Below are 60,948 nucleotides of genomic sequence, written 5' to 3'. Positions count from 1 at the left end.
ATGAAGTGTTTTCTAACCTAATAGGGAATTTGCATGTTATAGACTAACGTTAACTGAAAGTTGTCCATTTCTTTACATTACGTTATAATTACTTGTTTGGTATATGAGGTGTCTTTTCATTTTCTAAAAACATTTTTTGGGGAAATTTACAAAGGTTCAGAATAAGTATTTCAAAGTAATGTTTTATAAATTCTTAAAAACATTTTGGGGAGTATTTCTTTTTCTTTTTTACTGATTCTATACAGGTCATAGTGTCATATTTCACATTACATGTCACTGTGGATGTGTAAGTGCAAAAGACAAAATCAACAGATGTCATTTTTGTGAGTGTGTACAACATTCCTTAAAATGTGCCCTTTTCTCACTGGGAACTGAGACCTCAGAGACTCTTTTTGTCCCCCTAAATTTACAGTATTTCATTCAATGTGGCAGCTGACTCCCTTAAACATGCTCTGATTCTGTTGACATGTTTCACAAGGTGTGCTCTTATCCATTCAGGAATTTGCCTTTCAGTTTGCAAGAGCGAGGTCTTACTCATGATTTTTTTTTGTGATTTGGAAAAATTGATGGCACTGATGTGATTGTGCTATGAAATTACAAGAGTCATGGATTCAGCAAAGACGGAGGAGTTCCAGTTAGGTTTCCCTTTCTTCTTTGGGTGTTTGTATGGATTTGGTGGTCTGGTTAGACTCTTGTTTATTATTGGGGGCAGTAATACCTTATTAAGAAGGAAAGTTAGGGATACAGTTGGTTGCTGTTATTGTCACTCCAGACTTAGACCTAGCTCACTGTTCCTCAGGCTGTGACAACAGTCTGTCCTCTCTGGGCAGCCAGGTCTGCCTGTGTCGCCCAGTTTCTATGGCCAGGCTGTGGTCACTGAGTCTGTACTTTTCAGGGTCTGTTTTGTTTTGCTGTTTCTTATCTTGGGCAAATATTCGGCTAGTATGTATTGTCTGTTTAGGGTTCTGTAGCATTCCAGTTTATGTTGTGTTTGTGTGTGTGTGACACTGGTTAGTGTCGGTGTGGCTTGGGTCAGTGAGCCTCAGGAGCAGCTCTGTTTTGGGCTCAGCTCTTGGCTCAGCAGGGCTTTGTGGTGGAAGGAATTTTGGTCGCTGTTTTTTAATAGTACCCAATACTTTAATACTCTTTTCTGTATGTTTATCAATAGTGGGTACTGGCCTAATTCGGCCCTGCACCCATTGTTAGGTGTTTTTCTCTGCACATGGAGGATGTTTCTACAGATCTCCGTGTGCAGAGTTTCTGTGGGGTGTTTGTCCCATTGAGTGTAATCCTGGTCTGTGAGGGGACCCCACACTTCACTGCTGTATAGGGCAATGGGTTGGATTTTTGGAGCCAGATTCTTGTTGGTGGGTTGATGTTGAAGAGCCTACTTCTTATTGCGTAGAAAGCCCTGAGTGCCTTCTCCCTCAGTGCCTTCACTGCCAGGTCAAAACTCCCAGATGAGCCGATGGTGAGACTGAGATATGTGTAGCTGTGTATATGTGTTGTTGTTGAGTGTGAATTTGTACTGGTCTGGCTTTCTTCCGGAAAACCATAACTCTGATCTTGTCCAGATTGACTATGAGCGCCCAGGTCTGACAGTACTGCTCCAGCAGTGCCAGGTTCTGCTGCAGCCCCTGTTCTGTGAGAGACAGCAGGACCAGGTCATCTGCATAGAGCAGGAACTTGATTTCTGTGTCATGTAGTGTGAGACCAGGAGCTGCAGACTGTTCCAACATTCCTGCTAATTTGTTGATATACTGTAGATATTGAACAGTGTTGGGCCCAGGCTGCAGCCCTGTCTCACCCCACGGCCTTGGGTGAAGAATTTGGTCCTTTTTTTTTCCAATTTTCACTGCACATTTGCTCTCTGAATACATTGATTTAATTATGTCATACACTTTGCCCCCTATGCCAATCTGGAGTAGTTTATAAAACAATCTTTCATGCCAAATCAAATCAAATGCTCTTTTGAAATCGACAAAGCAGATACAAATTTTTCCTTTGCCTTTTTGGTGGACATGTTTGTCGATCAGTATGTGTAGGGTGTAAATGTGATCAGATGTGTGGTGGTCTGGTAAGAAGCCAATCTGACTCTTGCTCAAGACACTGTGTTCGGTAAGAAAGGGCAGTATTCGTGTATTCAGGATACTGCAGAATACCTTCCCCAGGTTACTGTTCAGACAGATGCCCCGGTAGTTGTTGTTATCGAGTCTGTCTCCACTCTTATAGATGGGCGTGATCAGTCCTTGGTTCCAGGCCTCGGGAAAACATCCGGCTGTCATGATGAGATTGAAGAGTTTGAGCGGGGCTTGTTTGCTACTGTGTCTCCGCATCTCATTGTTAACTCCATCTTGGCCACAGGCTTTGCGTGGTCTGAGGGCCTGGAGTTTGTCCAGTAGCTCCTGCTCAGTGATTGAGGAGTCTAAGGGGTTTTGGTTGTCTTTGATAGCCAATTCCAAAATTAAGAGTTTTTCATACAGTATATGGTGTTTTGGTATGATTGATTTGCATTTGTTTGCAGAGCTTTTGATAGAGATTTTCAAAGTATGTTTGCCAGATTGTTCCATTTTGGATGGCCAATTCTTCTGGTTTTGATTTATTTAAATTGTTCCACTTCTCCCAGAAACAGTTCTGATTTAGTGATTTCTGAAAGTCATTTGTTTTTGTATGTGTTTCTTTTCTTTTTCAGTGTGTGTTTGTAAAGTTTTACCATTCATGATAGTTGAGGCACAGATCTGTGTTGTGTGGTTGTGTTTTTGATTTGAGAGTTTTCGTAGTGTATTTCTGATGTTTTTGCACTCTGTATCAAAACACTTTTCTTTTGCTTTTGTTTTTGATTTTGGAGAATCACCTGTGTTTGTAAAAGAAATACATTGTCTGCTTGTAAATTAAGTTGAGTTCCTTATAATTAGATCTAGACAGATTTATCTTTTTAATGGTAGTTTACCCACCTAACAGTTTTCAGACTCCTAAGCAACAAATACTCCACACAGATATTCTGGTCATCTGATTTGTCAAGTCAATATATTATTGACAAATACCTTTTCTACAAATACAAACTCTGCGCTTTGCCTTTTTTATTTTAAATTCTATAGTTTGGATGTTGAAAATGAGGGGGAAGTGTGAAGTGTCTCCAGTCTTTTAATTTGCCTTGTCATGCTCCTACAGAAACGGATATTCTTCTGTGAGCTAAAAGAGACTGCCCAGGAAGTGTCAAAGAGCAAATCTCCTGGCATCGATGGCCTCCTAAGAACATAACAGAAAATACAAACAAGAGGAGAGCATTCAGCCCAGTTAGCTTGTTTGTGAGTTAGTAGCTAATTCATCCAAGAAAGTCATTCAGTCATTTCTTTAGGGATTATGTTTTAACAAGGCCAGATAAATTGTTCCATAATCCCATCCTTAATCTTATCAGATGTTTTATGCCAGTTTACTTGTAATGAGAGATATTGCTTTTTACGGATGAGATAGTATTAATAAATATAATATAAGATAATATTCCCCTTATATCCCTATAATTGAAAAAAGACTGTGTCTATTGCTTTGACACCTCTATGACTTGCTCTGATGCCAGCCTCTGTGCTGTCTGGATATGGGTGTTTACTGTGTGTGTAAAACAGTGTCTTTTGATTTCAGTTTTTAACTCATTCCCACTTAATTGCTGCTTTGGTCCAGTGACCTGTGCTTCTCTTGACCTTAAAGAGGATTGTCAGTAACTCTCAGGATTTTAAGTACTTGAATAAGGTCCCCTCACACGCGTCTAGGTTTAAGACTAAAAACATTAATTTCTATTAATTTGTCAGAGTAGGACCTGGAGTATAGCTAGTTGCGTGTCTTTAGACAGATTCCAAAGCATTGATGTCTGTTTGGTAGGGCAGATGTACAACAGTGATCAAGACCATGTGCAATATTCTAAATGAGGTCTTGCTAATACATTTTTGTATTTTTGCAATTTAAAATAACATCCATTGATCTAAGTCCTAGACATCTAGCTAACTAGCTAACTCGTAAAACGAGTTTTGTTTTTGAATGTTGTACATGGAAGAATGATAGTTAATATAAACACCTACATTTTTCCCCATTTCCAGATATTTCTTTATATGTTGTTTTTAAAGTTAACATTTTTGTCATGTACATATAATACTGTGCTTGTATAAACATTTAATTTCATTTGCCAGATATTTGCCCAGTTCTAAATTTCTGACATCTTTCTAAAATTTCTTTTCTTCAGTGTTTTCAATCATTTTAATGTTGAAAGAGTTCAGTTAATGGTCTGTAAATAATATCTCTCATTTTGATTGGTATAATTGGGAGGATACCATGATGAAAATGGATCACAGTCCCAAAGGGAATCAGATTTAGACACAAGGTTGAGACTCTTAATCTCTGTCACTTGAGGACTCTTAACACTCTTAGTTTTAAATTCCTTACTATTGTGAATACTCCACAGCAATGACATTTGTGTGACCGCATGTGTGGTCAGAACATAGACAGGTGCCATAATATGGAAAATACATGACGATTACAGTTTTGAACTTTGTGTACTGTACATAATGCAATATATTTTCAAGGAAAAACTGTAACATATTTATTTTCATATTTTAAATACAATTTTATTTGGTTTAGCACAATTTAGAGCAACATTTACAAAGGAAGTTGAGTGAATTTTCAGAATATAATTAAAAATCAACAGAAAATGCAGACTTTTGTGACTTAGCTGGTACAATTATTTATTTTAACTTACATGAGTGCCCCTCCTTCACCACTATGTCTCTGGAGAAGCTTGGTAATTTTTTGAACAAACGTCTGATTGTTGAAGCAAAAATGAGCACATACAGACATTTATTAATGATTGTGGAAATATTGATTAGACAGATGCATAATGGAGAAAAGGCCAAAATGCCCGCAAGACAGACTTGAGCTTAATCTTTTAAAAATATTTATTTTTAGATTTTTTTACCTTCATTCAGAGAAAATAACGGTTCTTTAAAACAGCCAAGCTAAGAAGGTTTTGCTTTTTTGGTGGAAATTGAATCTCCAAGCTTCACACCACTTGTAAAGCACATCCGTTAAGAGTTTGTTGTGGCCTTTGTGGACTAGACCTTGTGGTAGTAGCAGGTGCTGCAGTGGCAGTCAGTGTGGTTCTCCAGCTTCATGTTGTCCATCATGACAATCTAGGAAAACAAGTCAACAGCCCAGTGTCAGTCAGGCTTCAGTGAATTTAGGAAACAAATTCCAGATGAAAGATTTAAAATGAAACACACAAAACGCTTTTGGAAAAAAAAATCCAACCATTTTTTTTTTAGATCAACGTCTGCATGCGTACACTTTCATGAGTGTACAGGATTGTACCGTGATACTGAACGAAAGCTTAGAGACGTGCTGATAAAAAAAGGAATTCAAAGCCTTTTACGCAATCGAACGAGCAAGATTTACCCAGCAGTAAATCTTTGTTCTGAAACGAGATACTGGTTCCACATCTGGCAGAGGGCTAAGCTGTTTACCAAAACATAAAAGCCTAAGTGTTACAGTAATTCTTAAGCAGTGATTCTGTTATTTCCCGTATTTACCTCTCGCTGGAGTACGTCGGTGAAAAAGAAGGCTCTTACCCTCTTGACTTCTTTTGCCACGCAGCATGTTGCCTCAGATGTGATGTTCTTAGGAACCAGCATGGTCTTTTTGGACCTCATTGGAGTGGGGTAAGCTCTGGAGAAGCAGCAGCCCATACACTGGTAGATAGGAGTCCCAGGCCGTGAGAAGTACTCGTTTTTCTTCAGTTTGCATTCCTGGCAGCCTGTTTTAAAATCGTCAGTTTCACTTTCTGTATGCCAAAATGTGTCCCTTGTCTCTCTTGAACTGCCTTTATAAGCCTACCTTTCTCTATGAGGCTTTCAACACTTTTGTCTTCAACTTAGCTTTCATATTCCCTTCACAAATGTATTTTTACAGGTTTCAAAATAAATGTCCCCCTGCAAAAACTGTAGAACTGGGACATTTGAAAGGAAAACTATGGGATATTTTAAAAGGCTTTTAAAAGGCATTTTAAAAGGCTATTTATGAAAGCCAATGAGGAGCCAATGGTGCAGAGCGACCACCTGTGTGATTATGACTAAATGCCTCTAAGTGAGAATCCCGCCTAAGCTTTACCTACAGCTTTCATAGATAGAGGATTTTTTCAGTGTCTGAATTTTGAAGAGGAACTTACTGTATTTGCATAACCCAAAACCCAATACTTGCTGTTATAGTATTTCGTTTTGTTTCCAGACTGTAAATGTTCTTATTTCAATATTGTACATATGTGATATGGGGGAAAGTGAACTCATGCAGGAAATAGCAGCTGGTTTCTGAAATGAGCTGTACATTGTTGGGATGTCTTCAACAACTAGACTAAGATTTTTTCGGATCTAGAGTTTCCTTATTAGAGGAAAGGCTTCAGGTTAATGCACTTGAATTATTAACATCTTTCGTATACAGTATTTTAAACAAATTACAATTATATCCATGGTTTGTTTGTCAACTCCTAAATTCAGCCCATCACGCAAATTATATTTGGAAAACTGTAGAATTATCATAGATTAAGCTGACTTTCAGTACATATTTTTAAATAGGAGACTACCATTAATAGGGGAGTAGGGTTTCCAGATTTCTGGAGTAAACCCAGTAATGTTTTCAGTAATCTAACAGATTCTGTAAAGGTTTTAAAACAGTTGACATTACTACTGTATGTATAGTAACACACAACAATTTCTTTTTTGTTTTGTTAAGAGAACCTTAGCCAAACAATGAAAATCTTTACTTGCTGGTATCAAAAATAATATACAGTATTTAGTAATGCAAAGTCATAAAATGACCTTAATAACTTCAGCATCACTTACAGATTCAAGTTACACTCTTACTAATGGATTACGTGTGGGATTGTCTAACTAAATTTGTGGCAGCCTAGACTCTAGACATTCAATTCAGCTTAAACATAAGATGTTTTCTTTAAATTTTCAATACTGAACAAACTACTTCTAATAGCTCCCCATCAAAGCAGATTCTTTGTTTAGAAGGTAAAGAGTAAAAACAAATGTTACTGTGTTACTTTGATGAGCTTCACCAGTGAACTATATACCTTTGCTTTAAAAAATAGTGCTTCATTCAGTTTGGAATTTCAGCATAATGACTGCCTGTGAAAGTAAATTGCTTAGCTGGGTGATAGGAAGCAAGGACATGGTGCTGTATAATCTTATTTTGTGAAGAGATTTTCCAAAGAACTTTGAAAGGAACCTTGAACAGTGCAGAAACTTCAAAACTCACATTGAGGAATAGTAAATCACAACAATTGAACGAGTTTTCCGTTACCCTGGACTGGGGAATCCTGTGCCTCCTGGTATTCATTTCAGATGAGTTCTTAATTTACAGCTAGTTTATTTCAATTTACTATTTGACATATTATTAATTTTGCTTTCTGCTCTTTGAGCATTACATTGTTATTCATATCAACCCTGTAATGATTTCTGAGTAACAGGGCTCGCCTTATTCGCCTTAACACAGTGTGTTATCTGAGATTTAATAACCTGACCTTCTGCAGAAGTTAAAAAAGCTCATTGTTTGGATGTTCGATAAGTATCATCCTCACTTGTCTGTTTGTCATAAAGTCATCATCAAATTGATAACTGTTTAGACAGAAATAAGGGAAAGAAATGCTTAGTCAGCTGTGGAGAGATATAAGGTTCTATACTGGAAGTAGAGTGTTTTGGGAAGCAAGTACTGAGTGCAGAAAGGATAAGCCTAAACAAGCCTGGGTATCAGTTAACACTAACGATTACAAGTTCAGTCAGAGTGAGAATTCGCAGGCACGCGTCCCCCAGAAGTTGAGTTTGGAGTTATGATATTCCACCATCAGTTTTTCTGAGGCAGTGTCTAATGCAAATCACAAACTTTTTTTTTACAACGCACATAAAACATTTTACTTGAATTCACTCGTTGACCCTGCACCATCATCATTATAAAATAATAATAAGGTTAAAATATAATTTTCAAATATAAAAGAGAAATAAAAATCGGCACACGTCAAACAACACATCATGTTATCGCCATGAAAGAAAGAACTTGCCTTGTGTCATCTCTCCGTTTGGATAAGAATATAAAATGTGAAACATCACTGACAACACAACCAGGGACACTCCAAGAGATTTCCGGTCGCAAGTCATCCTCTCTGTAAGGGTGCAGATAAATGGTAATTACTGACCTTTTAATTTATAAATGCCCCCTTGCTGTTTCTTCAAACTTAATAAGGAAGAAAGAGAGACGCGCACAGTGTATCTCCACACAGTAGGTATTTCTGTGAGCATATAACTGCCCTTCTTTTTTTAATGAAAACACCCTTCTTTACTGAGATTTCCTCCTGTTTCTTAGACTCTGGGGTGTACTTTTTCCTGTATCTGTGCTGAGATTCAGTTGGTGGAAAAAGAAACAGAGTGATTTTAAATAGTGAGCTCTAATGCACAGACATAGGGCTTTCCAGTTGTTTTGGCTGGAAAAGGCCTTTCCATGAGGGAACGTGACAATAAAAGAAAAATCAAACGGAACTCCCTAATTATGATTGAGAGCTACCATCATGCTTGCAAAAACTTCAGACCTGCACATCAACAAAGCTAGATCCAATATATTGCCAAAGAGTGCTGATCATACACCGCTAAAATTAGGCTAAGAACTTTCCTTTTGTTTCCGAAGACCCTTTGTTTTTGTAAATCCATTAAATATTTTTTAATTTGATTCCCTGTGATTAAAAATAACATGAAAAACATATTCCAGGCACTGAAAGATTTTTATGTAGTAAAAGTTAGATATCTCATTCTTACGTATTTACCAATTATAAAAAAATACTAAAAATAACTTCCGATTAAAGAACTCTCAATTTAATGACTAATCGAATTCATGCATTTAAAAAAAGTAGTTTTTGATTAGTGTGCACAGATCCCATCATGCTTCAGACAGATCTTTTGAGTGCTTGGAAAGCCTTAGGTCAGAGAAAAAAATGCTGTTTGTTTCCATTTTGGAATCAGCATTTATTACAGTGCACTCTGTAAAGAAAAAAAAATTAGAACGATTACATGTTCATAAAATGTCCAAATCAATTTCATTGTTTTCCAAAAAGCATTTTACCTTTTTCAGCTGCAGACTTCCTGCGCTTCACTTCAGATCAATAACTTCTGTGCTGCTCTCTGTGAGATCACTCAGACTGAAGAGCAGTGAGGCTTTATATGTCCAAAACCATGGCTACATATGCCCTTGGGATTAGACAAAGCTTTGAGGTCTTACCACTGATCCGTGTGATTTTTGTATCACTTTTCATCCTTGATGTCTCCAGACTGGAAAAAGCACACATGCCATAATAACATCAATGCTTTGTTTTTCCAAAACAGGTTTCTCATTATAATTGTAGTTAATCAAGGTTTTAAGGATGGAACTGACCAATTATTGCTGAGGAGTACAAATATATTTGCTGGTAAGGAACATTTCATTAGATTAGTTGCGACTTTTAAAAATAAAACATCACCTCCAGACAGCTGAAGCTTTTATGTCGTCTATTTCTACTGATACAGTCTAAAAGCCCAGTGCATTCATGGCAAAAGTGGGGTACTACTGACCATTGGTTGATCTGATGCTCGAAAAGGCCATGAACTTTTAGTTTTACACACTCAAAACTATCACATTTTATTGTTATGGTATTGTTAACATTTTCTTAAAAGCCCCCCCTCCCCAACAGCCACCCCCCAAAAAAAATATTATTGTGTGAGAAAGAAACTGTAAAAATATGTCCTGAAACAAACACTCTAGAGCAAATGCATCATTATTTTTTGCAGTCATAATAAGATTCCATCTAGATCTTTTGATGCTTAGTAGTTAAGTGATCTGAGGATTTCTGCCTACAATTAGGCAGAAGCAATAGTTTCTACTGTCAGGTCATTCTTTTGAGTCTGGGACTGATTCTTGGGTGCAATACCTTTTTTTCTGCATTATAGCTGCTAAAATTGTGTTTGGTATTCTGAATGTGTTCTTACTAGTGCATTGTGAGCACAACAGCCCTGGATTCCATTTCTACTCTTTTAACTATATGGTCTATAATCTGCTTGCCCCTTTCCCTACATTATCTAGACGATTAAAATGACGTGTCCACATACCCAAGTCTTTTTCCCAGATCTGTTTTTCAAACTCAGTTTTCCCCTACTTGCTAGAGTTTAATTTTGCCACCCATACAGTATGTACTGTAGCACTCTGCTCTCGTCTTCATCAAATGTGATCCTCCAGGTGTTTGCCTAGTTGTGAATTTGTAAAAACATTTAGGAATGTTCTTTTTTACACTGCAGTATTTATAGTTTGCTAATCCTTACTTTTCTATTATATGCACATTTCACTATTTTACTCATGTTGCCAAATCTAGAGTCTATATAAATAAAGTTCTAAGTTTGGTAGAACAGTGGTCCTAATACAGAACCCCTATGGTACTCCGGTCATTACATCTAACCCACTGGACCATTCACACTTTCTGTTTGTTCCTTAGTAAATATTAACCAATTCAGAGATCAAACACACACATTCCCTCAATTACATGCCACTTGCAATCTGAGAATTCAGAACATTTTCTGAAGACTGTGTAGAGGGGATGTGGGCAAGACTGAGGTGTAGCTATCTATGCCCAAATAAATACAAAATACAAGGTAAGACACAGGCGATCAACCACAGTGATTTACTCTCTGGGTAGTTACTGTAACACCTGGGTAAATCATTAGAACCTCTAGATTAAACCACAAATGGTCAACAATGACTACTCCTAGGGATGTTGCTAGCCAACCTCCAAAGAAAGGAACTGCAGCATAAATAGAGGGACACTAGGACACAAAATAAAAAAAGGGGAGAAATTAAGGAAGAGACAAGAAGAAGAGAAACATCATTGTCATCATCCATTTTTCTCCTCTTCCTTTAAAGCTTGAGCCGTGCGAGAAATCCCTGTTCTGATCACTCCTGGAGACCAGAGCATTACTCCACACGACCCTGTGTCTTATTTCCCGGGATTCTGATTTCATGTAATGTGAAATCTTCAAGATAAAGACATTCCCTCCTATGTTAGTGATGCATTGTTAGAGAAAGGGAACTGGGTCCTGTGTACCTGTGAGCATCCATCTCTTTAGAAAGGGATATTAATCCTGTATAATATCCATTCTTTTTCTATTAAGAAGCAGGTTTTCTTTCTTTGTATCCTGGTGCTAGAGAACTCAATGCTGTCCAGGACCCAGGGAAGTGATTTTGCCCTTCTGTAACTAGCTCAGTGCCAAAGTGCTGTGTTACATTAACCTATGAAATAGTACATCTGGAAAACTTAAAAGACTTAGCATCCCTTCTAATGTGCATCAGGAATTGTGCAGTGTGCTTCAGGAATTGACTCTGGGTTACTGCAGCCTTTTATGGGAAGACGTGACTTATTGCTCATCATACAGCATATGGATTATAAGATGTAGGGCAGCCAGTTACCTTGACTTGACCTCAGTTATGTTAAAGTGTGCTGTACATTGTGGTAACTTTTTATACATTTTATCGCACTCAACAAATTAGAATCTTACTAATGCACCTTAAAATCACAATGTGTTTTACAGTAAAATCAATAGGCAATTAAGAGCCACAAGAAAGATAAGACAAAGGACAAAAGACATCTTGCTCATGGCTCATGCCAGTAGGTTTCTGTTGTAATACAATAGTTTTGCAACTTTCTCCTTGAAACAACTGTGTCCTATTTCGAGGTGGGTTGCAGAAATAGTGCAGATGAGGGAGTTGTCTCATAAGTGTGATTGTAGTTAAATGCATCCTCCTTATTCTAGGAAAGATAAGTAACAGGGAAATATGTGTTTATTAACTCATTTCTCATGATAAGATAGATTTTGAATAGTTTTACTATCGAGGAGAAAACACACATGTTTTGAGGGAAAACAAAATATTTAGTACAATGAAAGTTCTGTTTGACATAGGAAAGTTTTCCTAGGAAAATTGGGACATTCTAGGTGTCATTAGTGTCTGCAAGTTCTGGATGCACAATATGTGTGAGTCAAGGGATTAAAAGGATTTTTTTTCCTGCTCTGTCTCATTGTACCTGGTGTTTTCCACACTTTTGGACAGTATTGTATATGCAGTGTGTTTCTAGTTCGGCGAGATGGCTAAAAGAAAGGTACCGTAAAACAGGAAGAAAACATTCTAATCCCATAATGAAGAGAATTAGTCTCTCTGCACTTATGAATCGCAGACTGGCAAAGTAAATGAAGAAGAATCTGGTTGCAAGATGCTTCCTACTAAGACAGCTCTCAAATATTGCCTGTTGCCATATAAACACTAATCTGGATGCTAAATCTGATACTGTGGAATATGAATAGAGAAGAATCCAATTACTTTCTAGCTTTATGAAAAGGGAAGTAAAGTTAAATAGATGTGGTGGATGCTATAAGGTGCTCAATGCCCATGGTAATGGAAACAGAGCCAAAAAAGAGACCAGAGAAAAACAAAGCAGATCTGAAGACAGGGTTTTGGATTCAGTATTTGGGCACAGGTGGACTCTAGCTTTGTGTGATTCAGTGTGTTTAGAACACAGGGTGTCACTTGCTGAATCTTAATGTTTTTGAGTCACTCTATAGGTTGTGATGCATCAGGCTAGAGATATTAAAATAAACTAGATTTGTCCCCATTTTAGATGCAACCAGGCACAGCTTCCAAGACCAGATGTGGAAGCATATTGTTTTAAACCAGGCAGCTGGTAAACAAGAGGTGAGAGAGTTATGAAGGAGATTGAGTCTGCCTGCTTTTTCTCACACCAGACATTGATGCAATCTCTGTTTATTTTGACTTGTTCACCTTACACCTTGTTCGGTGTAAGTGCACATTGAATCCCCGGCTTCTGATGTAGTTGCTATGGAATTGTACAATTCTCAGACTTCACACCAGTAAGAGCTGTGAAAAAATGTGTTATGGTTTTTCTAGGCCTCCCTCCGCCTGTTTCCTGGAGACACACACACAGAGTTGAAACAAAAAGCGAAAAATTTCCAGAGGGAAAAATTCAATGTCAATGAGCCACGTAATTATTCTGCTTCTACTTAAATGGCAGAATTATTAGAAACAGAATACGAGAAGTAGTAGTTACTGCAGTTAATGCTTTAGCAGGCAATTAAACGGCTAATAGATACGGATGGTGACTAAGATAAAACTAGTGGTGGATATTGTAGCGCAATGTGGGGCGCTTTAAAGGCTGCTCGGTCCCCTTTACGCAAGGCAGGCTGGGAACAGAGCCTGAGGGGCGGGACTTGGGGAACCGGGCTATGAGGGGGTGGAGTCAGTGAGGCGGGCTCTTCCCTTCTCATTTGTGTTGGTGTGGATGTAGCGCTGTAATCTCTGTCCCTGTCAATGGTTCCGGTTAATTAATGTGTTGTTTAACCCCTTTCCTGAGTCCTACGGCTGCTCCATTCTGTACCGAAACCCGCGGTCGTTACAATATTGTAACGCCCTCTCCCGGTGGTGAGGAGGAAGCGCACCTAGGCACTCATGGTACCGCAAAGCAGGCTGGGAGTTGTAAGCGGGGGGGAGTCTGAGGGTCCGCACGATGATCAGCAGCTGACCCTGCATATGTAAATAGTATTATAGTAGTTTTAGTGTCCTGTGTAGCTTTATAAGTGTATAGCCTGTTGTTAATGAGTTACCACCCTAACGATGTGTATGTCGGTCTCATCATGTGTGTGTATATCCAGTGTTTGATTTTTGTGTGGTTTCGATGGTAGAATAAAGTAGTCGTTTGGTTTGCTATTTCGTCTCCACTTGTCCTTTGTCCTGTGGGAACTTGAAAACAATACAATATTATGCAGCATTCTGAAGACACAGGGAAGATTTAAGGGGTTGGGATACTGCACTGTACATCAAAAACAGCATTTAGACCTAATGTAGATGGAACCAGAATTTAACAACGTGTAGGGGTTAGACATAAAAAGCAATTAAAAAGTGTATTGTGAGGTGTTACATACTACGTAAGCCCATTAGCACCACAGACAAATAAAAATAATGTTTTTTGCTTTCAAACAAGATTGTCACGACTATAGCCCCCCCCCTCCTTAAGGGTGCTCCAGCCCTTTCACTAAAGACTTCATTCCATGCACCTGCGCCCTATTCCCTGCCCACCTTATAAGCCAGGCGCTGACGCTCTTCCGGGCTCTGCTCTGATTTCCATATCGTGCGAGTCCGGGACCAGGAAGCGCCTGGTCCCGTTAAGGTTTTAACCTCGGTTCCCGTTCCTGTTCCCCGTCCGCCGGTTCCGACCCGGCCTTCGTGGTTTTTAATTCTTGTTCTGATGGATCTCCTGGTTTTGGACTTACTCGTGTGTTTTGGATTTTCCCTAAGGATTACTCTTGGATTGTTCGCCTCGGCCACACCTCCCTCGTGCACCAGCGCACCTTGGACACGCCCCCCTGTCTTCAGCCCCGTTTTCCTGCATGACGTTTCCCCAGTGTTTCCCCACTCCGTCGGACTGTGTCGTCCGCATAGGGTCCGGAAAGAACTGTTCGTTACAAAGATGATTTTGCATTTTAGCACAGTATGTTTTTTTGTAATGACAGCACATACAATCTACCAATATCTTTGTTGGAACTGTGGGTCTATACTTCCTGACAATGTGTAACCCTGCAAAATGCGCACAAACTTACTTTCCCCCGCTGTTGACCACTCTGTTTTGTTACACAAGCTTGGGTTTGAGGTTGGCTTATGTGGAACCGTCCTTAAGCGGTTTACTTCATATTTAACTAATCGATTTCATTATGTTCAAATATCTTATAATTGTACTGCTTCGTCAATGTCACCAGTTCAATTTGGGGTACCACAGGGATCAGTGCTGGGACCAATATTGTTCTCTCTGTACATGCTGCCACTACGTAGGATAATACGAAAACATAATATTAACTTTCATATGCTGATGACACATTTGAATGATCAAACAACAGCAACAGTAGCAATAAGCTATATAGGTGTTATCTTCAAGTCATTGTAAAGTATCGTGTTCAGTATGTAAGACTAAGCAGCAACCTATCTACGTTTCTCTAGTTTGCATGAAGAATAACATATGTTTGTAAAGCCATCTCATTTCTGCTTTTCACAAATATGGTGAAATTATATGCTTTTAATACTCACTGACAGGGTTTTCTGCTTCATGTATACAAAAGACAGTAACGTGCTCCTTCCTCATTATTTCATTTGCACAAAGAGGAGTTTGAAAATATTCTTCAATTGTTCATAGACAATGCTACTTTGCATGAGACAATATTATTGCATATATTTCACAATGATTATCATTTTAAGACACAGTGTTATCTTGTTTAAACACTATTGTCAAAAGTGACTGACAATATTGTCTCATTTAAAAACAATACGTTATTTTTTTTCCACGGTGCTAACCATCTTCTGTAACATAAAAGACCTCAAAATTAAAACATATATATAACTTAGTCTTCTGTGATTATAACAGAAACACCCAATAGCCAGAACTATTAGGAAAAAAGTAAGAATTTGAAGTTACTGTATTATGGTGTAACGGGAAACATGACTAACAGAGTGTGATATACAGTATATGGCCATGATGGATCCACAACTTTCTAGAGAGACAGGAAAGATGGTGGAAACCCTTCTAGCTTGTCTGGTTCCTTGTTACTAACTGAGCATGGATCTTGTCCAGCTAGTTCTTGAAAGAAGCCAGGTTATCAGCTTGAATAACATGGGTATATTACTCCCCACTTCCACAACCCACTGGTAAAAAAGTGTTTCCTCTTCTTAGTTTTAATTTCATGTCCACAAGTTTCCATGTGTGCCACTGGTTCATGTTTCACTGTTGATTCTGAAGACGTCCACTAGGCTGACTTTGTCATAACATACCTTCTTGAATTCTCCTCACTCAGAGTCTTCTTTACTCAACACTGAAAAGGTTAAGTTATTTTAGCCTGTCAGTGCAGGGAATATGTTTAAGTCCAGGAATGTGTCTAATCTGCCTTCTCTGGACTGATCTTCAAACTGGTTTAGGCAAAATTCAAGGGTAGCCAAACATTTTCAGAGAATTATATATAGATAATGATAACAAACTATAAATATAATGTAGGAACATGGAACTCCCAGAGGTTGTCTATGGTAAAGACTAAAGTGTTTATGATGACATAAATACTGACAATCTGGGGAAGTAAGAAATAAGGTAAACAGAATGTTAGGATATATACATTTAAAGTTGCAGACTTTAAATCGAGGAAGGGTAAGTTAAAATTGTACCCTGTACAAGTGAAGACCACATTTAAAATATTCTTTAACTTTTTGGCCAACACTTAACATGAAAGATGTTCTGAAATCAGGAACAATCCAGGTGGATGCTACACATTGGTGGTGGTGGAGGGGAGTCCCAATTACCTGTAAAGCGCTTTGAGTGGAGTGTCCAGAAAAGCGCTATATAAGTGTAAGCAATTATTATTATTATTATTATTATTATTATTATTATTATTAACAAACACAGTTTGTCTTAAAGGAATGCCCTACACTGACAGACTAAATGCACTGAGCATGTTTGTTAGTGAACCGAGAAGACAACGATCTGACGTGATTCAAGTACTGCATTCGAAACCCTCAAGAGGTTTGACAAAGTCATCCCAATGGCCTTCTTCAGACACAAACCAGAAGACAGAAGTGGAGGCCAGGGGAAAGTGAAAGTATACAGTTACGGTACCTGAGAACGGGGGACATATTTGTCCACAAAAGCCAGTCCCTGTTTGGAAAAAGCGACACAGCCATGTTCTTAAGGAAGATGACACCCTGTTTTGTAAATGGACTAATTAAATCCTTGGATTACGTAGCTACTAGAGGGCCAATGAGGGTGATGGGCTGAGATTGTCCACTCTCATTTGTAACCTGGCATATGGACTTATTTTTATACATACGTGCAAACATGGTTTTCCACTAATAACAATATCAAAACGTTTTCTCCTTTTGTAGGCATAGTAATAGGTCCATTAACTATTATAGTTTATATTATAGACTTTATAGTCTGTAATGTTGATGAAGAATACTGTTAATCTAATTGCCTTATCTTAATAATGTAGGAAGCAATGGAACAACAATAGTCATTACAAAGTTAATCCTGTAACATATTACAGACCAGAAAACATAAACCCACGCATTATCAAGCATTAAACCGATCCTTTGTTTTTTCTTCAAAGACTTTCCAAGTAAACCTTTCAATGAAATAACACAATCTGTCTACATATTATGTTAGTAGTTTCTGCATTTGATGTATTTGTGGTTCCAATAATCTAACTGGAACACTCAGGTTCTGTTTTGTACTGTGAATATGGTTTGTGTTTTGAAGCTGCTGGCTAGACTGTTTAAGCCTGTCAAGTAGTAGCTCTGTGTGCACGCCGATACCTTTCATATGTATGAATATACTAATGCAATAAGCATAATGACACTGGGCATGCACACTGTTGCTTTGATATTTCTTCCTTGCCTTTAACAACAACATCCATGTTTTAATGTTTGCTAGCCAAGAAATTAAAGTAACCTATTTTTTACTTTTCACTACTGAAGAAAGATACAAGATGTGAAGAAGGGGTTAACTGATTCCTTTCTGCATGAGGACTGGACTTCTAAGTAACAGGCTAGAAGTTATGGCAGGAAAGGGGGATAAGTGATAAGGATTCCAGATGCCAGCTAGGAAACCCCAAAGGGACGGAAAACTAACACTGACCATTTGGCCAAAGTCTGTGAAACTGTCCAAATACCGTGACCTCTCCCCTATTACCATAGTAATGAGCTACGTCAGAAGCGGCAGGAAAGGGTTTATAAACTGAAAGGTTTGTACCGGCACTTTGAACAATACTTCGGTTTTGTTGTTCCTTGCCAGAACAAGACTTCGGTTTTATTGTTCCTTGCATGCAATAAACTCATCTGTTTAACTTCATCTCGGGATCCAGACCTTATTTGTGTGTTACAACACTACCAATCAAGCAAGGAAACATTTTACAATAAACCTGCACTGGGAACCCCAGGGTTCTTCATTATTTTCTCACCTGTCCTGAAACTTTCTCTGTAGACAAGAGTCGATATCAGACTGAAAATGACTTTTGAATAACTTTTTGGTGTCATTATTGGGGAAAACTCGAGGACGATTCCTTATCCTCATATTCATTAAGAATGTTGTGAATGAGTGAAAACTAAATTACGAACATTGCTTATTTACTTAACCAATATCATTTCAAGCATCATTGATAAGCGTGACTGATTTGCATGGGTATCTTCTACAGTATGTACAGGTATGAGTCACTCAAAGCAGAAAGCAAAACATGCATCTGGAAGAGAAAACTATTTGTGTATTAGAATTTATTTTTTCTATGCATGATATTTGCATGAATGAACAGTCAACTGAAACAATTAGAAAGAACAGAAACAGAAATATAGGTTTACTGCAGCATAAGCTTGTTCCTGTCCATGAGTGTTTGGGTTTAGGCCGGTAATGCCCATGGTGCAACATTGAGAGGTACTGTATCTCATACAGTAGTTCTGGTCACTGATGGTAGGGGAAAACAGGCTTGTATTGTCCAGTATGACCATTGTATACAATCTTAGCAGGCCTGACATCTCTGTGGACAGATTTGGACACTAATGAGAATGTGAACTGTGGATTATCGGTACCTTGAGTCATAATGAATGTTTATGTTTATACACCACATCCATTTTCTTTTTTTGGTGTTTGGCCTGAGTTGTTTCAGTCTTTTATTTATTTGCCGAAGGGACTGGGATGGAACGGGTTATTCATGGTCCAAAGACAATGGGCAACAGAAGTGTGAGTGTCACTGTCAGTAGTCAGGTTGTGCTGTCACTGACACATGGGAGATCTGTAGGTGTCCCAGAGCAAAGCTAAGCTTGGGTTTCTGGGTTATTTGACAGCTGCTTCCTCCTTAGTCACTGCGTGTGCTGTCAGGCTGGTGCAAGGGATTCTGGGATCTCTTGACCTTCCCACACAAAGTTCTCCTAGAGCAGAACGGCAAGATCTGGAGAAAGAGGATTTGGAAAAGGGGTTCTGAGAAGAGGACAGCAGGGAAGCGTTAACACTGTGGTTTTTTTACAGTTCTATAACTTATACATCCCTCTGTTACAATAAATGTGGCTTTATCCAAGGAAAGGTGTCCTGTGCCTATGGTATGTCTTTGAGATAAGGACCCAGAATAAGGAACCTGTGGAAGAAATGGTTCAATCAAAGGTAACACTGGACTAGATTTTAGGATTTATTTTCTGGAATGTTCTGATATATTACGGTCCACCACCTATTTTGTTAAGTCCCTGCCCAACACCCTGTAGTTCAAATAAACAGTATGTGACAACACGAATGTGTTCAAATGACTCCTAGATCAAAGTCTACCACTGCCTTTTTTGTAATCCTATGATAATTTATTAATGATGTTTTTTAACCCTATGCTAATTTATTAAACCTGTCAATCGGGAATTAAAAGCATTTAAACATTGTTCCTCAACACAACTGAACTGCCCTTTTCCCATTATCAATATGCAAGTTAAAATCCAAATATATACAGTAATTGTATGAATGTTCGGTTCTATTTATATATCTTTCAAAGAGTTATAGTAGTGATAGGTTTTCCAACATGGCCTGATTGTGGAGGTGTGTTGTAAAGCTAATTGCTGAGAAATAAGACTGAAGGCTCCCAACAGCACTCATTAAGGGGTTTACACTGAAACCAAGACCTGTCCACTAACCTTAAACTCAAACTTTATTGCTCATTCATTATTCTCTAAACATCCCTGGAAGTTACACAGGGACCAAATAAAAGCATTGATGCACACTGTCTGAAAGCTTTGTAAAAATTTAGAATTCTCTTTGGCGAATTTGTCAGCAAACTCTATTACAGAGAGAACATTGTTTTCTTTCAGGTGTGACTCATTCTAAAAAATTTGTTTTGTTCTGAGAGCAGCAAAGCCTGTTGGGGGATTTGTTTGAATTAAAATCCATTTCAGGTTCAGTACAAGGACAAAAAACAGCAATTCAGAAGAATTAGTTTCAGAGGAAGTGTGAAGGCTACTGGCTAAGGCCAGCTCAAATAGCCAGGGCCAGAACATTTAAGACCTGCTCAAATACGATATGTTGTAATTATGCAGCTCGGTGTCAAATATACAGTCATCTTTAATTAAATGATTTGTCTCCAGCGCAACCAAAATACAGAAGGCAGGAAAATATCAAAACATTTCAGAGCTAAAAGCTTTTCCAAAGAGATAACAGAATATTTATGGATGTATGACACATCACACAAGCCCTTAAATCACAAGGAAAGAAAGAAGGAAATCTTTTAAATGATAAGTTTTTCACCAGATCCTAATGTGAACATAGGGCTTCCAGTTACAAGATTAGAAAAGCAAGACATGCGATTTTACGTGCTGCCACTGTTAATTAAAACTGGGGGTAAATATATTCACTTTCTTCTTCTGACCATTTTCAATATTTCGTAGGACTACATAGGATAGGAGACTTAACTTTAAAGCAGACCTTGAGTATGAAAAATGCATATTAAAATGAACATTTGGAAGGAGGTTAAACCCTAATTTTTTTAACTGCCTCTTGAACTCTTGTCAGATTTTTAACTTCCCTGCTCCCATCATTAACAGTCTGCTCCCTAATTATAATTTATCTATCCGCTCTCTGACAAAGCTATATACCAGATCAAAGCAACAGAACGACACACTGCAATGTGGGGCTACATGATATCCACTGGGTCCCAGTCTTTCACTGTATCAACATGATAATCTACAGAATAAAAGGGGTGCTGAGTAGGACACCTAGAAGGCTCCAGAGTGGCTTGGCCTTTTTGTATGTACGGGCATGACTTAATTAATCAACGAATCAATCAATCAATCAAGCAATTTTATTTGTATATAGTGTTTTTCAATTCATATAATTATCATAAAACACACATCCAATGCATATTATGCATATCAACTCAAAACCTAATCACCTCTTCAGGCATACCAGTAACATAACTATTTGCAGTTCTTCTCATTTCAACTCACATCAGCCCACTAAAATGTTTTAAACACTTTTTACACTTACCTTCCTTGACAGAATGCTCTCACAGCGACATTGTCTGTCTTGCATTTAAGTCACTGGAGGCTGGTTTACCAGTAAGGACAAGGAGAGAACATAAGTAAGGCATAATTCCTACCTGGGTGCAAAAGAGGAATCTAGTGCAGTTGGTTCCAATTAGGTTCTTCTATAAAGCGTTATAAATAGCAGGAAAAGGCATCTAATGGTTAAGTCAGTCACTCTCTTAGTGCAGGGATAAGTAGAAGTGGTTTAAAAAGATCTAATGATTTGAGTAAGCATAGAAATTATTAAAGCTATTTGGTTTTATTGCGAAGGTGTGTGCCAGTGGTTCAAGATGTATGAGAGGAGAAGTATGGTTTGCTTTCCCAAAGAACTGGTAAGCTAGTGTGTTCCAATGGGAAAGGAGGTAGGAGCCCTCACATGGGATTAATAACTTCAGGTGCTGTTTTAGAGGAAAGGATCTCTGTTGTGGTTTTGACAAAAGGGAAAACTGGGCTCTCCAAGTGATACAGACCGAATAAGGGAGTGACAGTGATGCTATTATAATGGGGTTGGTGTAGCCTCAGGCCCAGCTATTCCATTTCAGAATGTAAATGGAGCTCCAGGTCAAAAAAAGTGCTGCAGTTGCAGCTGACCTTCCAATAGAGGTCATTATACAGCCTCTAACCTCTGTAAATAGCCACAGTGGGTGTCAATTACTTAATCACTGGCTAATTGGTGAAGGGTTGAGAATTAGCAATTAAGATTGAGGTGTAATTAAGCTTTTGCTGGCATACTGTATGAAGGGTGTACATGATAAAAGTAGTGTTTGCTTTTCAATGCTGTTGTTTTGTTGTAAGAATCCGAAAAGACTTAATAAGCCAATAAACCCTCCCGGACTTCACTTCATCTGGGCATATTGAGTTTTTATGTGTGCAGATCCTTGGGACTGTCCTAAAGGAGTGTGGGGTCTGTTATACTTGTCTGTTGGATGGTTAATGTGCAGAGGTCTTCCTCTGCGATGCTACCAGTTAAGAAGAGACGGCCTCACAAACCAAATATCATTGTTTCTAGGTGTGCACCAGAATGGCCTGATATTTTTTGACTTGGAGAATTTAAACCAATGAACATTTATGTGCCATCAATGACTTTTGATGAGTTTCTGATAGGAGGAGATGGGCAAGGTGATCAAGGAGCCACTGTGAAATGCTGTACACTTAAAGCAGTGACACTTTACTGTACAGTCAGTGTTGGGGAGAATTACTTTTTAAGTAATCTATTACAATTACAAGTTGCTTGAATAAGAGACTACCTTTTTGATTAAAAAGCAATTTGTAAAAAAATTGGTTTTGAGAGGTAATGTATTTTAAATAATACATTGTATTTAGTATGAACACATTACTTACTGTAGATCACTGTAACCTACTGTATGAGTTTTTAGGATTTGTTTCCCTCAACGTCTTGTTGGATTTGAAAAGTAGTACCTTACATTCGTGACTTGTAACTGTACATTACATTTAAAAGTAACTCTTCCCAACACAGCGTGCAGTTATTGTGGTGAGAACACTTTTAGGAGAACAGCTTGTTTCTTTTATACAATCATAGACAAAAGTATTTACACCCATAGTTTGAGAGTGTTATTTGTTTACTCATTTACTTTCACAAATACTCATCAATGGTATCTTTTTGAAGATTGTTGAACATTTATTCATGTTTTTGTGCATTTGTAGAATTCAACATGATACTGTGTTCTTGATGCAACAGTCATTTTCTCGGTTGAAAAGTAGCTTATGTCTGAATTGCATTTTACAAATATTCCTTACTTTCATTTAGTTGAAATAAGTAGGACAGAATAAGATTGAACTAATACTAACTTAAGTAGTATTATATGAGTAATATGAGTAAACATTTTTTTTTCCAGCCGTGGGCACTCAGTGCTGTAAACGTGGACTTGTGTTAGACTGAAAATGATGAAAGACATGTCGAAATAGCTCTTTAAAATAACAGAGAGATGGGGGAAATAAAAATGCCCAAAGAAATTCTGTATGGATCCCCTGCTTTTTCAGATCGTATAGCAGTTACTGTAAACATACTCTATTTAGTCAGTCTTGGCTCCTGGACAAAACAAACTTGACAGCTGTCATCCTTGAGAGTGTTAAATAACATGATGGTGATCCATGGCAGTCACACTAGCTGACTTCATAAAGTTCCAGAGTTTCACAGAGCCTGAAACGTGTGTGCATAAATGGGGAAATAAAAAATAAAGCAATGGGAGATTACGGATAATGGCTTAGATGTGGCTTTATTTATATATGGAACGAACAGATGCCAATTCCACGCTGAACCGTAAGAAAAACAGTCATTTGGCTTTGGAGCCTTCTTCTTCAGTCTTCCTCACTTCTTTTAAATATATGTCCATTTGTTACATTTTAGTTGTATTTAAAAAAAAATGAAAACGCCATTGTACATACTATTCCAGGATGGTCCATAATCCACCACATTATTCCAGAATTGCTCTCCCTTAATGCCAAACGATTTGGAGGGCTATTTGCACCTGACTAGTTTTTTAAAAGCAAACTTGAAATCCTCATTAAAGCTGGTATAGAGCAAAGGATTGATGAGTGAATTCACGTAGCCCAGCCAGGTCAGGAAGTCTGATATTTCAGCCGAAGGGTCAACGAAGCGGAGCCCAACCAACAGTTCCTTGATGAAGAAGGGCAACCAGCAGATGACGAAGGCCCCGAGTATGAGGCCCAGGATGCGGGCGGCTTTCCTCTCCCGCGACGAGGATATCTGGTTCTTCTCGCTGGTCTCGTCCATCTCGGCCACAAAGGGCGGGACGCGAATCGTAGCGTTCAGCTTATCGAACTCCATCGTGGGGTCAGACATGGAGAAGTCTGACACGCAGAATGTCTGAGTTAGCCTGCAGTGGGCAGTGGAGTTTTGACTGTCGTTGCTCCTGTTGCTCAGGTGTCGGCTGGAGCCTCGTTTCTGGTAGAGGGTTTTGGCTGCGTGGTAAATCCTGTAGTACAGAATTAAGATCAGCGTCAGTGGGATGTAAAAAGCCCCAAACGTTGAGTAAACGGTGTACAGGATGTGGTCGTGCTCAATAGTACATTGGGTGAGATTGTTGGTGCTGTAGCTGTGCCTCCAAAACAAGGGAGGCATAGAGATTAACACAGAAATGGCCCAGACCGTCATTATCATGATTGCTGCTCTTTTTGCTGTTCGTTTCTGTGCATATTCAATGGCGTTTGTGATCGCCCAGTACCTGTCTAGTGCTATCACGCACAGGTGAAGGATCGAGCAGGTGCAGCACGTCATGTCCAGGCTTAGCCAGGCCTCGCAGATTATGTAACCAAGCGACCATGTTTCCATGGTGATGTAAATAATACTCAAGGGCATCACCAAAATTGCAACCAGAAAGTCTGTCACAGCCAATGAACAAATAAGATAGTTGGCAGGCTGATGCAATTTCTTTGTTGTGCAAATGGCTACGATGACAGCGCAGTTCAACAGTGTAGTAAGGAGTGTTATGACCCCCAGGGGAAATGAAATTAGCATCTTTTCCGTAAATGATTTGTATTTTATAAGCACACTAGGTTCCGAGGTGAAGTTTGTGACATTCATTGTTCCAGAGTGCTCCAGCAGAAGTCTTTCCTTTTCCATTAAAATGTCAAACTGTTCCCCTTGATCAAAGCTGTAAATATTCGGAGTGGCATTTTCTTCTTTGTCCTCTGAATTCGGTGCTCCTGTAAAAATGTAACAAATCTTTATTATTACAATGCAACCTGCATTGATGCTTAACACCCTTGCTGATTACTAATATGATATGGCACAATACTGTGCTGAGGACCTACCATGGATCTTTATTAAAGCTTTACAAATGGCTGGCCTGTTCAATAAATGGTTATTGTACTGCACTTGTAGGTTGTTCAATTAAAAATCCCCTGGTGAATTGCTCATTTTGCTACTTTTTTTATTCATCTTTCTACATGTTTCTGTTACTTTCACCATCTATCAAGTACTTGCGATACTCGCTGGTTTTAGTTGTTATTTTCTTTTATGGCGCTCAAGATCAAACCACCAAGAAAAACACATTTATTTTTGTCCAAAATAAAAGTAATTTTGTGTTAAAGAAATTACAATGCAAATGTACGGTCTTCAAGAATCAAACTTTTGTACAGTTGCAAGGTCATGTTATGTGGTATGCTGTAATGTAACTGAACATAATTTTTACATACTGGACTGAATTAGGTCTGTACAGATAGCATTAATCTCATACCACAGGAGGTTTAAGTTTATCTATTTTGGAACTTTACCAATACTTATGCTGCTATTAAATGGCTTTCTACTTTTTTTTAGCTAGATACAATTCATATGTTACAGTCCTAATGTTTAAGGGAGATTTGGTTATGGAACATGCCCGGTTTTCAACATCTTGAGACAGAGTAAATAATTTAGCTCATTGTCATCTACTGCTGAAATGACCAAACGTTTTGTGATGTACGATACATTACTGCTGTCTCTATGTGTACATGCTTATAGAACCTTTAGTGGACATCCAAAAAGTTCAAGGCTAACTTAACTGTACTTTTTACTTTAAATACTAAATAAATATGTTATTTATTGAGGTGCTACAGGGAGTCTGCACCCCTCTCAAAGCAGTATGAGAGGGTTTGAATATTCCAAAGCAACAGTCTGTCACTGTTTTTTTTCTGTGGTTGGCAGACGTCTTACACAGTACAGACAGAGGATCTCATCCAAAGTTACTTCAGGCTCATAAGGTCTGCAAACACATGTCCCTTCTGTTCCAGTTGCAGACCTTTGTGTGTCAGACTTGAAAAGCTTCATCTAACCACATCATCCAAATCCAGGTCGCGGAGGAGCTGGAGCCTATCCCAACAAGCAACAGGAAGCGGGCGGGATACACCCTGGACAGGACAATATTCCATTGCAGGGCACACGCAGATATGTACACATTCACACCAGGGCCAGTTTTCCCAGAAGCTAGTTAAGCTACAGTACCAGTATGTCTTTGGCTTCAGGGAGGAAACTGGAGCACCTGGAAGAAAACATGGGGAGAACATACAAACTCCAAAGACATGGCACCCCAGGAATTGAACACAGGGCCCCTGTGCTGCGGGACAGCCACACCACGGAGCCCCAAGGTACAGAATTTCAAGCTATATTCGATCTGCAAACGGGAACAGGGTCAGACTCCAGAAGCACAATTTGCCACTCCAGTGCGCTACCCTCTAGGAATATGAGGGAATAAGGCGGTCTGGCTTTTAAAGACGTACCAACTCCATAATCAAATGTCTGCAAGGCTTGAATGCTGTGGCTATGATTGCAAACAAGGACCTGTGGTAATATCAACACAGAAAAAAAAATATTTAAACATTTTCGGTTTGTTCAAAAACAGTTTACCATTCATATCTCTGATCTAAAAAAAATGCCACACAAAATATGTTTTTTTTTATTCTTCAGCACAGGAGTTCAGGCCTACAGGACAGTCTAATCAATGTGCCAGCAGAGGGCACAAGTCTACCACCTGGGTGCTTCACCTGTTTCACTTGGGCTTCAGACATTTAGCCACATACCTTTCAAAAACTAGCTATTTGGATTTGTGTGAGTACATTATTTTTTACAGGTATCATTAGAGTATATCTTGTTTAATGCCTAAATAATATCATTCTTTTTGTTGTGTCTAATATGATATAATATTATACTAATATTAGTATATACCAATACTAATATAATCTCTGAACTGGCTTCATCACTCTGCTCTCCTCCCCACTGATAGCTGGTGTGTGGTGAGCGTTCTGGCGCACTATGGCTGCCGTCGCATCATCCAGGTGGGGCTGCACATTGGTGGTGGTGGGGGGGATTCCCCATTACCTGTAACGCTGTATTATTAATATGTTCAAAAAAGTTTGACAAGTTTTCTTCCAAGCGAAGCAAACCCATTTTATTTTTATCCCAAACCCCACCGGCTATATGAGAGCTGTCTTTGTGAATTGCTCCGGAAGCTGTTTTTTTTTTCTCTGATTTAACTTGCACTTTCTCCCCAGTCAGATTTTAATACCAACAGAGAAACATAGGACATAAAAAAGGCTCAAAGTCAATTCTTTGAACAGAAAGAAATGGGCTTGGAATGTTTTACATTACGTGAGCTATGAATGTTGTTGTAGTAACAGACATAACATAATAATAACACCAATAATTATTAGAAGTATTATTAATAATATTGTTATTATTACTAATTATTATTCCTCAATTTCCCTTCGGGATCAATAAAGTCTTTATCTATTATTATTACAAGTCTAGAGCCCTGGTCACTGCTCACACTGCTGCCTGCTACTGATCTCAGCTCTCAGACAACCGGTACACTCAGAAAGGCAGCGTCTACTACAATTCCTCTGCTCCACTTCTTTTAATCTACTACTCTTTTTTTCTAAGGGTCTCAAGTCACTCATTCTCTACAGCTTTTTTCCCATTCAGAGAACTCAGCTGACAAGGAGTGAATTCATTTACGAAGGTTTCTTTTCAATCGCCAATTAAAAAAAAAAACTCCTCTGGGTAATTAGGGGCCGTAATTGGCAGGCGAAGTATGAATTACTTGTCAGACATAATGAACCGTTTCAAAGTCTGTCCTTGACATCAATACATTTACAATAATCATAGGCAATCCTCTAATATTTGAGCATGAGATCTCCCCATGCCCCGAGGAAGTCCATCAAACATCTCCACCTGTCAGTCGCATGTCATTCATGTGTAGGATTATTCTGACATCCGATCTGCAGCTTTCAAACGTCCTCGCTGCCGGCTGACTTCATGAGAACACTGAGCTCATTGCCCTTCTTCCTCATAGGGGTTCTGCATGATTTATTTAAGACTTGTGGGGATTTCTTAGATGTGATCAACCTTCGAATAAAAATGATTAGAATCTTTACGATTCTAATAATATAAAATTAGTAAAGCGACTGGCTTAGGGAATAACATTAGTTTCACAAGCAAATTACATAGACATATTTTACAAGCAAATTACAAAAGCAAATTGCAATACATATTTTACAAGGAAAACACCTTTAAGGTTTACGGGCTATATTTTAGGCGCACACCCTCACTTTGAATTAAGGGAGTGAATTGTTGTTAACACTCGGTTTTTCACAACACCAGAACAGAAGACAGGAATGCTAAAAGATTTCACAAAGCTTTTTCTGCTGCAAATGTGCAAAATACAGTATGTGAAATTTGAAGTCTCTTTAGTCCAGAGGTTCTTCATCTGGAGTCCATGGATTTCTACAAAAGATGTGGTTTATCGTGTTTTCCTAACTCTGAAAAGAATGGTATGTGTTGTGATAGGTGTAAATACTGATGGCTTGTGTATCCTTCAGTCTGTTATACAGTACAGTATGTAGTCCTAACTGTGCCTTATCTCTGACTGTACTGAATCTGGAACCGTGCTGAATCTCCGTGCCGAATCTCTGACTGTACTGAATTTCTGACAGCTCAGGCAGGTTCAAAGGGTATCTGCACATTTCTGCATATTTGACAAAGATCTTAACATTTGTATTGTAAACCGTGCTTTAAAAACTCAAGGATCTCGAAGGAATCCAAGCATGCCTGAAATAATTTATAGATTTTTTAACCAAACTAGTAACTCCTCTTTAACTTTTATTTCGAATTTCTTTTAATGCTGTGGTACAATGCCGGGAGTGTGTGGGGTGGGAGGCGGAGCCCCGGATTAAGGAAGACGCGTTGCCGGGGAAACCACACCTGACGTGATTAAGTGAATGAACGGCAGGTGTAGAAGTGGTTTAAAGGGGGGAAAGATGCAGCAGGACACCGGCCTTGCTGTGGCTGCACTGGTGAGAGGACAAATGTGGAGGCTCTGCTGGGAGAGAGCTGGGCTGAAGCAGGACAGTAGTGGTATGAGACGCTACTAGCCGGGGCGATGTTAGAAGGGCGTACGGCCATGTACACTATGAGTGAGAAAAGATTTGATTAGCCGCTGTAGTAACCCCGAGAGGGGGTGGAGAAGAACGACAATCCTGGAGGGGATTGTGAGAGGAATAGCCTGCGAGGAAAAGAGTGAAAACGTCAGTCTGTGAGGAGACTGACAGAAGAAACGGAGCTTTATGGGATCATCGGAAGATTTAAAAGGGACAGCATCCTGCTGGGCGCGAGAGCAGGGCTGTCTTGTCTGCTGGATGAGTGAGTTAGTGTGTGTGGACCACAGTGGGTTGTGTGGTAGAGGGACCCTTCCCCTGGAAATACATTGGTATCGGGGAAGTGAGTGGGCTCTCTCTTGCTACACCCTCTGGGAGATGGTGCAGTGGTGGCCGGGCACAGTGAGGTGTGCTGGCAGCTGTGAGTTCACAACCTAAGGGTGTGAGACTGAGGTGCCAGAGAGGTTGTGAGTGGGTGTTAGAGAGGGACAGTGTGTTGGGGCTCGGCACGGTGTGTAGTGCCGAAGAGACTCGGTGATGTAGGTAGCGTGTATGTGTATGACCCAACCTGGTGGCGTTGAGAAGAGGGCGTCAGGGCTGGAGGTGGATGTGGGAGTCTGAGGTACTGGTTGTGTGTGAAACAGTGACCTAATGGAGTAGGAGCAGGAGGCTCCGTGTTGGGGGGGGTCTTGGAGGAGGAGGTTCCTAGCAGTGAGGACAACAGGATGAACGGCAAAAGGCCCAGAAGTAATGGAGTGCGGAGTCCTGTATCCTGTTACCCCGATGAGGGGGTCAGTGTGATCACCACTCTCGGAGGAGAGTGCATGGAAGATAAGGAACAGCAGAGTATAAAGGAGTGTGACGGGGGAGATGGAGAGCCTGTCCATGCCCAGTGCGGTGTCAACTACCCCCAGGGCACCGCAATGCCTAGACTGCTCATTAAAGTTGGATGGAGTCCAGTTTAAACAAGGTTGTGCCAATATTATAGGATTAAAAGTCAAAGAATTAAAAGTTAGCTCCTGAATATTATCATTCATAACCACAGCTGACGATTGGGGGACAATTAATTTTTCTCAAGCTGCAGAACTGTAATTCACTTGATATCCAACAGGTGTCTCTGTACAAAAAGCAGTCTGGAGCTGAGCAAGTGGTTGTAAAGAAATTAACACATTAAGCTCTGGAAGAAGTAGAGTAGGGGAAAAAAATCAAACCCCTGCCTCTTTCAGAATCATCTGCTAGGAAGCTAGCCTCGGGTAGCATGCAGAATGTTTGATCACTCTCACTGGGCCAGGATTTCACTCTCCTTGTGGAAAACAGGCGGAGTTTGGCATGTTTCTCCAGGAAACAGAGTATCCTTTGTGGAAAATGTGAGATTTTCAAGTCAAAGTCACGCACATCCCCCTAGAGGTCTTCATAATAAGCAGTGAAACCCAAGCTGAAGGTACGAGGAAATACATTTAAAACTGAAAGGGGAGGTTAGCTTCTTTACACATAGAGTTGTGGGAGTATGGAACAGAATAATTATCGGTGTTGTTCAAGCTGATACTCTGGCTTCTTTTGCAAAATGGCTGCATGAGTTCTTGGGATTAATTAGATATTGACTACCAAGTGGTCTACTGTACATGGACCAAACAGCCTCCTCTAGTTTTCTAACCTTTCTAATGTTCTTAATGTTCATAGCCGTATACTATGACTGAATAACTCGTTCCTCATTGACCAGGACAGCGTTGTTGATTATGTCAAAGGGACGATCAGAGTTGTGTTGTGAACCAAGGAAGTATCGAAAGTAAGGATACTGGCGAATAATTTATTATAGTACTGGTGTTATATGATGAACGCGATGTCTTAATTTAGCAAAGCAGCCCCCTCTTTCATTGTTGCTGCCCCCAAACTGGCTCCGCACTGGGCTGATGCACAAGAATGTTACTGCACTGAATTCAGTTTGCGTCCTTGTAAGGGAGAGGAAAGGTTTTGAAAACAACACTCCTAAGAAGTTCTCTTTTCTCTATTTTTCTACTGGAGATTTATGAAAACATAGGATATTAATGGAAACTTATGAAAACATAGGATATTAATGGAGAATGGGGCATGCTGGTGATAAGTGAGGGTCCGGGGGGAGGGGCTGTCTGTAGGTGCGGAAAGGTTAAAAATCCTCTCTTTAGAAAGCTAGCTAATATTCATTGAACAGATGATGCCACGCCAGCACTCCAAAACGAAATCATAGAATTATATATTATTTTATTTCAAAGCTTCTTTTGTACCTTTCTTTATAAAATCTACTGGCACTTTTAAAGTAAATGCACTGAGCCTCCTCCAGTATTGGTCTTAAAAGAGGCATGCAGCGTATGTGTTTGGGTTACGTGGGTTTTTTTAGTTTTTTTTTTATAAATGATTTGGACATAGAATTGAGTATTCCTGATGTAATAATGCGAGCCAAGGTGAACACCGGTAGAAGTCAATGCCCTGTTTGAGGGGGCGGACGCACCGGTGTGAGGTCAGCAAAGGAGGGAAAAACTAAAAAGAAAAGGGAAAAGAAAAATGTACCACATGGAACATTGGCATCCAGCCTGGATTGTCCCTATTTAGCGCGGTCCAGACTGCAGAAAAAGGAGAGCGAGGCCTAAAAACTCAGCCTACCCCAGATGATCCATGGCAGGACAGGAGAGGAGAAAAAGAAAACGAAGAGAAACAAAAAAAAAAAGACGGGCTTGCGCTCTTTCTTCACAATCCCCTTCGGGACTGTCACTATAATATTTTCCCCTTGCAGGGTTCCTGGACTAAGTCCTGCTAGCTGTGTTCAGTGTGTTCCTAGCCGCTCCCACAGCTGTAGCTCATCCGAAATTAACCGCCCCAGCTGTGGTTGTCAAGGTACTGCATCACCCTCAGACAAGGGCTCTGCCTCCACACTGAACACGCCCCGAGTAATGCTGCACTGGGTACAGCTTTCTGAACATCATATGTAAGCACACTACAGACAAATCACAACATTCAGTAGCACCTGTGACTTATTCGTATGATAGTCTCAGGAGTACTAGTGGAAGCCCTTTATGTTTGATTGAGCATTACAACAGAGCTTGCTTCGTGACACATTCCCTGCTGTAACTGCACAGAGCTTATACCCATCATGGAATATTCTTAAGGTCTTGTCATAAAATCACATACCGTAGCACTAAATAGCTAACAATTTTCTTGACCGAGCCACTTTACATCAGCTTTCTGCTGACTGAGAAGACGTGTAAAACATAGCAATGGGCCTTTGTCTACATTAGAATTTACCCATAATAACAGAAATCTTTGCCTATTGCTGTACAAAAAAGTAAAAGTCTGATTCTTTTCAGAATCACCAATATCAATTATACTAAAAACATACAAACTACAGTACAATTATAGTAAAATAATAATTGTCAATACCACAGTGATAGATTGGAATAGATGTGATCCTGAAGTTTCACATCCTTTAAAACTTTTGAGACACCTGGCTCCTCTTTGAGAAAAAAAAAGTATAAAAAACCGGATGAATTGCTGTGTATTTAACAAGATTTCAGGTACATTATATCCATTGCCCCCTATAAACATAAGACGGTTTATTGGCTTCTTATAGCTAAATGATCCTCCAGCTGTATCTTGAAAGAAGCCAGGATATCTGCTTTAACAACGCGGCTGGGTACTTGTTCCTTATTCCCACCATCATTTGTATTAAGAAGCATCTCTTGTTCTCAGGCTGAAGCACTTTCACGTGGTTTCTACATGTTTCCTTTAGTTTGTTCTTTACAGGTGTTCTGAAATGTCTGTGTTATGTGGACTTTGGGGACTTTCAATACTTCAGTCAGGTTCCATTGTAGTTAGTAAAACAAAAATTAAAATTTTAGCCTGACAGTACAAGAAATTCCTTTACATTTCTCTCATTTTACCGATATTTTAAGACATAATGTTGCTTTTCCTACAGGGTTTTTGATCCTTTGCCCTAAAATTAATTTTCACAGCTTGAAAACAAGAAAATGAAACTGGGACTGAAACCAGACCAACTCTGGTCTAAATGAGCCACCCTGACTTGTAACTGAAACCTCATTGGATTCCTCTACAAATCTAACCTTAATAAAGGGAGAACAGTGTTGTGCTTTTCCCTCCTGACCTAAACCTTCAGGGAAGTCAGGAGTTCAAACCCTTTTTAACCACAATGGAGAGCCAACCTGCTGTTCCCTTATAACCTTATGGGAATCTGACCTTTTTCTCTGTTCTAACTGTGACAATGAAGTTCTCTGACTCCACAACTACCTAGACCTCTTTTCTTTTCTTCTTTTTTTACAGAGATGTCCAATTAAACTCACACACTTGCAGTCTTATGCGTATACCTAAGCATATTTTCTCTCTTAGACTGGTCTCTAAACCGCACACCTGCACCTCAAACTAAGAGAAGTACAAAGATACAGCTTTTCATTTACAATGCATATACTGGACATCCATCTTCTAACAGCTTTATTGAGTTCAGGGTTACCTGGCTGCCAGAGTCTATCCCAGCAAGCAACGGGTGCAAGGAGGGATACACTGTGGTGAATTTTTGTCTTACCTTTAGGCCTGAAGCAAGTTTTCCTCTGAGACTTGCCAGTACTTTGCTCCATCCATTCCCATCAGTCTTGACAAGCTTTCTAGTACCTGCTGATGAGAAGCAGAAGAAGCAGAATTATAATATAATGCTAGCACTGCCTGACAGTGTGGGTGGTGCATCAGATGTAGCGTGTTGCATTTATCTTGCCTTGCTCCTGTCTTGCCTTGTCCATGCATCCATGTTCTAACAGCTTTATCCAATACAGGGTCGGGAAGGAGCCGGAGCCGATTCCGGCTAGCAACAGGCACAAGGCGGGATAAACTCTGAAAGGGTAGAGTCCACGGCAGTCCATCACAGGGCAGAAAACACAGACACACCCCGACTGTCCTAGGAGTCAATTAGCCTTACAGTATGTCTTTGGACTGCAGGGGGAAACCGGAGGAGGTTGAGAAAACCCACACAAACGTGGGGAGAACATGCAGGATCAACTCATCGCAGGCAGCACCCCGGAATTGAATCTGGGGCTCTGGTGCTCCAAGGCAGCAATGCTCCCACTGCATCCACGTGTCTAGTCTGACCACAAAACCCCTTTGCCACGTGTTTGTAGTATCACGTAGGTGCTTTGGTGCAGATCTCATCCGGAATCTGAATTTTTTGTTTTGTTCTTCGGCTCTGAACAAGCCATCTTTTTCGGAGTGACTCATGGCCATATCACCTCATGTCAGCCACTGAAACCTGAACCTCTCTCAAAGTTGTAAATGCTCCCACAGTGGCATCCTTACTTTGTTTCCCTTTTACCCAGCTGAAGCCGGTCTGGGTATTTTCTCTTTCTTAATGCTGTTAAAATTCAGTTAAATAACCATCTCATTGCAATTATCCCCTTGGAACCCCTTCAGTCTGGTTTAAGACAACTACACAGTACAATAATTGCCCTGTTTAAAGTCATGAATGATCTTATGGTTTCTGATTCTGGTTCTCTTTCCATCCTTATTCTCCTTGGTGCCACTTTTGACACTGTTAACCACGCTATCTTACTGTCTCATCTTGGGACTGTGTTTGGAGTCTCTGACATTTCTCTTACATGGTTCAAGTCTGATGTTACTGATTGCTGACATTTTGTCGCTCTTGGCAGTTTCAGTTCTAATGCTGGACATGTTCCCACTTGGTCAACTATTAAGATCACATGGTCTAAAGGATCTTGTCTACGCTGGTGATATTCAAATCTGTGTCCACGTTAAACCCGACACTGGCTCTGCTCTGTCTGATTACACCTTTGGCATAAAAACATGGATGACTCAAAACTTCCTTCACTTAAACAGCGACAAGACTGAAGTCATGCTTCTTGGCATCCCCCATCAACTATGCAAAACCAATGCAGTAGATGATACCGTACTTGAATTTCAGTCCAAATGGAAGAACTTGGGGCTTTTGGGAAGAACTTCTGGCCTGACGTTTGACCCACACGTGCAACATCCTGTATTCTTCCATGTTCCATGCAAAAGTGTTGTTGCTAACTGTTGCTGAAACAACACTTTTGTCTTCTCTCGAATTGATTACAGTAATGCCATACTCGCTGTGGTATCTAAATCCACATTGAATAAACTACAGCATGTCCAGAATTCAGCCACCAGCATCCTGACCAGGTCTAGTTCAAGAATTACATTACTTCTACCCTGGAGTGCTTGCTCTGGTTTCGTGTTGTCTTCAAAATCCTCATGCTCACCTATAAGGCTCTGCATGTCAGTACCCATCGCCCTACTCCTCACCTTGCAACCTGCGTTCTTCTAATTCTGATCTCCAGTCTGTCCCCCAAGCCCATCTACACTTTATAGGCCTTCTCCTGTTATACCCCCAAAATCTGTATGTGTATCCCTGAGGATATCTGTCACGACCACAAGTCATTGGAGATCTACCCGCAAACGAGTTAACTGGTTTCAGCGGCTCACTAATTACAACAAGTGTAATTAGCTATGCACGTGTTAGCTAATCACCTCCTGCTGTCGCGTCATACTTAAACCCTCATTCCTCTCTGCTCTACGCTCGGTATTAGTTCCTCATCTCGAGAGCTCCTACCTCGCCCTTTTTCTAAAACTTCTCTAGAACGACTTCTTTGGATATGGACTTGGTTTCTCATTCTTTGACCACGATCTCGCCTGACGATTCGGAGAATCCTCCAGTGCTCTTACCGACTGCCTCGACTCTCTCTCTGTCTCTCTCGCTCATCTGTACAGGACCTTTTAACATTCTGGCATGGATTTGCAACAATATCAGATAGCCACTTTCCCTGAGCTCTTTCAAATCAAGACTCAAAAGCTTCTTCTTTAGGAACGGTTTTATCAAATTGGTTCTGTGTCTGTCCCTTTGCTCTCCTACTGTGTTCCAAACCATCATTATAACTTGTGTAATTCTGCTGTCTACTCCCACTGTGAATTTTTTTGTATTTTTTTTCTCAAAGTGCCTTTTAAAGGCACAATATAATATATAGTTTTTCATTATTATTGTTGTTCACACGAATTATTTACTTCTTTTGGTTTCTGTGCTTTGAATGTGTGGAGTAGGTTGTGTATATAACAGATATTATTGCTACAAAGTGTCATGGCTGCACTAATGCATGTCACTGAATGGGAAACAAAAAAATCTATGAAGATCGATTGGATTGTTGGAAGTAAATAAAAAGCATTTGTGATGAATAATTAAATAACCAACAAGGGATAATATTTGTCAGATCAACTTGATCAAGCCAGGGTGAAAAGATAATGGTTTAGATTTTGTATAACAACTAAACAACAACTATAACAACTAAGGATTTGATTCTATTTGCACAACAACCAAACTAAGTTGATAATAAGACACTGAGTTGCAGCCACATGTAGAGTGGCCAAGAGCAGTCATTTTGAACTGCACTCTGTAATACAGAAGGCTCAGATTTGATATTTTTAAGCAGGTCAGGCTTTATAATCGGATACATTTTTACCAAAACATGAAGTTCACCCTGTAATCTCGTAAACATTACCATAGGATCTTAATATTTCACAGCCAAAGTGTTGACAGTAAATTTGATATCTTATTAAAAAAACAGAACTGATTACATAGCTCAGACAGGAAACATGAGCACTAATATTTCTTAAAGTGTAGTACAAACCTCAACCAGCCATGGCTAGCTTCAAAAATCTAATGTGATCTGATTTCACAGTCATGTCTTGACATGATACAGTCACAGAGTGACAAAAGTAAAACCTTTAAATGCATTAGCTTCTCCTCGATTCCCATATGGCTTATTCATCTCCTATTACAATAAAGGAAAGCTGATTCTTTTCTTTTTAGCACCTCTTCATCTAGGCGGGTGTGTGTATGCTAATACATTAGTATGCACACATCTGTCTAATTCCTGCGATCTTTAACAATTACATTAAAGGCATTGATGCTCTGAAATTAGTTCTGATGTTAATGGAACTAAATCTGTTTAACGGTGCACAGAGGAGGCTAAGAGGGTACATTGGTTATTACCTTTACAGCACATTGCAGAAGAACGTAGTAAATCAAGGATGCAATGACGCTACTGGAAACTAAAAGAGAGTGCCTCTGTTACTACAAAGGGCTTTTACTCCTGTAAACAAAGAGTTGTGGACCTTGAAACAAACTGACCAGCCATATTTTTGAAGAAGATTCCCTGGGACCCTTCAAGAAGGAGCTAAATGAGATCAACTACCTGCTGTACTAGCAACAAAACACAGATATGGCAAATGAGTGCTTCACATCTGTAATCATAGTTGTAATTGCCTCATAAAAAATACAAATAAGAAAATAAACACTTCACCTTTGTCCAGCAGCAGTAATGGACTAACCAGTAGCCAGCGTTCTCCTCTAGATGAAACTACATTACTGAAACCATCCACTTGGGGGCAATAAATGTGAACAATTACGAATAATAAAGAGCTGCTGCCTCCTGTGGGGACTTTCTCTTTCCTTACGGCATGAGCACACAAAATACACCTGAAATAAAAGGAGTTACAAATCAAAGAAAATGCCAGCATGGCTGTTTTTACTGTAAAAAGCTCAAATAAGACAGAGACACAAGGGAATGGGTACTCTGTCATTCCGATCTTGAATGTTGGAAAGTTTCTGTTCCTTCAGTGAGTGAAGAAATCTGGGACTACGCCTTACAAGGACCTCTTACAGTGTACACGCTGAGGTGGCAGAACACTGCTGAGTCCTCAGGACAGCCCCTGACTAATGATAATTAAAATGAACAAGGAGCCACAGTTGTGCCATTACTCTTTTCATCTGCAAACTCCAATGATACTGCAATAGCCGAACCATGACCAGGTATGAGCTGCTCAGTTCGGTCATCATCGACTTAGTTCCTCATTAAGTTTTTTTTCTGCAGCAAAATACTTTATTTATCTCATTGACATCGGTTCAGCTAGTCTCGAAAGGATACATTTGATCATTTCAGAATCCATGATGAATCGAACTGAATCCAGTTCATGTGGCCGTCCATACATTCATTCATTCAACACTTTCCCACCATCAGGTTGACACAGGATGTGGTTTTGTTCATCAGTGGGGGAATTATCCTTCATGTACCCAACTCGCCAGGCAAATTGGTGAGTAAAAGCTCATCAAAGATCAAGCCCCAAATTTCATTTATTTGATCATGTCAACATCACCAATTCATACTTTGACAAAAGTATCTAGGCACCTGTACTTCAATATTGTGTATGTCCAACCTTTCTTTCCTTTGCATTTCTTTGTTTTTGTTAGTGTTGTGAGAGTGGTATCTTTTTGGGCATGTTTTTGACCATATACAGCTTTTACTGTAAGCTGTTCTACAATGTTTCTTTGCTTTTTTCTTCTTCAGTTAAGTCTTCAAAATCTTAAATATAATCCATTTTTCTTTGCAGAGTTTTTGTTGCTGACTTTGCAGAATGCCTAGGGTGTTTATCCCACTGGAATAAAAAGCTCCCTCCAAAAAGCCTTTTTTAAAAGAGGAACATGTAAGAACACAGAACTGCTTCATATTGTGCTGCATTTATTAATCCTTCCATCATCATACAAACCCCATCCTCACTTAACACTCACTTAAAAGGCACAAGGAACGTTTCTTCACACCTTTCTCATTTCTTCCTACAACTATAGCATTGCTTGCTTGATGTAGCAAAACAATTCCAGTTTGGATCCTAAAATTCGGTTGAAGGACTGGGTTTTTTTTCCAAGTGTTCAGTGGAAAATTCCATTGACTTTTTTTGTGCGTATGGTTTTTAGCAATAGTTTGTGTCATGCTTTTTGTTAACAATGGACATTAATCCCGTTAAGGTATTGCTGCTTGGTCTCTCAGACACGGATCTAGGTGCAAATGTTCCAATGCAACCAAGGTGTCGAAAGAGTCTTTTTTAATTATTTTTCCTAAAAATGATCCACTTGTTTTTCCCCTCAAATTTTGTTGGTTACAAGATTATTCAAGGTGAGAAAAGGTCTGACCTGATTAGTCTTGATTTCAGCCTTTACATCAACTAAAGCTGAAATTTCAATCAGGCTGTGTTGACTTTTGATTGATATCCACTGTATATATCACTTATATGTTAGATACATACTGTACTATGTATATAATTATAATTACAACTTGAGCATGAAAGACACATGAAAGACACTGCATCTTCAATGTGTCTTTAAAGTGCAGGAGGAGCTCTGGCTTAATGTGACATGAGCGAGACACAGAAAGAAGTAAGTAAAGGTTTATTCCACGCTGAAAAGAGAAATAGAAACCTTAACTTGTTTCTTTGCAGCCTACGCATGCTGGCACAGCTACCCACCTGAACTACTACAGCAAGAAGTATTTGTGTGCAAAAAGCAGCTGGATGTTGGTCAATTTTAGGGTTTTTCATATCAAGGATTCTTAAATGTATGTAAAGTGAACTTAAATGTTTTCTTAAGAGATCTCACTAATAGCAATATCTTTAAAAACTGCCCAATGGGAAAAAAATAAAATATGTAGTATGACTGATTTATACAACAATCAAATTATTTTCCTAGTTGCTGTTATGATGAACAGTTCAACAGGCAGCGGTCTGTTAGGCATGATTTTTTATCACGTGGCATCTTAAGAACACATGGCATAACAGATCACTGCCTGTTTGACTGTTCGTCACCTACTTAAAGAACATAATCTTCCTTGAAGAACAGAGATTCAACACAGCCAGCCAGGCGCAGACTGCAGTTATATGTGGTGACACATACAGTATATTTAACCTAGCTGAAGTGACTAAACTGCAGGGGATTCAATGCGATAATGATTAATTGTTTTTTTAAAAAGAAGCAAGAAAAACTAATTATCTCAGATAATTCCTGTATGGAAAATGTCTGAACATCACTCCTACATACATTTAGAAAATCATGACCTCATGATTTAATGAGATGGAAAAGATAATGCTGTCCAACTGCAATGGCAAAATAGCTCTTTATTACATGAGATGGACTTAGGTGCAACTCTAGCAAAGAGTCTCTGACATTCCTTTTCTTACAAGGAAGGGGATTTATTGCCTAAAGGCTAAAGAAATCAGTGTTTCTTCTGTTAAATAGTCAGATAGTTTGGTTCAGTAGCCAGCTCTAATTGGGATGACCGTGGATCAACACTACAGCAAGAATCTCATCACGTTCTGAATGGAGAACAGCAGCAGGCAGAAGTACTGGCACGTTTTATTTAAAACAATCTTAATCACAAATTTATTTAGGAGGCACAGTATACTAGCTCTAAAAGCTAAGGAAAAGTGGGTCTATAATACAAATGATACAGTTTGTGAGTAACAATGATTAATAGAAAGGTTACCCAATACAACACAGTTTCACTCGTGTCACGGTCGGCATCTCTCCCCTAGCGGGCGCTCTAATCTGCTAGCCTTCGGACTTTATTATTATCTGGTGTGTCTTGTTTTCGTACTGTTATTTAAAAGCTGGGCCTCGGGTGTTTCGGGGCTCAGCATTTGGAAGACGGACGCCCGGAAGCCCGCCTACCAGCGGGTCCAGGAGCGACCCGACGGCATCGGCTTCATCGCGGCTTCCTGACCGCTGGGACCCGTTCCGTGTGTCAACGTGTCTGTGTCCTGCTTCCCCCCCTTCCGGGCGTTTCATCCCGTGCTTGTCCCGGACAGATTACCTGGCCTTTCGGATCTTGGACTACCCCCTGACCACCCGCCTGGGCCTGCCTGGACTTGGATGCCTGAGGCTGCTTTCCGGATCACAAACTATAACCCCTCACTGCCGTCGCAATTAACCCCCTGTGTGTCTTCCCTGAACCCCGACTGTGGTCCTGTTTCCGGAATCGCCGTCTCGTATAGGGTCTAAGCCCCACCCTCCACGGGAGACCGACCCGGCTCCCGTAACAACTAGGGGCAACACTACCCAAGAACTGAATGCTTTTAATTTACTTAGTGGGATAGGTTTGCCTGAACTCGTTTGGTTTACGGGTAGCCTCCGGGTCCGAGGGTGAGAAGCCTTGAGCCCCAGTAAACCTAAGGGCAGCTGTAAGGGGGAGATGGGGTGGAGGAGGGATGCTGAAGACAAATGCAAAAGGAGGCGTTTATGTTCGATATGTATACTGTATGTATACAGTAGCTAATCTCTGTAATGATCATGACTAGGTACAGCTGTGTGAGATTGACTTCTTGTTGTTATCCCTCCCAGACTTAGTTACCTCAGTAACTTGCAAGGTGTTGCAAGGTTTTGTTGGTCAAGCGACCCACCACAGTTGCCTATGTAGGTAAGGACAATGAAATCACCCCCTGTTTTAAGCACTTTGACTTATGTGAAGGAAATCTACAGTCGGCATCGTCATGACTTGTTTCCCCCAAGTGCTGCACGGAAGATTCTGAGGGAGGTGTTTGCTAAATTCACATGGCTGACTGAAGAGGAGATCAAGGAAGAAAATCCAAGCTCTCCAGAACTGATGTTAGGTTACTCAGCGTGACATCACCTGAAAACAGGAGTTTCTATGGGAACAGTAAAATTCACGATAGCACCAAACACATTCTCCTGAGTTTCATCTTCTTAAGTAAAATTGTCTGAGCGACCACATACCTCTTATGACTATTTGGTGCTCATGTGTAACTTACTACTCATATAGAGTAGCACTGAGTTGCAATCTTTTGATGTCTATACCACAAAGGTACAGTACATGGTCTATACTTATTATGATGAGGTAGAGGAGTCTGGAGAGATGAAAGTAGATCAGAGGGCTGGAAATGGAGCTCCATCACTCCGGAGATCAGAAGAGTCACCCTGTTTATTCTGCACTGGGAGGGCAGAGAAATTAGCAGAGCGCTGATTTCTCTCTGTATATAAGACCAGACAGGGAGAGAGTCAGTGAGAGTTGCGGACCGGTAACATCACAAGTGTGACAAAGTTTAATGTTGCGGCCGGATACAGCTGCACGGGTGTTGATTTGTTAGAACCCAAGTGCAAGAGACGGGAGAGTGGTGGAACAGCCGAAGAGACCTGACTGACAGGGGTTCCAGAGGGATGGAAAAGGGGCAGCCAGAGAAAAACCCAAGGAGCAGGGGCGGGATTCTCTCTGTGACTGTGAGGGGGCTGCTGGGCTGGGGGAAGGATAAGAGCAAGGAGAAAGCCCTGGGGTCCCGGATGAGGGAAACTGCCTACGGAAACGGGATGAAACCGCAGGAGAGGGAGGCCAGCAGGAAGACTCCGGGGTTCCAGGGAGGAAGATGAGAGCTGGTGTGCACACTGCTGTGCCAGGCGGCACGGAGGACAGGATTGGAAGCACAGAGCCAAGTACGGGCCTGAATCCGAAACTGCCACGCAGAGCCAAACGGAGGACGCACCGGAAGGAGATCCACTCAGAGCAGCAAGCCCTGGAGAACTGTGAGCACTCGCGGGCATGCAGTGGTTTCCCAGGGCAAAAGCGGAGGACACCACAGAATGGCTGACCTGACACGAAGTCTTACAAATCGGTTCAGGGCCAAATAGAAATCTCTGACTGTAGAAGTTCGAGTAGGAACCTGAAGGAGACTCCACAGCTGGAACATTGTGACTTTTCCTTTCGGCATGGAATAAAACCTTTACCTGTCCCATCTCGTACTATAGTTAGGTAACAGCAGCACGGTAGTTATTGTGTCATACTGTAAAGGACTGAGGTTATTTTCCCAAACTCTGACCAAACAGAATTTGCTCGTAAAAACTCCAGAAAATCCTCGGGTGTAGAAAAGATGAGTAGGTAAAAGAGAGAAAAGACCAAGTTAAGGGCAGGGTCAGGTAGAAACATTGGATTGGTCTAATCTGAGCTATAAAAAAACCTCACTAACACAAAATAAGTTAGGGTTTGTGTATAAAGTTTCTTCTACTCAGGCGTCCTCAAGGAGGATCTGTTACATTACCTGGAGTGGCGCTCACTGTTAAGCTTCCTGACAAACGCTGATATCGAAATACACCAGTACAATAATGTTAGGGCATATTTCATTTTTAAACAAAACATACGAATTTAGGTTGCAGAATTTGTATTATATACACACTTTTTCTTCTGTTTTCTAAATTGTTTCCAACACTGCGTATCACTTCTAATTATTCTATACTTACATGACAGGGATATCTTTTCAAAGTGTAATGAATACTTATTTACTTGAGCATATGGTGATAAAGAGTCCAGGTGAATTACCAGAAGCCAGATGTGAGATGCCAATACATACAGTAGCATCTTCTGATGGAAAACACTTGGAAAACCAATATCTTTTCAAAAGTAATTGAACACAGATTCATCCTTGTTTGTTTGTACAGGTAAGTAAATTACCGAAGGAACTACAGACTCCTGTGTGAACCTAATTAAACACATATCTTTCCCACTGCTCAGAAATGTTACAATCTGTATACTGTTTATAAAAATATAAAGCATATCGAATAGCATATCAATGCTTCTTGCAATAGTATTTGCTTGGCTCTGCCTATTTTTAAATTTCAGCTAATTGAATTTATTGTGACTACACATGGCCAGGCACCATAGGCATAGGCACAACAGCATAGGCTGTTGTAAAAGTCTTCCATACAGAGCAGTTCTGGACAGGACTTTCAATTTCTCTAATGGCATGTCTCACCACACAGCTAGAGGAGCGCAGGCTCCCCTCTTGATGTAGGTGCTAACCCTGCAGCAGGCCTGTCCAGTCCTGTCAAAGATCTCCACATTTCTGACAGTCCATCCCTTTCTCCCTGCACATGCCACTAAGTCTGACAAGACTCCAAGCGTTCCACACCAGTGTGGAGCCGGATTCAGCACAGCAGGTCACATGGCTGTCACTCTCCGCACTCTCCCTCGCAAACGCCGTTACATTCCCGAACCCACTGTTTCACGATCTCATTCCTGACTGAGCCCATCACATTCCCAAAGGCACCAGATTCCACGGATTCTCACTCCTCAAACCCAGAGCCTGGGAGCTATCATGCAGTTCCTTGGCTGGTGCTTCAAGCCAAAGCAGCTGATGTTTGGATCAGTTTCGTTATGGAAAAGACTTGGGTGTTTTTTGCAGACACATTACCTACATTTCCCAGGCAATGTGAGGAAGCAATAAAAAAACAGGCAAACAAGACATATACAGTAGTTAAAAGCTTATACTGTAAGTCAAATCAAGAGATGTCAAGTTAAAACTGTATAATGATCTAGTAGGGTCGCATTTAGAATAATGGTCGCAATTGTGGTCACCATGTTACAGCAAAGATACTGTCTCTATGGAATCAGTTCAGAGAAGAGCAACCAGATGCATTGTGGGACTGAAAGGAATGTCAGGCTGGAAGGAGACCTATTATGTTAGTCTTGAATAGAGAGGACAATGAGGTGACTGTCATGTGCCAATCAACCTTATTTTGTTCATACATTCCTACAAAGCTGGGCATTTTACTGAGGCAATGTGAATGAACTACCTTGCTTAAGGGTATAACAACAGCACCCCACAAAGGATTTAAACTTACAACCTTCTAGTTAGAAGTCCAAAGTCCTAGCTATTGATCCACGTCACCATATCATGTAATAATCATAATGGCAATTCCTTACACTTACATTGCGCTTTTTCTGGACACTCCACTCAAAGTGCTTTACAGGTGATGGGGATCCCCTCCACTACCACCAGTGTGCAACATCCACATGAATAATGGGATAGCAGCCATAGTGCGCCAGTACACTCCCTGCACACCAGCTCTCAGTGGGGAGGAGAGCAGAGTGATGAAGCCAGTTCAGAGATGGGGATTATTAGGAGGCCATGATTGGTAAAGGCCAATGGGAAATTTGGCCAGGACGCCGGGGTTACACCCCTACTGTTTTCGAGAAACACCCTGGGATTTTTAATGACCACAGAGAGTCAGGACCTTGGTTTAATGTCTTATCTGAAGAACGGTGCCTTTTTACAGTACAGTGTCCCCGTCACTATACTGGGGCATTAGGACCCACACAGACCACAGGGTGAGCGCCCCCTGCTGGCCCCACTTACACCTCTTCCAGCAGCAGCCTTACAGTAGCTTTTCACAGGTCTTCCATCAAGGTTCTGACCAGGATCACACCTGCTTGTATTACAGTTTGCTAAGAAATAATGAAATGATAGGCTTTATCTATAAACTATGATAAGCAATAAGATGCAATAAAAAACAAATAAAAAACAAATAAAAAACAAACAAACAAATGTTGTGCTATCAGTGTTGTCTCCATAGTCTCAGACTTTTACACCATTGAAATGTTGTGGGATGAGTTTAAGAGCAGAGAAAAACAAAGCAATCAGCATAACTATGCTCTTGTGGGATGACTGAAAGGAGATGAACAGATAGCTCACCAGTGTGCCCCTTTCATCGAAACATCAGAGCAAAAAATAATGTTATTTCTTCAGAGATGGATAATTAATTTTCATACATTCTATTTGTTTATTATCATTCATACTTTATTGGATGTATTTAATATTCGCATGTGGCACTAGAAATTACATTAAAGGCATATGTAAATAAGACAACCATTTTAATCCCCAAACCATCCTAGAAACAAATGTTTGATGAACAGATTGATGCCGGATCCTAAAGGCCATTATCAAAACGTAATCCCATTAATCAGCTACTGTACTTCTAAAGTTTCGTTCACGTTCTTTGATTTGACAGTGCATGTACTGTCAATTTCCTCACATACAATAGGGTAAACAAACATAAATGAATAAAATGGAACTACCTGGAAGAGCAACACAAATGCCATCCATGAGCTTTATCCTGTAGATAGATAGATACCTTATTGATCCCGTGAGGGAAATTGGAGTGCAACAGCAGCTTGACACAGTCAACACAGCAGAGAGTAATGAAATGATACAATAATACAATACATACAATACAATCAGTACAGTGAGAAGTGCACTAAGAAGAGTTGCTCACAGCCCTGTAGATAATCTGCAGCTGGTATGAGCTACGGGCTTCAGGAGCTTGGCACAGATCACCAGTGTGATACTTTAGTGTCATGCTAGGACACGCGTCTAAACAGTTTTATTGGTTATACCTGTATGCATGTGCACAAAACTGGATTATCATGGGAACTCTTGTCACCATTCTTATTGAAGCACTCTCATACTTGAATACACCTGCGCCGTTGTTTCTGAATTACTGAACATATATTTTCTTATTTTGTTGCCTGAGTGTGACTGAGTAATACTAGCTGTTTAGACCTAAACAATGTCATCAACTAGAAAATGTCATCAAAATTATTATTTTAAGAGTGAAATCTAATGTATTTCTCTAAGAGCAACAAGCCAGTTGATGACAGTAAAAAAAAAAAGAAAAATGAGATAGAAAGTCAATTCTTTCTCAGGGAATGAATAAACAGGGAATTTTGCATTTAAAGGGGAACTGCAATGCTTATTTCATATTTTGGGGTTAGAAAGAATCAGCATTGATGAGTGCATTTCAAGCCACACTAAAAGTAAAATGTTAACAGTAATGTGAAAAAAACTCCAATTTACATCACAAAATAGACAATTTCCAGGTATGCGTAGAAACTTATTGTTGTCGTTGTCTGCGATTCAAAACGAGGTAACAAAAAGTCCAGTGACATGAATTGGCACTATGACATTGTAAACAAGCAGGTTTGTTAATATATCTATTTTAATCCAATAGAAATATTGCTCTCGACTTTGAGACGGTTTTGCTGACAAATACTACTTACTTTTTAACTCTGCATGCAGATCACATTGGAACATTTCTACGGTGAAATAGTCTGCTGCCCAAGCTGTGCTTATTCGCTTGTACATCACATTACATCAGTCATTACAGGGACTAGTGAGCAGGAAGGGCCACCTCACGTCAAATTTGTGCAAATTCCCACTCTTGCCCATGTTGCAACTGTCACAATGCGTAGTTTAGGACCCTGTGCAGACGGTATAATCCGGAAGTGACTGGAATAAGACTTCTAGGGAAACACAGCAGGAGCAGGACGGGAAGACAGACAGGGGGGTGTGATGGCTGTGATCTGGTGCTCAGGGGGCGTGGCGCAGGCGAACAAGTCCAGTGGGAGTGCAAAAGGGAAAAACAGGGAACAATCCAAAGTCCAGGTAGCCAGGAGATCCAATCCGAGACGAGACAAACAAGGTTAAAAACAGGAACCAGGAGGATAAAAACAGTAACGAGGCCAGGTGCTCCGAGCCCCGGGCTCAGCAGGTCTGGACGCTGATGGGAAGCCTAAGCCCTCAAGCCGCGGACGTAGGGCGACTTGATGGTAGGCGGGCTTCTGGGCGTCCGTCTTCCAATGCAGAGCGAGGTATAGCGGGAGCGCCCGCCTTAAATAAAGACGGACAAAACAAGGGGCAGGTGCATGAAATCAACTAAAATCCGAAAGGGTCGGAGCGCCCTTAAGAGGAAGGATGACGATCATGACGGCAACGACAACTTTTCCATCCAACAGGATGATCCTTCCATTGGGGCCCTCCTTTCTGCCCTATCATCTCATATCGCCGATCACCTAATCTGTGCAACCTTCTTGTTCACAGCTCCCTTGATTGCCCTCAGCAACCATCCACACCAGGCACTTTCCCTTGCAACAGAGCTCGCTGTATCACCTGCAAGTACACATCTAACACCACACTCATTCAAGGCCCCTCAGGACAATTCTGGAACCCCCAGATGGCATCTTGTACCTCCAGCAACCTTATTAACTGTATCTCTTGCAGTAAATGCCCAGCCATCTACATTGGAGAAACAGGAAGGAGACTCGGAGACCGCTTCAGAGAACACATCAGGGCTGTGAAGATTAAAGATCTCTCCAAGCCCATTGTTTCTCACTTCACCTCTGACGGCCATGACCACTCTAATCTCTCTGTCTGTGTTCTGAAAGACGGTTTTCTGAATTCATAAATCAGAAAGACTACCGAAACCAAAATGATCCTGCAGCTAGGATCACACCTTCCCCCTTCTCTTAACGACAGACTACTCTTCTTCTAAATTTTCTCCATTCATTGGAAGTTTCATTTCACACCTCTCTACACCCATTCTGACTTCACACCTCTTGATTGGCCTCTCTTTCTGTCCCCTGCTCCCGCCTCTCACTCCTCCTCCCTCCCAGCCTTTGTTCTCCCTCTACATTACCTTTGCCTACTGCCTTGTCTTTCTCACACCTAAAGAAGTCTCCACAGTCCAAATGTTGTGTTTTCTTTCTTCTTTTTTTCAGCATGGAATAAACTTAATAAATAAAATGACTTGTTCCTTTGCAGCCTTGTTCGTTTGGCGTAACTTGCCCAGCAGAGGGAACATAACCCTCATGGTAAGGATGAGCCCCCAGAAGAGCCCCAGAAAGACTGAATTCTTAATGGGAAGCTCAAGGGTTAGACTGGCAGGATTCACTTGGGTATATGCAGCGTAAGATGTGGAAGACCACCGAGTGAGCATTTTGATTGGCTGCTGAAGGTGCTGTGACAATACTGGAAGAGAAAGGCTCAGCACTGAAGCCAGCCATAACAATACGGTAGTAGTGACCAGTGCTGAGTAACTACGGATGAGACGGCTGACTAAGACGAATGAAGGGAGTAATAGGAATAAAGAGACTTGTTAGGGTTGATATCAGACTCGAGCATTAAATAGTGAATGTAAACGCCCTGACCTGACTGATGAGTCTTTGCTTGTCTTGAGGTGCTAAGTGATTGTATTATCAGGGAAGACAGATGCTTGAAGAGTCAAATCAACCAGAAGGGAATGGTCGCCATTTCATAGCAAGAACCATTTTAGGATTTCAAAGGTAATAGGGAGATGTTTAGGAGGTCCTTTTGGTAGAAAGCTGATCTGAGGATGGGTTAAAGTAGAGCAGGGGTTTTGTGGGAGTATTTTATGGAAGACCTGTAAACCGGGTCAATAGGAGTGGAGGGTGTGGGGTCTGCTGCTTGGGAGACCCACGTCCCGAGAGAGAAGGGACAGTGCATTTGGAATGAGGAGCAATCAGTACTGGTGCTTGGTCCAGGTCAGGAGCTGAGGTCCAGAATATCTGGAACTGAAAATGAGACAATCTGCGACTTGGTTTGAGCACCTGTCCACTTCATAGATGTAGAGGGGTTTCATGTTTCCTCTAAACTAAGAGGTAAAGGCCCAAGTGGGAAGGTGGAGGGGGAATAAGGCGGTCAGCTTATTAAGGGGCCCAGAAAACCATCATGGACCCATTCTAAATGACTTTCCTAAATAATGTGACGGTCAGACTGTAGAAATCGTCAATGACTACAAGACTTCAGACTAGTCATAGAAAAAACCTGAGCTGGGACAAATGCTGCGACACCATTTATGAAAAAGGACACCAGAGACTCTTTTTTCCAAGGAAACTAAGCTATTTCAAGATATATAGAACCATCCCAACTCTCCTACAAGTCTTTTATTGAAAGTGTCTTAAAAGACTTTCACTTGCTGATAAAGTGACTTTGGTACCATTGATTGTAATAGGCTGGAAAGACTTGCCAAAATAAGTAGCAAATCCATGTGGGCAAATCAAATTGCCTTGAATATCCTCTACAAAGGATACAACCTCTACAAAGAGGTTGAAAAGAAACCTAAGTCTATTATGAAGTGTGTCTCTCACCCCCTCCACTGAGAGTTCACACTTCTCCCATCTGGGAGATGCCTCTCTGTCCCCAGGTGTAATACTAATAGACACAGGAAATCTTTCATCCCAACTGCAATAAAAAACAACGTAAAAACAATTCAAACAATGTATCGTAACTATCTTCTCACTTATTTTGCTGTAACACTGTTGCACTGACTTCTTGGTTGGTAAAATGTTGTCCGTCTTTGTGATGTTATGCTGGGAGTGTGTTGTGAAACAAATTTCCCCAATGGGACAATACAGCTTGAATTGAACTGAACTGAATTGAATCGAAAACAAAAACTAAACTGGGGGTAATTTGCAGTTTCTTGGGAAGAATAATCCCAAAAGGCAGAATGGAAGAAAAGACAACAAAAACACAGGAAAATCTTAGATACGATACAAAACCTCTGGGAAGAACAGGTGTTGCGGTTGGGGTGGAGACATATAAGAGTTTCTGGGGCGGTGCAGTGCGGTGGCTCTTTGGCTAAGGATCTGCGCCTGTGGCTTGAAGGTTGCCAGTTCAAATCCAGCAACCAGCAGAGGAATCCTACTCCGTTCGGCCCCTGACCATGGCCCTTAACCCCAGCTGCTCCAGGGGTGCCAGATAAATGGCTGACCCTGTGCTCTGACCCCAAGCTTCTCTTTCCCTGCCTGTGTGTCTCATGGAGAGCAAGTTGGGGTATGTGAATATACAAGAAATTGTATATGGCCAATAAAGTGATCTTATCGTTGTTCCAGAGGTGCAGGGAGACATCAGGAGAGCTGGAAGAAATAGCCGACACCACGGCAGCTGTGAAGAGCTGGATGTTCCTCCTGGAGAGAACAAGGTTGAATAGCTGCTTGCTCGACATGTTCTGGGGAGATGATGAGGCAGATACCAAGCAAGTAGCGTGGGAGAGGCACAGGTGTAACAAAGACAAGCTCTCGCAATGCAATGGCTTGCCAATAATCCCCATCTTCATCACTCTGTTCTCCTCCCCACTGATAGCTGGAGTGTGGGAGCATACTGGTGCACTATGGCTGCTGTCGCATCATCCAGGTGGGGCTGCACACTGGTGGTGGTGGAGGGGATCCCCATTACCTGTAAAGCGCTTTGAGTGGAGTGTCCAGAAAAGTGCTGTATAAGTGTAAGCAATTATGAATTATGTTCTTGACAAATGGACTGCTGCACATGCTGCAGCAACCAAAAGAACCCTACAGCCCTGACACCTTGACTCCAACAATGAAGGGTTCTGATGTTTCCAATATGTTGTGGGGTGCAATTTCCTGGCATGGTTTGGTGGTCTAATTCCCTTAGAAGGCAAAGTCAGTGCTAACAGCAGTGTTTCCTACAGTACCTGCCAGGAGGAGTGTCTACCAGGATGACAATGTCCCCATCCACAGAGCCCATGTGGTTGCTGAATAGTTTGAAGAGAATGACACAGATGTTAGCCATTAGTCATGGCCTTCTCAGTCACTAGATCTGAACCTGATTGACCTCTTATTGGAAATTCGGGAAAAATGTCTGAAATAGTTTCCCACAGCCATCAAACAGGCTTTGGCTTTGTTATGGAAGACAGGTGCAGAACAATTCCTGACCCTAGCAGACTGCAGGCTGTACTGGCCATACGTAGTGGCACCATGCCCCATTAAATGATTTTACATTTACATTGGTGTTTCCATTTTTGTCCGCTATCTTTAGGTAGGGATCTTAGTAGGAAACTGTCCATTCCAATGAATCAACAGCAGTATAAAAGTGTTTATAACCAATCTCTAATTATATCAAGTGAGAAAAAAAGTGAAACTGATCAATATTGCTGTTATAAAATAACTTTACATTATCCCACCATTTTGTACTCATCCAGACTGATATGTTCTGTAAAGAAAAGTGTAACATTAACTACGAATGACCATACACAACACATTTTCAATTGTTTCCAAAATACAGCATACGCATATCCACGAAATACAAGGCATTAAGTTTGATTTCACAGCAGTGAAACTATTCTGTAAATGAAAATTAAGCACACAAAGTAACCCAAATCAAATTGTGAAAGCTAGGTTACGGATGTATGCAACTTCATTTTTGTGCGTGCTGTTGATATAGCTCCAGAATGAGATTTTCAGACATGCATTACAAACACTAATAGCTTGCACTTGCAGAAGATGGTTATCTACCATGGTGCAGAGATGGCACAAGAGACAGAATGAGAAATAAAACAAGATAATGTGCATTTTACAATCTCAATGAGAGAGACCAAAAGGCTGAGTTTGTGCTTCGCATCAGCAGCAGGTGTAAAAGATGATTAAGGGCATTTTTCCTGTTGAAACAGCAAACCCTAAGATAATGTGATAAGCACTGCCTTTTGAATCTTTTCCATAAATGATTTATATCACCAGCCGTTCGCTCAAACACCCTATCTCCAAAAACATCCTGTCTCTATATGCACTTTCTAAAATGCGTTTGTGTAACTGGCAAACATAGATGTGCCAGAAATCAATTCAGGTATGTTTTTTTCTTTGAACTGAAAGATACTGTTCTGAAAGTAAACACTAAGAAATGTAAAGAATAACTCAGTGCTTAACAACGGGCATAGCAAGCCTACCCTATTAGAGCCGTTATGTCAGCGACGGTTCCCATCTCCTTTTCCTATCACTCACCTCTGAGCCCCTGCAGATCCAGAGATAAAAATGGATTCAGACACTAATTTGTGCATCTGGTGTAAAATTACTTCTAGATGCCACTGTATGCATACTTTTAACTTCACAACTTAAAGCACCAAAATGAAAGGCAATACAATTATAGCTGATAACTTTACTGGCAATTGCAAACACGCAAATTAATTACTTTATTGGAGTACCATATAATAATTAATGAGGCCTTGGGACGGATAATATAAATAATTTACCCCCTGTAGTAGAAGGAACTATGAGAGGACGCTCACATTTTGGGCACTGTATTCCGACGTTGGTAGGCATGTCAGGCACTGAAAACAGCCAGTAGAACAGTATTTCACTGACATGAAATCCAGAGGCAAGATTCCTGTTCAGAGAAACTAAACTCCGACTCAGCATCATTGAATAAACAATCTTCAGTCTGACAAATGACTAATAACTGCTTTACTTTTAGAATTCTTCGTCACGACTACACATACTGTACATTAACCGCGTATGAACATATGTATATGCACATATACTACAAATGTATACTGTATATTAATGTTATAAATATATCATGCCTATTATAGTACATGAAGTATAATACGTGTGCCAATCGCGGCTGTATTTTCATAATCCTGCGCGAAAGACTTATTTTTTTTCAGTTTCGAATTTCACTTAGAAGTACAGTACTTTATGACGGTCTTGTACTCACAATACGTAATATCTCGTTAATGCTTCCCATCTGAAAAATATTATTATACTGCCACTATTGACAAAATGTATTCTTTGAAAGATGGAATATAATCTACAAGTGGATACCCTCGTTAGTTGTTTCAGGTGCCTAAAAGCTATTTAATGTGAAGTTTATCATTCCTTAATGGTTTTATTCTAATCGAGCCAATGAGAACTCCATTTATTTTTATAGAGATACGGTAATTAGCCTGCTTACCTTTTGTCCACATCCTTTAGGATTTTCATATATATTTTATGGGAGCCCGCTAAATTAGAATCCATTTGAAATTAACAGAAGCGCGTCCTCCGAAGTGCCGCAACTAGAAGAAGTAGTGACTACATTTTCGACCCGTGGCTTCGTTTATCATTTCCTCGAAATCATACACGCAATACTCCGCTCTTCTTCAGATCAGCTCATTGCGCGATTCCTCAGGTAGACAGGCGCTACTGTACTTGTGGAGTTAGGAATGATCCCGAATAATAGTCTCCCCAGCGCCAGCTCTACACCTGTGGACGTTGTCCAATCTGTTAACACGGCGAACCGGCGAGAAAGCGCTCGCACAGCGAGCGACCAAGATCAATCAACAAGACGCCCGAAGCTTTGCAGTTTAGTATCGATGCCTTTCACAGCACGACTACTGTATTCTGGGCTCTTGTCCTCTTCCCACCAGTCTAAAGCATAACACCAGGGGGCACCTTTTAGCCAGCCCGATCGCCGCCCATCTAACATAAAAAAATATTGCAACTTCAGTAACTTGAGTTACTGTACATGCACGAAGACGTGCCTGTATATATTTCTTTCAGAAGCTTTGAATAGCTGCTGTGTTTTTCTGGCGTTGTCTCGTTTCGCACCTTCCACAATAAGTGCTAATTTCTCAGCTGTGTCTGTTTGACTTGATTTATAGGTTTTGTCCTTGTGACGCCTGTCTTTTACCGAGCGCAGGTAACAGAGTTGGGATTAGTACTGAACCTGATCTACAGTACGTTGCCCAGCATCCCCCTGAGAAAAAGACTCAGACTAAGTTGTCATGACTTCTGAGTACACTACACATCCAGGTGGATGCTGCACATTGGTGGTGGTGGAGGGGAGTCCCCATTACCTGTAAAGCGCTTTTAGTGGAGTGTCCAGAAAAGCGCTATAAAAGTGTAAGCAATTATTATTATTATTATTATTATTATTATTATTATTATTATTATTATTATTATTACACAGCTGCCTCGCATGCCGGCTCTTTCTCTTGTGGAAAAGGGTTTTTATCCAGAGGGATGCTGGTAGCTGCTCATGAATGCGTTTGTATTGTACCCTGGATGAAATTTTTCGGCGTTAACATAAATTTCCCTGGATACAGAACTTAAATTAAAGTGAAGGATACACTTTTTACAAAATTCCTTGAGTATACCGAAAATCACTGAATTGATTTCTCTGGGAACTATATTGTTCCATTATGAGATAAGGACGATGGGCGGCAATGAGACTATATCCAAGGGTCGATTGTCAGTAATTGGAGACAGCAGAAACGTGCTTCTCTTATCTCTTAAAGCCCGTATTTACTGCTGAAAGAAAAGTTGCATAGTGACAGATTTTGAATACAGGCCAGCTATGTTTTGCACATTCTAACATACTGTATGCCTCACATTGTTAAAGATAAACATAAACATCCATGTTACAAAAGTGAAATTTACAGGAGTGTAATGTTATATTTTTACTCTCCCCCCCCAATAAAATTTCAATAACAATAAAGACGGCTCCAAATTAAATGGATTGAGAGGAATGCAAAAAATCTTCTCAATCCAGTTAATGCAATGCATCCTGTCATCTGTGTTATTCTGATTAATCTCAGGATCAAACCCTTGCATTTAGTTTATTCATATTTTCCCCCTGCCCAGCAGTTTTGTTCACTGGCATGCTAATGATGTTGTTGTGTTCTGAATGACACCTATATTATTTAATATTTCCTAGCTTACCTCAGCATTAAGTCTAGGCTAGATTGGACTATTGTCGAACTTCTATTATTCAGGTGTGTATGAATAAAAGAAAAGAATGATTGCCTTGTTTGTTTTCCTCTTTCCACTCGAAGAGGAAAATGTTTCTTGTGGAAGTGTTTGATACATTGTCATTTCCTCCTGTGTCTGTTATCTGTGAATTCATCAACTGTTAACAGCAGTAATGACAGAAAGAAGAGAGATAACTCTTAACAAACTAAAACAGAATTGGTGACATACGGTTCTGAATGCTAGTGCAGATGGAAAAGCACTAGCATTCAACACTGGAAAAGCCCGCTCGAAGCAGAATATTTCTAAATGTGGATACAGGTAACCAAAATTCAAAAGAAGCAGATCCTTTAAAGTCAACAATTAGCTGCAGTAATCAAGTGGATCACAAGCCAGGAGACACCCCAGGACCAGCACTGGAAACCCCTGTTCTAAGGACAACCAAGATGCTCTTGCAAGTGGTGTTGGTGGACCAGTAAGAGGTGCTCTTTCTGGCCAAAGAATATCCACAGTGCAGAGGGGTGTGAATGTCCGCTTTCTGACTAAATTCCACTCTGGGCTCGCAAAATCTGTCTAAGTAAAAGTGAAAAAGTGTTTCAGTTGTTTCAGGTCTGTGCAGGAGGTGTGCTGGTGGGGGCTGCACTATAGTGATGGAAGACATTATCTCCTAAAATAATAACAACAACAACAACAACAACAACAACAATAATAATAATAATAATAATAATAATAATAATAATAATAATAATAATAATAATAATATTTGATGGCATCTGGCTTGCACAGAGAGATTTAATTGCATGTTGTTAATATGATATAATTTTAAATAATAAAGAAGGGATGCCTTACTGTAAATTTGTACATAGTGTAACTTGTGTGTTGTATGTTTATGTTGTGTGTAGTTTAGAGGGCATATTGTCATTATTAATTAACATCTGTATAATTGAGCGTGCCTGAATTATTACTCTTTTCTCCAAAGATGTGCCAGAGAACAGATAACTCATAGGCCTCTTATTATAGCAACCACTTGGGTATATTTTTGGCAAATATCTTGTACGAGTTGGGGGGTTAGGGTTATTTATTTTATGTATTGATTAACCTGCTCAGGCAATTCCTGATTTTCTCTATTTTTCACCCTTTTGTAACAGTATCAATGGGTTAAGAAATCCACACACTTTTACAAGGGGTCTCAGACTCTTTGGACTGTGCGATGTCGCGCGGGGTGAGAAGATCTTGAACACAGACAAACCCCACACACAAGATTGAAAGTGAAGAACAAGGTTTTTATTTTTTATTTATGCCAATGGCCTGGCAGATGCTGATCAATGACAAGTGCAGAGTGAAGCATGCAGGTAGCAGAGACATAAATGGAGTTTATAACAAAAGGTCAGGAAGGATGATAACAACCAAGCTCAATCGGACTCAGCTGTCAGTAATTAGCAAATCCCGACAATCCATTCCTCTCCCAAACGCTATAAATGCCTACGAGATCCCTATCTCTCTCTCTTGCATCCCACCTCCACCCCATCTCCACCTCTGGAGCTGCCCCTCGGTCACCCTGCAGGGGGGTCCTGGTCTCCTTGTCCTCTGACCGGGAGGCCAGCCCTCAGCCAAGAGGGTTAAGCCACAATTTCGCTCCATGATACTTTATTCTTGGGTGTTTGTCATTCCTCGTGAAACTACAGTAACTGATGCATTCAAGTTAGACTAGAAGGGGCTTTTGGCATTACCCTTTACAGACTTAGACACAAAACTGAATGTGCAAGTTAATTGTGTGTGACCCTCTCCATGACACTGTGTTCATTTCAGAAGAAATGGATTTTCTATGAGGATTAAAAGTATCACAAGCTAACATATCCTATGAAATGTAAGCATGCACCTCATTTTTATTTATTATAAATGCTTCCCAAGAAATTGAACTTTTCTGGTGACTGCATAAAGTAACACACACTACACAAAGATATTTACAGTGTATACAGTGCAAAATAATTTTTCTATCAACATTTGCATAGCCACTCTTTTATGACTTGGATACAGGTAACAACCTAATAATATAGAAGCATGACTTAATTTAAAATGCATTTATGCCTTTTTATACTAGGTGTAGTAACCAGCCTAAAGCAAACTCGTCAGTGTTTTCAGAATTTGTTTATTTATGACCAGAAAATTGTCATGCAGTCTTGCATTATTGCATGTTCGACACAGAAAATGAATTAGATTAGCAGATAATGATCACCTCAAACTGCGCTGCCTTTGAAAACGGTGGAAAAAATAAAAAAGGTAAATAAAAAGGTGAAGAAAGGCAATCTAATTTTATCTTCCAGGAATTCTCCTTTGGCAAATTACTACCCCTGAGTCTATTATAATTTTACTTCTCGGAAATAAGATCACTCTTTATTATGGTAAAAGTGGTGCTTGAAGACAGTGAAACCAGTGCATGGATCTATTAGCTTCTGTCTACCACCTCCAGAGTGGCAGCTGTCATACACAGTGGAAGACGTTTTTTCCTGCTATTCTGTCCTAAATATCTGTTTCTGTCAGATGTGCTGTGTTGTTAAAGGTCAAATAAGGCCAATTTGCAAAAAATTAAAAAAATGCTTTACCTTAACAGTGAGTGACGTATGTCCAGCTCATGCTTCAAAGTATGTCAAATACTGTGCAAAACATCAAAATCCTTGGATCCTGAAATAGTACTCAACTCTGTGACATGAAGATGTCTAAAGCACATACTGACTCAAACTATACTGTGCATGACAGCATAGAGTCCATATTGAAACAAGTGTTCTTTGACATTTCAGTCCAGATACAAATATTTTTAATTTTTGTGTCAGGTATTGCAATATACAGTATATACAGTACAATATAAAGATATTAAATTATGTAATATTTGAATTTTTATGCAATACGTTCAGAATAATAGGTAAAGGTTTTTAACTGGTAAAAGTTTTAAATTTATTTTTATAAATTAAAAAACAAGCTTTAGTGGCATAGCATGTTACACATGTATTGCCAAAGCAGTAAAATTAAATGAAATAGTATTACAGAATATTAGCAGTGTACAAATATGTTGAAGTGCAATATTGTGTATAGAAACTTTCTGTATTTTAAATTCACTGTCCAGTAGGATTTGTTCTCAGTTATAGTTTGCATTTTGGATCCAGGATTGTATTGTGGAGCTCAGTGATGCTAATTTGATTTATTTTTAAAAAAAGCTGTTTTTCAAATTGGGCCAAAAGTCATGTTTTGTGCAGCTTTGGATGTGCCAGCTACCGTCAGTCGTGGACCTTGATTTGAGTGTTCTATGGGTTCAACTATTGTAAAGTGCCACAAAAAATGTTGTTTCATATTTCAGAATGATTTGTTCTGGTCTAGTGTGGTCTAGTGTGGTGTGCTCTGGTCTAGTGTGGTCTGGTGTGCTCTGGTCTAGTGTGCTCTGGTGTGCTCTGGTCTAGTGTGCTCTGGTGTGCTCTGGTTTAGTGTGCTCTGGTGTGCTCTGGTCTAGTGTGCTCTGGTGTGCTCTGGTTTAGTGTGCTCTGGTGTGCTCTGGTCTAGTGTGGTCTTGTCTGGTGCTCACATTCCAATGTATGTCTCTTGAACAAAGGCTCTGCCTCCCCCTGAACATGATCTGTATCACAGGGTGTTTTAGCCCAGGTGGGGGGTGTTTATTTGAAAAGTGCTTCACTTGGCTTCAAAACCAAAAATAAAAGCCTCGCTCCCTTTCTGGAGCACTGACTTTTATGTTCCTCACTACCAGCTATCTAAACAACAAACAACATCCAGGCAGTCTTCTGGTTTCATTTCCTCCCTCTTGCTTTTCAGAAAGGTCATAGACTTTCCCCGGTCTTTTCAACCTGCTCACACTGCTTCTCAGCTGGAAACTGGAGTTTGCAGACAGGTTTCTCTGGAACCCATACTCCTCAATGATCTGGCTCCCTATATTCCCTTTAAAAACCCTCTTAAACCCACTGTTCATCCCATCATGCCTTCATTCTGTAACACAACACAAACCTCACATGCCACCTGCAGGTTCAGTCACAAACAGCACCTAACAATCAGAACAGTCTGTTTCTGTAACCTTGTATGTATCAAAAGTGTTTCTTTACCACAAGAAAATACCAAAATAAAGTTCTATGTCTGTTTCTTTTATTTTTGCTGATAAAATGATCCATGTGACTCTTCCCTTTGATGCAGTGTGGGTCAAGTAATTCCCATTTCAGATTCTCAGTAATACAGTATCTGGTCCAATGTATTGTGCTGTAGTGTTCCTGCCATAAACAGTAAAGATATCACTTACGTTTTATGCCAATATGTAAATTCAATTACAGCATCTCATATGTGTAGTATCTGCAACCTGTATATGGAAGATGAGGATGAAATTACTGCTATATTTTCATTTTGGGGACTTTAACGATGCAAAAAGTGGAATTCTGCTGTACAGTACAAATGAAAAAGTAAAACTCAAAGTCAAATTGTCACTGTATATGTGCCTTCATTCGGATTCATTGCTTGTATGATAAGTGCTTTTGCAGCAGTAATGACAAATGAAACTATAAGTATTATTTACCAATTGTACAGCAGAAGCCTGTATTAAGGATTTCTTGGAATACAAGTTTACTTGTCCTTGTACAATATTCATACTGTACGAAATTTTCAGTAATGATTCTTTCTTTATTCTTTATTACCACACAATAGTTGGTGGGATTTACTTTCGGTACAGCAAAGAACACAGATGAGACATACATTCAACATATTTAGTACACATTTAAATAGGACAGAAGACAAAACATCATCACATACATTTGTAAACAAAGTTCCATATAGCAGCTTAATTATACTACGAAATTCAGAGTTCAACGTGAGTTCAAAGCTCGTATGGCAGTGGGAAAGAAGCTGAGGTTGAAGTGGGCAGCCCTTGAGAGGAAGGATTTGAAACGTTATCCAGAAAGGAGAAGCTGAAAGAGATTACAAGCTGGATGAGAGGGGTCTGAAATGATTTTCTTGGCACGATATGGAGGTGCGACTTGAGTAGAGAGACGAAACGGAAGGGAGTTAGAGAATGATCATGTCCTGTATATGTACCAAGCTAACAAAATGAAAAGTAGGGCAAGCACAAACTTGAAGAGGAACTCAAGTGCTGCACCAGGCAAATCGAAACACAATCGATCCTGAACAGCCCACAGGAAACAGCCTGGCCGCCTGGCGGCCCGTGCTCCGCATGTACAGGGAACAGGAACAACAGGCAAAACAAGGGCAGCCAATGAGCACAAGCAGAGCTGAGAGGCCACATGCAGCCGCTGAGTCTTCACAAGAAGCCAGGGACCGAACATCTCTGATCGCTGTGGGGAGTGCAGGGAGAACGAACATACAGTAGCAACACACAACATGTGTGCATAGCAAACATGGTCAAAAAGAGAAGGGGAATAAAATATAGAATGGTAAGAGGTAAGATCACATTATTAGCCATATACAAGTTATTGTATGAGGAATTTGTCTTTTCGCATACCCCAACTTGCTCCCCATGAGACACACAGATGGGGAGAGAAGCTTGGGGTCAGAACTCGGGGTCAGCCATTTGTACAGCAACCCTGGAGCATTTGGGTTTAAGGGCCTTGTTTCAAGGCCCAAAGGAGTAGGATTCCTCTGCTGGCCACAGGATACGAACCAGCAACATTCTAGCCACAGGCACAGATCCTTAGCCAGAGAGCCACCACACTGCCCCACAAAAGGTGCACATTCCATGAGTGAATACTGTATAAGTAACTAACCTGCAGAGCTCTTATAAATGTAAGGCCATAGATAATTCTCAATGCACTGATATCTCAGGACAGTTCAGGACTACTATATATTAAATTTAGCTTCTGTTCCACTTGTCCTGAATGAAAAA

At 40.3% G+C, this 60,948-nt stretch overlaps 2 protein-coding genes across 3 annotated transcripts; both read right to left on the bottom strand.

Annotated features, from left to right (window-relative positions):
• Positions 1–4,590: 4,590 nt before the first annotated feature.
• On the bottom strand, positions 4,591–9,299 carry cga (glycoprotein hormones, alpha polypeptide). Its single transcript, XM_088626727.1, has 4 exons — positions 9,154–9,299; positions 8,102–8,203; positions 5,613–5,797; positions 4,591–5,177 (listed from the first exon to the last, which is right to left on the bottom strand). Exons 2-4 carry the CDS (start codon positions 8,196–8,198, stop codon positions 5,100–5,102), a joined length of 360 nt encoding a protein of 119 aa, XP_088482853.1. The 5' UTR covers positions 8,199–8,203; positions 9,154–9,299; the 3' UTR covers positions 4,591–5,099.
• Positions 9,300–23,410: 14,111 nt separating this feature from the next.
• On the bottom strand, positions 23,411–53,728 carry htr1e (5-hydroxytryptamine receptor 1E). 2 transcript variants are annotated; one of them, XM_088626726.1, is made up of 4 exons: positions 53,290–53,728; positions 33,650–33,738; positions 24,399–24,879; positions 23,411–24,149 (listed from the first exon to the last, which is right to left on the bottom strand). In XM_088626726.1, the coding sequence occupies exons 2-4, from the start codon at positions 33,699–33,701 to the stop codon at positions 23,672–23,674; spliced, it is 1,011 nt and encodes a 336-aa protein (XP_088482852.1). In that variant the 5' UTR covers positions 33,702–33,738; positions 53,290–53,728; the 3' UTR covers positions 23,411–23,671. The 2 variants fall into 2 exon arrangements, with proteins under 2 accessions (XP_088482852.1, XP_088482851.1); XM_088626725.1 differs by having other exon boundaries at positions 23,411–24,879.
• Positions 53,729–60,948: the final 7,220 nt, after the last annotated feature.

Source organism: Lepisosteus platostomus, chromosome 3 (genome assembly GCF_059453375.1).
Source record: "Lepisosteus platostomus isolate fLepPlt1 chromosome 3, fLepPlt1.hap1, whole genome shotgun sequence".
NCBI lineage: Eukaryota > Metazoa > Chordata > Actinopteri > Semionotiformes > Lepisosteidae > Lepisosteus > Lepisosteus platostomus.
The sequence above is the reverse complement of the archived record's forward strand: the minus strand, read 5'-3'. Positions and strand labels throughout refer to the sequence as shown.

Bases quoted from the DNA above. Each gene is read 5' to 3' on its own strand.
- cga (XM_088626727.1), bottom strand. From the start codon at position 8,198: ATGACTTGCGACCGGAAATCTCTTGGAGTGTCCCTGGTTGTGTTGTCA. The intron at 5,798-8,101 runs GCAAGTTCTTTC...ATTTTAAAACAG, and splicing joins AAACGGAGAGATGACACAAG to GCTGCCAGGAATGCAAACTG. The intron at 5,178-5,612 runs GTAAGAGCCTTC...TTGTTTTCCTAG, and splicing joins TGGCAAAAGAAGTCAAGAGG to ATTGTCATGATGGACAACAT.
- htr1e (XM_088626725.1), bottom strand. From the start codon at position 33,701: ATGGAGCAAAGTACTGGCAAGTCTCAGAGGAAAACTTGCTTCAGGCCT. The intron at 24,880-33,649 runs GTAAGACAAAAA...ACATTTTTACAG, and splicing joins AACTTGCTTCAGGCCTAAAG to GAGCACCGAATTCAGAGGAC.